Below are 72089 nucleotides of genomic sequence, written 5' to 3'. Positions count from 1 at the left end.
CCATGAAGTGGTGGGACCGGATGCCATGATTTTCGTTTTCTGAATGTTGAGCTTCAAGCCAACCTTTTCACTCTCCTCTTTCACTTTCATCAAAAGGCCTTTGAGTTCCTCTTCACTTTCTGCTATAAGGGTGGTGTCATCTGCATATCTGAGGTTATTGATATTTCTCCTGGCAATCTTGATTCCAGCTTGTGCTTCTTCCAGCCCAGGGTTCCTCATGATGTACTCTGCATAGAAGTTAAATAGGCAGGGTGACAATATACAACCTTGACATACTCCTTTTCCTATTTGGAACCAGTCTGTTGTTCCATGTCCAGTTCTAACTGTTGCTTCCTGACCTGCATACAGGTTTCTCAAGAGGCAGGTCAGGTGATCTGGGATTCCCATCTCTTTCAGAATGTTCCACAGTTTATTGTGATCCACAGTATAATATACCAAATCATTCTTTCTTTGAATAGTATTCCATTATCTTAACTAATAGAATAAAAAATAAAATAATAAATAGAATACACATCAACTGCAGAATATATATTCTTTACAGGTGGGCCTGAAACATATACAAATACTGACCTTATTCTAAGATACAAAAAGTCAACATGTTTCAAAATTTTTTATTATTCGGAATAGATAATGCACTGCAATTTGGGCTGCAAAGGAGAGGTACATGGTACCTGAGAAAGTGCAGCCAAGATGAAAAGGAGACATTGGGTTCCATGCAGGGGAAGCCCATCTGCAAAGCCCTGGATTGGGAAGGTGTGGGAAGGGAAATGGGTTGGAGAGCATCCCTGAAGGGAAAAAGGAATTAAGCGCCACCCGTCAGTTACTGTGTTCAGCACTTTCAATTCATCCTTTAGTTCACTTCACAACCCCATGAGGAAGGTATTGCTCCCAGGTCCTTCTCGCGTCTCCTGAGATCAAAGAACAACATTCCTTGGAGCCATGTGAAGCCAGAAGTGACAGGCCTGATGGTCATGGAGTCAAAAGCACAATGAACTGATGGGGGCTGAGATCAAACCAGCCAGTTCTCTGAGAAGAGACAGGAATTTCAAGGAAAATAGAGAAGCTAGCTGACTTGGACATCTTTGTGGAAAATGAAAAAGGAAAGCAATCAGTGTAAACTGAAGACCAAAGCAAAGTTTACTGAATTTATACATAATAGCATTGATCATTATAACAAAATTCAATAAAATTTTAGATCTGATTTATTCTTACATTCATTTAGCAATGCTGCATTTTGGAAACTGCAGAAATCAAGTAAACTGTTCTGAAACAGAATAAGATGACTCTCAAGGCAGCTAGTAATACACTGTAATGAAAGAGAATTTTTTAAAAAATATTTTTTAAAACTGAACCAGGAAGAAATAGAAAATCTGAACAGACCCATCACAAGCACGGAACTAGAGGCTGTAATCAGAAATCTTCCAACAAACAAAAGCCCAGGTCCAGACGACTTCACAGCTGAATTCTACCAAAAATTTAGAGAAGAGCTAACACCTATTCTACTCAAACTCTTCCAGAAAACTGCTGAGGAAGGGAAACTTCCAAACTCATTCTATGAGGCCACCATCACACTAATCCCAAAACCTGGTAAAGATCCGACAAGAAAAGAAAACTACAGGCCAATATCACTGATGAACATAGATGCAAAAATCCTTAACAAAATTCTACCAATCAGAATCCAGAAACACATTAAGAGATCATACATCATGACCAAGTGGGCTTTATCCCAGGAATGCAAGGATTCTTCAATATCCGCAAATCAATCAATGTAATACACCACATTAACAAACTGAAAAATAAAAATCATATGATTATCTCAATAGATGCAGAGAAAGCCTTTGACAAAATACAACATCCATTTATGATAAAAACCCTCCAGAAAGTGGAAATAGAAGGGACATATCTCAACATAATAAAAGCTATATATGACAAACCCACAGCAAACATTATCCTCAACGGTGAAAAACTGAAAGCATTTCCCCTAAAGTCAGGAACAAGGCAAGGGTGCCCACTCTCACCACTACTCTTCAACATAGTTCTGGAAGTTTTGGCTACAGCAATCAGAGAAGAAAAAGACATAAAAAGAATACAAATTGGAAAAGAAGTAAAAGTTTCACTGTTCGCTGATGACATGATCCTCTACACAGAAAACTCTAAAGACTCTACCAGAAAACTACTAGAGCTAATCAATGATTACAGTAAAGTTGCAGGATATAAAATCAACACACAGAAATCCCTTGCATTCCTAATCCACTAATAATGAGAAAATACAAAGAGAAATTAAGGAAACTATTCCATTCACTGTTGCAACGAAAAGAATTAAATACTTAGGAATATATCTACCCAAGGAAACAAAAGACTTGTACATAGAAAACTATAAAACACTAGTGAAAGTAATCAAAGAGGACACTAATAGATGGAGAAATTTACCGTGTTCGTGGATTGGAAGAATAAATATTGTAAAAATGAGTATACTACCCAAAGTAATTTATACATTCAATGTAATCCCTATCAAGCTACCAACAATATTTTTCACAGAACTAGAACAAATAATCTCACAATTTGTATGGAAATACAAAAAACCTCGAATAGCCAAAGCAATCTTGAGGAAGAAAAATGGAACTGGGGGAATTAACCTGCCGGACTTCAGGCTCTACTACAAAGCCACAGTCATCAAGACAGTATGGTACTGGCATAAAGACAGAAATATAGATCAATGGATCAAAATAGAAAGCTCAGAGATAAATCCATGCACCTATGGACACTTTATCTTTGACAAAGGAGGCAAGAATATAAAATGGAGAAAAGACAGTCTCTTTAACATGTGGTGCTGGGAAAACTGGTCAGCCACTTGTAAAAGAATGAAACTAGAACACTTCCTAACACCATACACCAAAATAAACTCAAAATGGATTAGAGAGCTAAATGTAAGACCAGAAACTATAAAACTCCTAGAGGAGAACATAGGCAAAACACTCTCCGACATAAATCACAGCAGGATCCTCCAAGACCCACCTCCAAGAATATTGGAAATAAAAGCAAAAATAAACAAATGGGACCTAATTAAAATCAAAAGCTTCTGCACAGCAAAGGAAACTATAAGCAAGGTGAAAAGACAGCCTTCAGAATGGGAGAAAATAATAGCAAATGAAGCAACTGATAAAGGATTAATCTCCAAAATATATAAGCAGCTCCTCAATTCCAGAAAAATAAATGACCCAATCAAAAAATGGGCCAAAGAACTAAACAGACATTTCTCCAAAGAAGACATAAAGATGGCTAACAAACACATGAAAAAAGGCTCAACATCCCTCATAATCGAGAAATGCAAATCAAAACCACAATGAGATACCATTTCACACCAGTCAGAATGGCTGCTATCCAAAAGTCTACATGCAATAAATGCTGGAGAGGGTGTGGAGAGAAGGGAACCCTCTTACACTGTTGGTGGGAATGCAAACTAGTACAGCCACTATGGAGAACAGTGTGGAGATTCCTCAAAAAACTGGAAATAGAACTGCCATATGATCCAGCAATCGCACTTCTGGGCATACACACCGAGGAAACCAGAATTGAAAGAGACACATGTACTCCAATGTTCATTGCAGCACTGTTTATAATAGCCAGGACATGGAAGCAACCTAGATGTCCATCTGCAGTTGAATGGATAAGAAAGCTTTGGTACATATACACAATGGAGTATTACTCAGCCATTAAAAAGAATGCATTTGAACCAGTTCTAATGAGGTGGATGAAACTAGAGCCTATTATACAGAGTGAAGCAAGCCAGAAAGAAAAACACCAATACAATATACTAACACATATACATGGAATTTAGAAAGATGCAAATGATAACCCTGTATACGAGACAGCAAAAGAGACACAGATGTATAAAACAGTCTTTGGGACTCTGTGGGAGAGGGTGAGGGTGGGATGGTTTGGGAGAATGGCATTGAAACATGTATATTATCATATGTGAAACGAATCGCCAGTTCAGGGTCGATGCATGTTACAGGATGCTCGGGGCTGGTATGCGGGGATGACCCAGAGGGAGGATAAGGGGAGGAGGGAGGTGGGAGGGGGAACTCATGTACACCTGGGGCAGATTCATGTCAATGTATGGCAAAACCAACCAATATAATATTGTAAAATAATTAGCCTCCAATAAAAATTTTAAAAAAATAAAAATAAAAAATAAAAAAAATATTTTTTGTTAAGTAATTATGTACTGATTTCTATATCTGATGGTGCAAAATTTGTTGAAATAAGGCAATCTGCAAAGCATAAATCACAGTGACAATTCATTTTTTCACTAGAAAAAGTATGTATATGTAAGAAAAATGTGCATAGCAGAAGTCCCCACTTGAGCCTCTGCTGTGTCTACTACAGATCTATGGTAATACTGGCCAGAAGTGCATTTCTCTCCAGGGGTGGGGGCGACTAGAGCACCTCTCTAGAGAGAATTCATCCCAACTAAAGCAGTGGGACCCTGGCTTAAGAGGACAAGACTGAGAAAGCCTGTTTTGGTGTCATATCTTGGTTTGAGTCACTTCCTAGCTATGTGACTTCAACCAAATTACTAACCCCTGCTAAGCCTCAGTCTTCTTGTCTATAAAATGGACTGTGAGAACCCCTGTGAAGTTTTGAAAGTTGAGTGATCCTTCACATTTAGAAATGGAACACCAACCACAGGTAAAAATATGAGAGGGTACTCTTAGAGCTACTCAAAGTATGGTCCTCAGACTCACAGTAGCACCTTGGAACTTTGCTGGAAATGCAAATTACCAGGCTCAGTGGTAAAGAATCCGTCTGCCAAAGCAGGAGACACAAGAGACATGGAGTCAATCCCTTGGTCAGGAAGATCCCCTGGTGTAGAAAATGTCAACCTACGCCAGTCTTCTTGCCTGGAGAATACCATGGACAGAGGAGCCTGTCGGACTATAGTCCATGGGGTCGGAAAGAGTCAAACATGACTGAGCAACTGAACATGAGCTCACACACATCCCAGTCTGGCTGATTCTGAATCTCTGAAAGTGGGAGACCAGAAAACTGAGTTTGAATAATTCTCCTGGCAGAGTGACCAAGCATCCAAGCTTGTCCGGGGTTGAGGAGCCTCCTGAGATGAGGAGTTTCCAGTGTTAAAACTGTAAAGTCCAGGGCAATCTGAAATGGATTGATTACTCTAGCTCCACATGATTCTCATGTGTGCTAAAGTCTGAGAACCACTGTTCTAACAGAGGTATGTGTACTTTAAAATTAATACAATATTGTGGGTGAGATGCTTGAAGAATTCATTGGAGATTTTCACAAATCCTTCGGGGACACCTGTGAATTACTGCTTTAAGGTAAGCCATTATTTATTGAGCATCCTTTGCAAGTCAAAAGTTTGGATGGATGCTCTTTATTTTACCTCTTTGATCATACAGCATCTTCAGAGAGGTAGGTATTTTAATCCTCACCTAGAAAACTGAGATTTAAACAAGTAACCTGCCTATAGAATCACTATAGGCTAGTAAACCAAAGAGGTTCGAGAATGTCAGGCTTTCTAGAGCCTGTGTTGGTTCCATTAAACCCATGCTTCCTCAAGAGTGAAAGACAAGCTGCAGTCCATGGGGTCACAAAGAGTCACACATGACTTAGTGACTGAACAATAACAACAGAGCAGACCTAAAGAAAACAAGGGATCTTCAGACTTCAGTGACTTACTCATGGCCAACAACCTCTATGAGAATGAGAATGAGTATGAGGCCTGCTTGCCTGTAGTGGGAAACCCAGCCCATCCCATCAAAAGCATCTCCTTCTCTTTTAGAGTCACCCTTCACACCTGAGCCTCCTGACTTCCAAGCCAGTGCTCTTCCCATTCAGCCAAAGTGTCTTTGCATTGTTACCTTTTCAGATATTGCAAAACATTGCTCAAAGTATAACAGTGGTAAGCAGGTAGGAGAAATATTGCTTAATTGACATTTGAAGGCATTCTCAATTTTTCAAAAAAATTTTTTGAAGCATCAATACTGAAAACATTTATTACACATCTGAAACTTCACTTAGAATTAGACAATGTGAACAAATCACTTATAAATTCATCTGCTATTAAAAAGTCTGTATGCACTCCCGACATTAGCCAGAGTCTCTGCTAGGTCCTGGGGGCAGAGTGATGTTAGCCAGACACTCTCCCTGCCCTCATAATGCTTCAGTCTAGCAGGGGAGACAGGTGTGAAGCAAACACATGCAGGTAAATTATAATAGGCATTGGAAAGGGAGAGAAAAAAGAGGGACCTGGAAATAGATGGAAAAACAGTGGAAACAGTGTCAGACTTTGTTTTTTTGGGCTCCAAAATCACTGCAGATGCTGATTGCAGCCATGAAATTAAAAGACGCTTGCTCCTTGGAAGGAAAGTTATGACCAACCTTGATAGTATATTAAAAAGCAGAGACATTACTTTGCCGACCAAGGTCCGTCTAGTCAAGGCAATGGTTTTTCCCGTGGTCATGTATGGATGTGAGAGTTGGACTGTGAAGAAGGCTGATCGCCGAAGAATCGATGCTTTTGAACTGTGGTGTTGGAGAAGACTCTTGAGAGTCCCTTATACTGCAAGGAGATCCAACCAGTCCATTCTAAAGGAGATCAATCCTGGATGTTCATTGGAGGGACTGATGCTAAAGCTGAAACTCCAGTACTTTGGCCACCTCATGAGACGAGTTGACTCACTGGAAAAGACTCTGATGCTGGGAAAGGTTGGGGGCGGGAGGAGAAGGGGACGACGGAGAATGAGATGGCTGGATGGCATCACCGACTCTGTGGACATGAGTTTGAGTGTACTCCGGGAGTTGGTGATGGACAGGGAGACCTGGCGTGCTGTGATTCATGGGGTCACGGAGAGTCGGACACGACTGAGCGACTGAACTGAACTGAATTTGTCAGGGGAAGGGTTGGGAAGATGAGTATCAGTGGATTTCCAGCCTCATTTAGATGGTATTAATACATCTCTAGACAAACTAAGCAAAGGCTTTGTCTGGTGTAAATAAAAAAAAAAAAAAAACAACTAAGGACATTTGTGGCATGGTGACTGAAGGGCAAGTAGTCACATGTTTAGTTAAATGTTCTCACAGATGGAACTAACACTGTTAGAACTCCCAAAAGCTTGGCACTTCTTCAGCAAACTCTCATTTAGAATGAAGAGCAGGCTTCCTGGAGTTCTGGAGCAGTGCTCTCTGGAGCCACACTGGAGACTGAGACAATGGAGAAATACCCACTCCGATATACATTCATCAAAATATCCTTCAAAATATTTTGAACCAAGTGAGAAAAATTAATAAAAACTCTATGATCAAGACATGACAACCATGACTCATTGATATATGGCAGAAACCAATACAATATTGTAAAGCAATTACCCTCCAATTCAACATAAAATTTTTTAAAGACATGACAACACATAAAGCCTTGCTTTGCCCAGTCTTCTGCATACGTTGTCAAACCTTATAATATAAACCCGCCTAGTGAGCAATTTGAGGACCTTGGAACCAGGAAACTCAGGGCTGACTGGACATGGCTGTTCCCATCACACAACAATGCAGAGAAGTAACACAATCAACAATAGCCTGTCTTCACTTAAAATTTTGTTATTTTTTTCACTATGAATTTATTTCATATTTATTTTTAAATTTTTGCATTAATATATAATTTTACTTGATTAAAAAGCTTTTCAGTATCCCTGTGAAGTGAGTGCCTCACTTGTTTTACCCTAATCTTGACCCTAGCCCTGAATTCATCAATGCAGAGACTTCAATTTCTAGCATTTCCAAAGGCAGGAATCTATAACAGGTATAACTGTGTGCCTTTTCCTGGGGTTGTTTCAGCACAAGCTTGAATAATGTCAGATGTATACTTTCAGGAAAATGGATTTCCCTTTTGAAATTTTGTTTTCAGCACACGCCATCTCTTGAAAATTGTGATCTGACTAGAAGAAAGTGCCCATTCTTCTGCCAAGTTCTGTTGCATAGAAAACGCTGGTGGTTGGATGGTGTTAAAAAGCAACATCTGGTTTCAATGCTACCTTTTTCTCCTTAGAGTCATTTTTAGAAAATTTTCCATTTTTTATATATGCTCAGGACATAGTCCACAGTCTTAATATTGGGCTCAGAATAAGATGTTAGAACATATACTTACTTAAACATTTCCTCCTTACTAAGATTTTGGAGGCACATTTTCTCAACTAATAAGAAGCCAGATACAATCTGAATCAAACTAAAGAATGACATTTCCCTGGTCTAGGTTCCCAGTTCTGACTGGTCAACATCGAAATGTACTACCCATTGTTCAAGAAATGTCACAAAATTCCTCAGACACAAATGTGTGTTTGCTTTCAACTCTAAAGGACAGGGCACATAGCACCTTCGCAGATGATTGTTTTAAAAGGTGCGATGAAATCAAGTATGCACTGATGAGGTACAGTGGACCTAAGGAGGCTGAGCACTCCCAACCCAGATCCCAGTGTTAGAACTTCTCAGCCAACTGGATGCCAATGCACAAAGGAATAGAAACAAAGCCTCACCCAGCCCCACGAAGCACTAGCTGTGTCATCTTCAGCAAGTAACTTAGTCTCTCTTTTTCTCATGGGTTCAGTAGGCCAATTCAGGTTTGACTCTTGGTGTTGTTGAAAGGCTGAAAAGAATATCTCTGCTCAACAAAATATTAGCAAACTGAATCCAATAACACACAAAGAAGATCATATACCATGACCAACTGGGATTCATCCCAAGTTCACAAGGACGGTTCAATATACTCAAATTAATCAAAAGAAAAGATAAAAACCACATGATCATCTCAACAGATGCAGAAAAAGCATTTGACAAAATTCAATATCCAATCATGATAAAAACTCTTAGCAAAGTGGGTATAGTGGGGACATCTCCATTATAGTAAAAGCTATTTATGACAGACCCAAAGCCAATATATTAAATACTCAATGGTGAAAAGTTGAAAGTCTTCCCACTAAAATGTGAAACAAGAGGTAAAATTGTCATTACATGCAGATATGACACTATATGTAGAAAACCCTAGCTGCTGCTGCTGCTAAGTCGCTTCAGTCGTGTCCGACTCTGTGCGACCCCATAGACGGCAGCCCACCAGGCTCCCCCGTCCCTGGGATTCTCCAGGCAAGAACACTGGAGTGGGTTGCCATTTCCTTCTCCAATGAATGAAAGTGAAAAGTGAAAGTGAAGTAGCTCAGTCGTGTTCGACTCTTCGCAACCCCATGGACCGCAGCCCACCAGGCTCCTCCGCCCATGGGATTTCCCATGCAAGAGTGCTTAAGTGGGGCGCCATTGCCTTCTCCGAGAAAACCCTAGAGACACCACACAAAAACTACTAGAGCTGATAGACAAATTTAGCAAGATAGCAGGATGCACGATGAACACATATAAATTGGCTGCATTTCTCTACACCAACAACGGAACATCAGAAAAGAAGTGCAAGAAAAAGAATACCTTTTAAATCAAAACTACAAAAATAAAATACTTAGGAATAAACCTCAACAAGGAGGTGAAGGTCTTATGTGCTGAGAACTATAAAATATTTAAAAAGGACACTGAGGAAGATTCAAAGAAATGGAAAGATAGTCTATGTTCCTGGATTGGAAGGATTAATACTGTTAAAATGGCCATACTATCCAAAGCAATCTATAGATTTAATACAATTCCTATCAAGCTACCCAAGAACTTTTTTAACAGAACTAAAACAAATAATCCTAAAATTCACATGGAATCATAAAAGACCCAGAATTTCCAAAGCAATCCTGAAGAAAAAGAACAAAGTAGGAGGCATAACCATCCCAGATTTCAGACAATACTACAAAGCTATAGTAATCAAAACAGTGTGGTATTGAGACAAAAACAGATATATGGGCCAATGGAACAGAATAGAGAGCTCAGAAATAAACCCACACACCTACAGTCAATTAATCTTCAACAAAGGAGGCAAGAATATACAATGGGGAAAAGACAGTTTCTTTGGCAAGTAGTGTTGGGAAAGACAAATAAGCAAAACACTCTCTGACATAAATTATACCAATGTTTTCTAAGGTCAGACTCCCAAGGCAATAGAAATAAAAATGAAAATAAACAAATGGATAGTATACTAAAAAGCAGAGACATTACTTTGCCAACAAAGGTCCGTCTAGTCAAGGCTATGGTTTTTCCAGTGGTCATGTATGGATGTGAGAGTTGGACTGTGAAGAAAGCTGATCGCTGAAGAATTGATGCTTTTGAACTGTGGTGCTGGAGAAGACTCTTGAGAGTCCCTTGGACTGCAAGGAGATCCAACCAGTCCATTCTAAAGGAGATCAATCCTGGGTGTTCATTGGAAGGTCTGATGCTAAAGCTGAAACTCCAATACTTTGGCCACCTCATGCGAAGAGTTGACTCAATGGAAAGGACTCTGATGCTGGGAAGGATTGGGGGCGGGAGGAGAAGGGGACGACAGAGAATGAGATGGCTGGCTGGTATCACTGACTCGATGGATATGAGTTTGAGTGAACTCCGGGAGTTGGTGATGGACAAGGAGGCCTGGCGTGCTGTGATTCATGGGGTCACAAAGAGTCGGACACGACTGAGCGACTGAATTGAACTGAACTGAACTGAAACAAATGGAACCTAATCAAACTTACAAACTTTTGTACAGCATAGGAAATCATAAACAAAATGAAAAGACAACCTACAGAATGGGAGAAAATATTTGCAAATTATGTGACCCACAAAGGTCACATAATATACAAACAACTCATATAACCTGACAACAAAAAACAAACAACCCAATCAAAAAATGGGCAGAAGACCTAAAGAGATATTTCTCCAAAGAAGACATAGAGATGACCATTAGGTACATGAAAAGATGCTCAACATCACTAATTATTACAGAAATGCAAATGAAAACTACAATGAAGTACTATCTCACATTAGTCAGAATGGCCATCGTCAGTCAGAATGCCATCATCAAAAAGTCTACAAAAAATAAATGCCAGAGAGGGTGTGGAGAAAAGGGAACTCTCCTACACTGTTTGTGGGAATGTAAGTTGGTGCAGCCACTGTGGAAAATAGTATTGAGGTTCCATAAAAAAAAATTTAGGAATAAATCTAACATATGACCCAGCAATTTCACTGCTGGGCATATACCCTGAGAAAACCACAATTCTCTAAGACACATGTACCCCAATATTACAGTAACCAGAACATGGAAGCCACCTAGATGTCTGTCGACAAAGGAATGGATAAAGAAGTTGTGGTACACTTAAGCAATGGAATATTACTCAGTTGTAAAAAGGAACTTTTTTTGAGTCAGTGGTAGTGAGGTGGATGAACCCAGAGCCTCTCATACAGAGTGAAGTTAGAAACAGAAAAATAAGTATGACATATGACTGAAGCGACTGAGCAGCAGCAGCAGCAGCAGCATGGAATCCAAAAAAATGGTGAACCTCGTAGAGAACGGACTTGTGGACACAGCAGGGGAAGGTGAGGGTGGGACGAATTGAGAAAGTAACCTTGACGTTTATACACTATCATGTGTGAAATAGCGGGAAGTTGCTAAATAACACAGGGAGCCCAGTCTGTGATGACCTAGAGGCGTAAGATGAGGGGAGGCGAGGGACAGGAGGGAGGGAAGATATATATCTATGTATAAAATTTATGAATGACTCACATTGTTGTACTACAGAAACCAACACAAAACTCTAAAGGAATTCCACCAATTAAAAAATAAATTTAAAATAAATTTTAAAACTACAATGAAATACCACCTCATATCAGTCAGAATGGCCATCATTAAAGTGTGCAAATAACAAATGCTGGAGAGGGTGTGGAGAAAAGGGAACCCTCCTACACTGTTGGTGGCAATGTAAGTTGGTGCAGCCACTATGGAAAACAAAATGGTGGTTCCTCACAAAACTAAAAATAAAATATTATATGATCCAGCAATCCCACTCCTGGGCATATATCCAGACAAAACTACAATTCAAAAAGATACACGCAACCCTATGTTCATAGCAGCATTATTCACAATAGCCAAGACATGGAAACAACTTAAATGTCCATCAACAGATGAACAAATAAAGATACACTACATATACACAATGCAATACTACTCGGCCATATAAAAGAATGAAATAACGCCATCCGCAACAACATGGATGCAACTAGAGATTAACACACTAAGTGAAGTAAGTCAGAAAGAGAAAGACAAATACCATATAGTATTACTCACATGTGGAATCTAAAATATGAGACAAATGAACCTATCTATAAAACAGAAACATAGAATAGAGTGGTGGCTGCCAAGGGGGAGAAGGGAGGGACGGGTCTGGATCAGGAGTCTTGGATCAGCAGATGCAAACTGGTATATCCAGAATGGATAAACAACAAGGTCTCACTGTACAACACAAGGAAATATATTTAATATCCTGTGACAAATGATAATGGAAAAGAATATGAAAAATAATATATAACTGAATCACTTTGCCATATAACACTGCTGAATACAACACTGCAATTCAACTATACTTCAGTAAAAAAATAAGAAAAAAAAAAAGAACCAGTGAACATGAAGACAGGGAAATAGAAATGAGACAAACTGACACACAAAGACAAAAAAGAGAGGAAAACACAACAAATTAAACAAAAACAACAGAGCATCACAAAAGCTATGGCACAATGCAAGCCAATGGCTGAATATGTGGCCGGGAGGGATAAACCAGGGCCTTGGGATGAACACACACATACTACTGTGTAAGACAGATTACCAACAAGGACCTATTTATAGCACAAGGAACACCATTCAGTATTCTGTGATAATTTATACGAGAAAAGAATCTAAAAAAAGAATTAATATACGTGTATGTATAACTGATTCACTTTGCTGAACAAATGAAATGAACACAACATTGCAAATCAAGTACACTCCAACAAAATTAAAATTTTAAGAAAAGAAAAAAAAAAAGAAAAGAAACTCTGCTTGTGGCACAGACTTCTTGTGGCCCCCCATGCCCATCTCCTCTTACTCTATAGGAATAGAAATCCTAATTTTTGCAGCTGCAATACATGGCTTTGTAGAATAAAGACAACATTTCTCAGTTTCCTTCACAGCCAGATGTACTCATGTGACTAAATTCTGGTCAAAGAAATAAGAGCAACAACAAGTGATGGAGAGCCAGGCGCCATCCTGGACCGTGAGTACGAGGGCAATACCTAGGAATGGCAGAGCCACAGGACAGGAGGAACTCAGATCTTTGGTTTTCCCAGAGTCATCAGATCAGCTGTGGACTCCATATGTCCTGACTCTTCTGTGAGTGACAAGTAAAATTCTCTGTTATATAAGCCATAACAGAGACCTGAAGTAAGAGTGGCTTATATAAGACAGAAAGATTGAGGGCAGGAGGAGAAGGGGGCAACAGAGAATGAGATGGTTGGTTGACATCACCAACTCAGTGATATGAGCCTCTGGACACACCGGGAGATAGCAAAGGACAGGGAAGCCTGGCATGCTGCAGCCCATGGAGTCGCAAAGAGTTGGACATGACTTGGCAGCGGAACAAGCAACAGTCAGTTATGAAGATGATGGTGATGGTTAGGAAATCTACCTCTACTACCTCTCAGAAAAGCATCAGACAATTAGAATAAAATGAAGAGCTACACAATTTGAAAAACATTTCCCTTTTCCTCTTTTACTCCATTCTCTGATTGAAGTGACAGTCTTACAATATACATCCACCTATGATCATAACGAAGATCACGGCATCTGGTCCCATCACTTCAAGGGAAATAGATGGGGAAACAGTGGAAACAGTGTCAGACTTTACTTTTTTGGGCTCCAAAATCACTGCAGATGCTGATTGCAGCCATGAAATTAAAAGACGCTTACTCCTTGGGAGGAAAGTTATAACCAACCTAGATAGCATATTAGAAAGCAGAGACATTACTTTGCCAACAAAGGTCCGTCTAGTCAAGGCTATGGTTTTTCTAGTGGTCATGTATGGATGTGAGAGTTGGACTGTGAAGAAAGCTGAGCACCGAAGAATTGATGCTTTTGAACTGTGGTGCTAGAGAAGACTCTCGAGAGTCCCTTGGACTGCAAGGAGATCCAACCAGTCCATTCTAAAGGAGATCAATCCTGGGTGTTCATTGGAAGGACTGATGCTAAAGCTGAAACTCCAATACTTTGGCCACCTCATGCGAAGAGTTGACTCACTGGAAAAGACTCTGATGCTGGGAGGGATTGGGGGTGGGAGGAGACAGGGATGACAGAGAATGAGATGGCTGGATGGCATTACCGACTCGATGGACATGAGTTTGAGTGAACTCCGGGAGTTGGTGATGGACAGGGAGGCCTGGCGTGCTGTGATTCATGGGGTCGCAAAGAGTCGGACACAACTGAGCGACTGAACTGAACTGATGATCTTTTCATGTGATTCTTTTTTATTCATTACAAACATGCCTGAGGGGAAGGAAAACATGTCTAAACTACTTGAAAAGTCAAATCGTCTCACCATATGCTTTATGCTGAAAACCTCCAAGAATCAACAATTGTTAACATTTTCCATATTTGCCTCAGATGAAATTTTAAATAAAACATCACAGATGTAGTTGAAGCCTCTGACCTCACCCATCCAGTTTCCGACAGGTAACAACCTTTTTGAAGTGGCTGAGTACCTCCCCATTGTGTCAAATCAGTTCAGTAGCTCAGTCGTGTTCAACTCTTGGACTGCAGCATGCCAGGCTTCCCTGTCCATCACCAACTCCCGGAGCTTGCTCAAACTCATATCCATCGAGTCGGTGATGCCATCCAACCATCTCATCCTCTGTCGTCCCCTTTTCCTCCTGCCTTCGATATTTCCCAGCAACAGGGTCTTTTCCAATGAGTCAGTTCTTCGCATCAGGTGGCCAAAGTATTGGAGTTTCAGCTTCAGCATCAGTCCTTCTGATGAACACCCAGGACTGATCTCCCCTAGAATGGACTGGTTGGATCTCCTTGCAGTCCAAGGGACTCTCAAGAGTCTTCTTTCAAAAGCATAAATTCTTCAGTACTCAGCTTTCTTTATAGTCCAACTCTCACATCCATGACTACTGGAAAAACCATCACTTTGACTAGATGGACATTTGTCTCCAAAGTAATGTCTCTGCTTTTTAATATGCTGTCTAGGTTGGTCATAACTTTTCTTCCAAGGAGCAAGCATCTTTCAATTTCATGGCTGCAGTCACCATCTGCAGTGATCTTGGAACACAAAAAAATAAAGTCTCTCACTGTTTCCCCATCTTGCCATGAAGTGATGGGACTAGATGCCATGATCTTAGTTTTCTTAATGTTGAGCTTTAAGCCAACTTTTTCACTCTCCTCTTTCACTTTCATTAGGAGGCTCTTTAGTTCTTCTTTGCTTTCTGCCATAAGGGTGGTGTCATCTGTGTATCTGAAGCTATTGATATTTGTCCTAGCAATCTTGATTCCAGCTTGTGCTTCATCCAGCCCAGAATTTCCCATGATGTACTCTGCATATTAATAAATAAGCAGGGTGACAATACACAGCCTTGATGTATTCCTTTCCCGATTGGAACCAGTCTGATTTTCCATGTCCAGTTCTAACTGTTGCTTCTTGACCTGCATACAGATTTCTCAGGAGGCAGGTAAGGTGGTCTGGTATTCCCATCTCTTTCAGAAAGTTCCACAGTTTGTTGTGATCCACACAGTCAAAGGCTTTGGCGTAGTCAATAAAGCAGAAGATGTTTTTCTGGAACTCTTTTGCTTTTTTGATGATCCAACGGATGCTGGCAAATTGATCTCTGGTTCCTCTGCCTTTTCTAAATCCAGCTTGAACATCTGGAAGTTCACATACTGTTGAAGCCTGGCTTAGAGAATTTTGACCATTACTTTGCAGGTGTGTGAGATGAGTGCAACTGTGCGGTAGTTTGAGCATTCTTTGGCATCGTCTTTCTTTGGGATTGGAATGAAAACTGACCTTTTCCAGTCCCGTGGCCACTGCTGAGTTTTCCAAATTTGCTGGCATATTGAGTGCAGCATTTTCACAGCATCACCTTTTAGGATTTGAAAAAGCTCAATTGGAATTTCATCACCTCCACTAGCTTTGTTTGTAGTAATGCTTCCTAAGGCCGAATTGACTTAGCATTCTAGGATGTCTGGCTCTAGGGGAGTGATCACACCATCATGGTTATCTGGGTCATGAAGATCTTTTTTGTATAGCTCTTCTGTGTATTCTTGCCACCTCTTCCTAATACCTTCTGCTTCCGTTAGGTCCATACCATTTCTGTCCTTTATCGAGCCCATCTTTACATGAAATGTTCCCTTGGTATCACACATTTTCTTGAGATCTTTAGTCTTTCCCATTCTAGTGTTTTCCTCTATTTGTTTGCATTGATCACTGAAGAAGGCTTTCTTATCTCTCCTTGCTATTCTTTGGAACTCTGCATTCAAATGAGTACACCCTTGTGTATTTATGTCTTAATGAGTATATACGTCCATACGAAATATATAAGGCAGCTTTGGAAAAGTTTTAATCCTACGATATTACTTTTACATATATTTAATCTTACCTATATACGCTGGGTGTAACACTTGGCAACTTGCTCATTTAGGAGACTATAAAAAAAACAATGTCATAACAATCAGCCTTGTTAAATGTGGGTAGGGGAGTGTAATATTTTTCTCTTTGCTTTTTGTGGATTTAAAATACATTTATAAGCACAGATTTTAAATAAAAAGTAAGGGAATTTTTAAAACGACCGAGAAGCTGTGTTGATTTACAAAATCACTAAGACCACTCAGGTTAGGAATGGAAGTAGGTGGGACAGCATGGCTCGTTATTTCCTAAATATTTTACCCTATATATGTAAGCAAATATATTTCCTAAATCCAACATGTAGAAATTCTGAACGTTTTCAGCAGATATAAGAATAGATGACTTCACAAATGTAGTCTAACTTTCTGAAACACCCATCACAGTTTTTTTTCTTAAAATACTCAATTCAGGTATATTTAGATAGACATGTTGTTGTTGTTCAGTTACCAAGTCATGTCTGACTCTTTGCAACCCCATGGACTGTAGCACACCAGGCTCCTCTGTCCTCCACTGTCTCCTAGAGTTTGCTCAGATTCATGTCCATTGAGTCAGTGATGCCATCCAACCATCTCATCCTCTTCCACCCCCTTCTCCTTTTACCTTCAATCTTTCCCAGCATCAGGGTCTTTTCCAATGCATAGACATAATTCTATCTATAAAATAGTATGTCTGACAAAACTATTTTTTTATTATATTTATTGTGACTAATTTTGGTAGATCAATGAAACTCTTTCAGACATAAAAATATTAGATTTAGATTCAAAAGAACCACTTATTCTTGAGCCTAGGAATAAAAATGCAGATATTGGGGTATCAATTTTATGAAACAGGTATCTCCCCCATACTTTGTTTATATGGCCTAGTCACACAAAGATAACACCTATTTCTCACATTTTCCCCACCTTGAGAGGAGTAACAGTGACAGATTTTTTTAGAACCTATGTGTTCTAAAGAACAGAAAGGAAAGAATGTGTTTGGAAACTGAACCCATTTGCCCCACCGCCCACGCCAGAGCTGACAACTGGGCTTGCTGACCTGAGCTGCTGCTGCTGCTAAGTCACTTCAGTCGTGTCCAACTCTGTGCGACCCCACAGACGGCAGCCCACCGGGCTCCGCCATCCCTGGGATTCTCCAGGCAAGAACACTGGAGTGGGTTGCCATTTCCTTCTCCAATGCATGAAAGTGAAAAGTGAAAGTGAAGTCGCTCAGGCTGACCTGAGCTAGGCTTGGCCAGTTTCAATGTCTGACCCAGAATTTGGACTTAAGGTACAGAGTCAGGGTCCTTTGGTCACATAACCTAAGCAAGGAAGGGTGATATTTTCTGTGGCCATGCACAGAAAAGCAGATAGAGCTGGTCTACAGACAATGAGAAGAGACAAGAGGGAGGATAGAGAATCAGGGATAAGGGGCCACGGATCCCAGAGAGGACAGTCACCCTACAGCACAGGCATTCTGGTCTCCCCTGAAGCCCCCAACACTAGTCATCCTTGGATTTCATGAGCTAACCTTGTATCCTTCGAGTAAAGGCCTTGTCCTATTTAAGTTATATCATGCATGTGTATATCTGTTCTGTAAATATTATCCTTCATTTATTTTTGCTTAAGCTACTGTGAAGGTTTCTGTTACTTGCAAGCAAAAAAGCCTTGACTCTGATGACTCCCAGTGCAGGCACTCTGTGAGGCTGCCACCCTCCACCTCACCTAGCCTTATAAATAGTGGCGCTTTTATAAACTCATACGCACAATGAGGACTCATCAGGAAATGACTGGCACCATGGTGTTTTCCCTCAGAGAGCTGTCAAATTAAAAACAAGTAGATAGTCTCCATGTGGGTGTTCCCTGGATTTTTATTTGGCAACTAAGCCATCACTTATTGTTTCTCAGACGCCGTTTACAGGAGATCAATAGTCAGAAATTTTCCAGGTGCAGTTACTCTGATAGTGTGTGCCAGTCATCCCAGTAAACACAAGATCCTGAACTTGACTTTTCTGCTAAAGTAATCAACAGGGAACACACAGCCACATTTCTGGTTCCACCCTGGAGCTTGCTCATACTCTGATGGTATTATTGGCCATTTTAAGACTACACAACTGCTGGACACCCTTCAAATTGTCAAGCAATTACCCCAAATAACACTGTGTTGGAAAAATACCTTGGATTTCTCCATAAAAAAAACATGATGAGAAGAACAAGGTAACTTATAAATCCAATGGCTTTTACAAAATAAGAACACAATAAGAAAAATGACATCTAATGCTGCCTACACCGATGGACCTAATCACTTTTTAAAATTTGAATCCAATTATCAACTAAAGTTCACTGAGGAACCTAGACCAGATCCCATGTAATAGACATCCCACCACGGAGGTAGGAATAAGAAGTGGTCGATAACTATGGCATCTAGCTGGGCTGACTTGGGCTCGGGACTAGGCTCTGCTTCTCAAGGGCTGTGTGATTGCGGATGGGTGGCCCAACCTTTCTGAATCTTGGTTTCCCAATCTGAAAACTAGGGATAATAATAATGACTGCCCTGTGTGAGGATGAAACAAGATGCTGCATATGGAGCATACGGCACAGCACCTGCACGCAGTAACCCTGGGTAACTGTTAGTGGCGACTATTATTATTGTTGTTGAAGTGGCTGTTATCACGGGGTAGCCTGTGAAGCTGAAGGCTGCTGAGACTCATAGGTCTGGATTTCAAGCTATTTTTGCAAGCAATGAACTACTAAAAATAGGAGGCAGTGTTTACTCTCACAGCTTCGGGGAACAGCTATGACTTGGTCTCTGACCAAGTAGATTCAGTGGTAGAGCAAACGGCCTTCCAGCTGCCTCTCAGTTCAGACCACATCCTGACTGGACCTCAATCCAGGGAGGTTTGGACAACCCAGAAAAGCATGCCGAGCAAAGCTCTCTAGGCCAGGCCCTTGAGAAGGCTTCCCGAGACAAATGGGCCTATGTATGATCCTTCCTGTTTCACCCAGGAGATTGCCCAGATGGCACTTCCTGGTTCTTTTTCTCACCACCACCCCCTGTATTGCTGGGGCCAGGATTAGGGAATGACAGGACACATGGTTCTGACACAGAAAAGAGCTTCCTTATGTCCCAAGAGTTGAGCAGTGAAGGGACTTTGCAACAACCCATCCTGTGGACTATCCTGACCACAATCCTAGAGTTGAGAGCCACCCAAACTTGATCCACTCCTGGTCCAAGGGACCCACCAAAGAGGCCCCAGAGGACTCACCTCCAGAAATAATATGTCCCAAAGTCTCTCAGAGACTTGCCATATACCTCTGAACCTTAACTGGAAACTGTACACATTTCCTGCATTTGATATTTCCAACTATAGAAAACATGATCTCAATGCCAGTACATTGGATAGCTCACTTGACTACACACACACACAAACACACACACACCCACACACACCCACAGGTATGGAATGTATGTGCATATGTGTGTGTTCTACAAATACAGAGGACTGACAAGTTTTCTTTTTCTTGTTTCTTCTTGACCTCATCTTGCAGTCTATAATATGTGCCCCATGTGTCTGGGTCTATAGCGCTTTCACAGTCACCAGCAACTGATGAATGACGTCTAATATCTTAACGACTTCTTTATTATAACTATTTTTGTTATCAAAATTTTGGTGAAAATTTCCCAGTAAAGTCTATAAAGAAAGGGACAGGAGGTAAGAATAAAAGAAGATTGTCGTACAGTTTATCAAGATGCATTAAGAGTGAGTATCCATGCATAAATGTTACTCACACACAGATACAAAAGCACCGAATAAAATCATGGATCCTAGATTATGAAAGGGGTTTAAGATTATTCACATGCTGGTTAACTGGAAAAACTATACATTAATTTGCAGACAATGTGACTATCTACAATAAAAACAATCCAAAAGATTCTTTTGACAAACCACAAGAATTAAAGATTATTGGATACAAATGAATATTCAAAAAAAAAGTAATGATTCCTTATGGCAACAGATTCCATTAACAATAGCAGTGAAAACCTGGAGAACTCACAAAAAAGGTCTAACAAAAGAAACATAAGATCTTTATGGATAAAGCTTGATTGAGGCACATAAAAGATCTGAGTAAGTGAAAGGATATGCCATGTTCACACATGGAATGGGAAGACCCACATCTGTCTATAAGTTCATTGTAATTACGATTAAAATCCATAATTTTCCCCATGGCATTTGACAAGTTGATCTATAAGTTAAAATCAGAACAAAAAATAACAAGATAACTTAGAAGAGCAAAGACAATTCACCACATTAGATAGGAAAGCTTATTATGAAGCTAGAGTAATCTCAGAAGAATGGCACTGAGGGAGAAACAGACAAATAGAATAGCAGAACAGAACAGAGAGCCTGTAAACAGATCCAGGCCTACGGGAAAACTTGATAAACGACAGAGATAACGTACAAATCAGTAGGGAAAGGATAAAACTATTTCATAAATAGTGTTGGATAACTTAGTTTTCCATAAGGAAAAACAAATTTTTAATACATACTTCCCCATCACAAATCAATTTTAATGTCAATTCAATAGCTAAAGTAGAAAACAAAACTTTAATATTTTTATGATCTTGGGGTTTAGAAAGATAAAACATAAACAATAAGACTGGTAAATCTGACAATGGTAAAATTTTCTGATCATTTTAAAAAGTGAAAAGACAAGCTGAAAATTAGAAAATGTTTTAATGCATGAAGTGAAATGAAAGTCGCTGTTTATGACCCCATGGACTATACAATTCTCCAGGCCAGAATACTGGAGTGGGTAGCATTTCCCTTCTCCAGGAGATCTTCCCAACCCAGGGATCAAACCCAGGTCTCCTCATTGTGGGCAGATTCTTTACCAGCTGAGCCACAAGGGAAGCCCAAGAATATTGGAGTGGGTAGCCTCTCCCTTCTTCAGGGGATCTTCCTGATCTAGGAATCAAACCAGGGTCTCCTGCATTGCAGGCAGATTCTTTACCAACTGAGCTATCAGGGAAGCCCTATTTTAATGCATAAAGCCCAATAAAGGTGTTTTCAATGCATATTTCAATGCATAAAATTCAAGAAAGGATTAATACCCAGGAATATACAGAAAACCTACAAATCAAACAACCCAACTGGAAAGTGGGCATAGGATAAGGACAAGGGATTCTCAGAAGAGAAATCTGAAGAGCCAAAAAGCATACTAGCTAGTAGTCAGGAAATGAAAACTGTAACAACAATGACCCCCCATGTCACATCCATTGGATTGGCAGTGGCTAAAAACGCAATACCAAATGCTACAAGGTTAGTGACTGTAAACTCAGACAATCTCTTTGGACAGCAATTTCAAACTATCTGACAAAGTTGACAATGAGCACACCTGAAGACCCCAGCCAAGATATTTCTAAATGTATACCCCCAGAGAAACACCTGTATCCTACCCACAAGAATTCACAAGTCAGGATGTTCTGGGCAGAACTACGTGTAGAAGAAACAGACATAATTTTAAAGTTTATTAGTAAAACAATGAATAAATAAATAAAGGTATACTCATGAAATGGGATATACAGAGCAAAATGAATTAACTTGAAAAATATCAACATAAGTAAATCTCCTACCACAATGTTCAATCTTAAAGGCAAATTGCAGAAAGCTTAGCCACCTCATGCAACGAGTTGACTCACTAGAAAAGACTCTGATGCTGGGAAGGATTAGGGGCAGGAGGAGAAGGGGACAACAGAGAATGAGATGTCTGGATGGCATCACCGACTCGATGGACATGAGTTTGACTGAACTCCAGGAGTTGGTGATGGACAGGGAGGCCTGGCGTGCTGTGATTCATGGGGCCGCAAAGAGTCGGACACGACTGAGCGACTGAACTGAACTGAACATGATACCAAGCTTTTTCATCTGAGTGGAAGGCATCACTATGTCCCTGGCTGATCTCATCCCTGGAAAGCTATATGCGGAATATTCCTAGACCAGGAATCGAACCTAAGTCCCCTGCATTAGCAGGCACATTCCTATCCACTTCGCCACCAGGCAAGCCTGGCCTTGTTCCTTTTTAAATGCAATATCCTCAGCAAGGCCTCTCCTCAGTACCCTGCCAACTGCCTCACTCCCCGACCTCTAATCATCCGAACCACAGTATCCTATTTCATCATCTTCACACAGTTACAGATATGTACAATTATTTCATTTATTCATATATTTACATATTCATAGATTTATATCTTTATCACTATATTCCCAAGGTCTGGAACAGTGCCTACCACATAGTAGGCACTCAATAAATATTTGTTGACTTATTATGTTAAATTTAAAAACATACAAAACTATGCTATATGTTATTTATAGGCTCCTAGTTACATTGTCAATGGCAAGCCACTCCAGTACTCTTGCCTGGAAAATCCCATGGATGGAGGAGCCTGGTCGGACACAACTGAGCGACTTCACTTTCACTTTTCACTTTCACACATTGGAGAAGGAAATGGCAACCCACTCCAGTGTTCTTGCCTGGAGAATCCCAGGGACGGGGGACCCTGGTGGGCTTCTGTCTATGGGGTCACACAGAGTCAGACACGACTGAAGTGACGCAGCAGCAGCAGCAGCAGTTACATTGTCAAAGATTAAAAACATGGATGGGAAGGATACATAATACCTTTAGGGTAGAGTTTATCTCAGGGGAGGGAAGCCAGTCAGTAGAATCAGAGAGTAAAACAAAGAGGCCTTAAACTCAATCTGTGATTTTGTTTTTTTAAGTTTTGAAAGAAAAACAGCAACACTTATGAAATCTGTTTATCTGAATGGTGGTTATGAAGTATTGTTACAGTAGTCTCTGAACTTTTCTGATCAAGGTATTTCATAATAAAAACACAGGTTTTTTTTTTTAAGAGAAATTTGAAATAACAAAATATATAGAGATGGAGCACAAACCAATAGTTGCCAAGGGTTAGGGATGGGAGGGTGGTCACTACAAACAGATAGCATGAGGGAGGTCTTAGTTGTGATGAAAAAGTCCTGCATTCTGGATAGTACAGAGAACTCTGCTCAGTGTTATGTGACAGCCTGGATGTGAGGGGAGGTTTGGGGAGAAAGGATTCATGTATAAGTACAGCAGAATCCCTTTGCTATCCACCTGAAAGTATCATAGCATTATTAATTGACTATACTCCAATACAAAATAAAAAGTTTAAAAAAAAGTGCTGCATCCTGGAATTTCCCTGGCAGTCCAGTGGTTAAGACTCCGTGCTCCCAATGCAGGGGGCTCAGGTTCCATCCCTGCTCAGGTAACTAGATCCCACATGCCACAACTGAAGAGCCCTCATGCTGCAACTAAAGATGCCTCACACCACAATGAAGATCCTGCACACAGGAACGAAGACCTCACACCCCGCAAGTAAGACCTGGCACGGCCAAATAAATACAGTTTTCTTAAAAGCGCTGCATCCTGATTTCGAGGGTGACGACACTAACCTGCTGGTGATGAAATGGCGCAGAACCGTGCATACAGTAAATGCCAATGTCAGTTTTGTGGTTCGGTTTATGCTACAGTTAAATACGATGTAACCATTGGGATAAACTAGGTGAAGGGTACACAGTTCCTCTCTGTCCTCTGTCCTATCTTTGCAACTACCTTTATAATTACAGTTTTTATATAAATTTAGAACTATTTCAAAAAAATTTTTAAATTACAAACAGAACAATAAATAATTTACCTAAAGTACTGAGCAACTGAATTGAACTGAACTGAATATTATTTCTAGTTGACAGATGAGACCAGTGAGGCCCTCAAGAACAAAAGTGATTTGTAGTAGGTAGGGTATGGGGCAGGGCAGGAAGACCTGCAGAAACTCTAGTTTTCTTTGAACAACCAAGTCAGCAAGTGCACAAGTCTGGATCCCTTGGGAGCCCTTCCTCTGATATAACAGTAGCTCCCAGTGACTAACTCAGGCCGCATAGCAAGACTGGAGATCCCAGATATTAGACCATATTAATATATCAGGGAGGCTTCCCAGGTGGTGCTAATGGTAAAGGATTCACCTGCCAAAGCAGGAGACCTGGGTTTGATTTCTGGGTCAGGAAGATCCCCTGGAGAAGGAAATACCAACTCTAGTATTCCTGCCTGGAAGATTCCATGGATAGAGGAGCCTGGTGGGCTACAGTCCACGGGGTCTCAAACAGTCGGACATGACACAGCACACAGCACAATGGATCAGATGTTAAAATCGGATAATCTGGCTTCAAATCCCAGCTCTGCCACCTGGCAAAGGGATGGCCTTCTGTTTCAACCTCTTCCTCATCTGCAAAATGGGGACGCTGTGATTATATGCCACTCACAGTAAATACATGTAAAGTGCTCAGAATAAAACTTGCCACGTAGTAAGAGACCAATAAAAGTCAAGGAACACTGCCTATTACCTGTGAAATAAGCCCAAATACATCTACTATTTGTCCCAAGCACTGGACTATGCGTGATGCTGTTCAACCACACACTCAGGTTTCTGTGCTAGGTGACGTGTCTTACTGAGAAGTATTAAATTGTGGGTAAGGAGACGTAGCGACAAGGATAGGGGTGAGGCAAACTCAACAAAATGACCACAACTGCCTATTAGCAAAGAGCTGGGAGAACCATATCCCAACCAGAAAAAGAAAAGAATATAAAACAAAACGGCTCCCTGTGTCTGTGTAACCCTGCAGACGACAAGAAGGTATAATCACAAATTCAAAGCCCAACAAATACAGACACTATTAGATTAACCAGATGTAAAGCCGAAAGTAGCTACATAATTAAAGTTCCCAAAGACTACAGCAAGACTATAGATCTGGTCATTGAAAATTAAAAAGAAAAATGAGGGCACTTCTTTTGGTCACAAACCAACTAAATTTAAAACTACTGAAACTAGATTTAATCTGGGAGAGGAGACAGACCAGGCTCCACTTTCAGTTGGCTGAAAAGAAGCATTCCAGCTCCAAGAGCATACACACACACAGAAATTGGAGACTGCATTTATTCTCAAAAGGTACATTAAAGTTGACAACAAACCCACTTGAAATTCTGAAATCCGAACAACAGAGGATGGTAAAAAGGACCAGCGTTTCAGCTCAATTTGCAATGACAGGTTCTGAAACATGTCTAGGAATACATAAATCAGGTATCTAAAAGAGGGTACAATCTAAAAATGCAACTCATTTTTTAAACCAAATCACAAAAAATAGTTAAAATATGTGAAATAGTCCTGAAGTATCGGCTTGGAATCAGTAAAATACATGTCTACTCTAAAAAGGGGGAAAAAACTCAAGAATATTTAATTTTCAGTAATGAGTGAGGCTCCAAAAGCATAACCATCCCCCCTCACAAATGCTTTTAAATCAGCAATACTTACAACAAAAAGTATTTGTTTCACTTTGACAGGATTTTAAGTACCCTAGTAAATCTCAGTTTAATACCCATCACATATTTTGCAAAAGAAATAAAGCTGAAGTAATAAAAGAACTCTCAGTAAATCCTTACTTTTAAAGTATTACTGACCAGAAGAATCGGTGTCCTGTGTTTCCAGTTGGATGATTCAATTTGCTAATTCTGTGAACTGTCAATTGTTAATTCAATATTAACAGAATGTAGTAACATTTTCTTAAGGTACTGGTTATATAATGGTGAAATTCTTTTTAAACTTTTATTTAAAACACAAAGATCAATGGTCTACAAGTACAAATTTCTCCCTTAACTTTCAGTGTTCGAAAGCTAACTCTCTTATATAACACTTTTTTCTATCAATGTGGGTAAATATGCATTCATATTATCAGTCAGAACCACAGAATCCTCTGCAATGAATTGATTTCATGTTAACTACAAAAGAAAAAAAAAAAGAATTACATCTAAAGAAATCAGATAATAATAATAAAAAGAACCAGAATATACCTTCTTCTGAAAGGTAAAAGTAGAAAAAGAAAAATCACATCAATTCCATTAGTAAATTGTTAACTAAAAGATGGATTTGGGAAAGAGTATTTTCTAAAGTCTTAATGTATTTAAAAAATAAGAAAAGTTGGTCAGTAGAGATTATAATAGTCAAGAAACATCTTTGTTTCACTTTTAAGTTTTTTTACAGAATATATAAAGAGCTGTTAAAATGAAAGTACTGTAATATTGAAGGTCAATTTTAGTCAAGTCAGACAAGGAGATGCAAAGTTAGCTAAAATTTCCTATCTCAATTCCCTATCTTGATGCTATTCTTCCATAAATTTGAAACCATTTTTAACTTGAATTCATTATCATGAGAATTCGGATTATAAAAATGCACGTATGTGAACATGTTAAAAGCACTTGAACCTAAAAATCAATTTATTTTCCCCTTCTTATTTCAAAAACATTTCCAAATTTCTAAAGCAAGTAATCCCCCAGGTGCTTCCTGCCAGTTGGGAAGGACATTCTATTTAGGGACAACATGAAACAACACATTTTACCTCCTCTCTCTTCCTGCTAGCTTCTAACGTGCTACTGGGAAATTGAGAGTTGGAAATTAAGAATTTTTATTACACAGCTTTTCTATGCCTGTTGGTTTACTTCCTTCAAGGTGTTAAGTCCCTGTATGATAATGAAGTAGCTTACAAAGTCACTGAGATTCAGACCTTAAATGGGAAATTTAGTTTGGTTGTTTCCCTCTTTTTGCTGACAGCTACATCCTCTTCTAAAGTGACTAAAGATGTTTCGAGGGTGAAAGAGCTGGGTTTTGAAAGAGCCATTTTCCAAAAAACAGGTAATCTGTGAAATAAAAGACTTGTAAAAATTCTGTAATTCCCAAAGAGTTGGCTATGATCTCAAAGGTATTTGGGGTTATGACTATTTATGAAACAACTTAGTAACTTGAATCACAACTTTTTTGAAACTTGTGTCTTTGTTTCATCTGTAATAAGTGTTAACTATTAAAAAACTAAAATGGAAGATAAGAAATGAAGTATACGTGGAATGCTTTAGCATTTCGTGTCATAAGCAGACCAAATATCCCATGGGGGAGTTGAATCAAGATACAGTGCTGGATCACTCTGGTAATAACCACAGGCAAAATTAACCCCCTCTCTGGGACCACCTTTCACTTGCAGGAAATCAATTTTGTTGTCCCTTGAACCGGCCACTCCTCTGGTACCGTGAGTACGTACAGAGGATACATGGTTGGTATGCAAAGAAACACAAAAAGAGACAGAGAAGACAGGCAACTGGGACAAGGAGAGGGTGGGGATGACACTGAATTGTTAAAGGAGGAACTTTATACCATAGTTGTGCTTAATCGATGCCTTTTGAACAGAACTAATTGAAGGTGATATTATTATATAGTCAGAAGAAAATGTTTTTGATTCTGCCATAGGATTTCTCGAGATGGTTATTTTAACAAAAGCCCCAGTCAAAGCATGAAGCCACTCTGGACATATCTGGTCATGCCAGGTCTGAGGTTTTCAGACTGCTGGGTCTGGCCTCTTTCTGGTTCTAAAAACTTGGGGCAGGTACTTTGCAGTCCAGAAACATCCTTTGTGGAACAGAGATTCAACTTCAAGGTCATTTAATCAGTGAAAGAACAGGCTTATTTGGTCTGAATATTAAATATGCTATTTATAAATTATAAAACAGCATATATTATAAAAACTGTTTTATAAATTATAAAACAGCTTTTTAAGGAAAACCCTCAATTATACTTACCAGTTTAAAACAGTTACTTATTTAAACCTGAAGTATTAACCGTGGCAACTTTTCCCTGATGGCTCAGGTGGTAAAGTGTCTGCCTGCAATGTGGGAGACCTGGGTTGGGAAGATCCCCCGGAGAAGGAAATAGTCAACCCACTCCAGTACTCTTGTCTGGAAAATCCCATGGACAGAGGAACCCGGTAGGCTACAGACCATGGGGTCACAAAGAGTCAGACACAACTGAGTGACTTGACTTTATGGAATATGATTTGGAAACATCCATTAAAATGTTAACGCACATATTCTTGGACCCTAAAATTCCATTGCTAGAAATTTACTCAACATATATATTCCCACAGACACACAGCAACATTAGTGTAGAGATTTATTCTGTGATGTTTACTGCCTCATTTTTCACAATAGCAGAAAGCTGGAAACAACCTAAATGCCCACAAGGGGTTGATTAAATCAGCGATGGTGTGTTCATATCATGAAATACTGTACAGATGTTAAAAAGGATGAGCTTCTTTTGTTACCATAAAAGATATAGAAGGCTATATAGCTACAGAGAGGTCTGAAATACTAATTTTAAAAAGCAAACTGCAGAACAGAATGCATTGTATAATGCTATTTGTGTGTGCTTTTAAAAAACGATTTAAATATATGCTCATCTTGTATTTTTAAAAAAATCATGGAAGAACAAAAAAGAAACTTTTAATGATAGTGACCTCTAGAGAGTGGGATTAGCAGGGTTTGCAATTTTACTTTTCACTTTATACCCTTCTGAACAGATTCAATTTCTAATCATGACAATAACTACATTATTACTTTTAGAATAACTGAAAGACTAGCTAATAATAAAAGCTTATACTAAACTTACATGAACAGAAACAGAACTATGCTCTTTTATGGGACAGTCATCGAAAGCCACTTTGCCTAATCACGTTCTTCTGGTCTGTACCAGGATAACTAAGCCTACGTGAATGGACGTTAACCCATTAGCTTACAGAGCAGAATGTTCAACACAGGCGTTTACTCCCCGCGCCACAGTCATCTGGGGCGTTTCCACGATGAAACACGTTGACGTCGGTCAGTTTCTAAACATCTTTCTTCCGACGCTGCCTTACGGGAGGTCCGGGAGCCGCGAGCGAGCGACGGCGGGACGCGCCTGGGAGGAGCTCCCCGGCCGCAGCCGATTGGGCCCCGCACTGCAGCCGGCTCCACACAAAGAACTTTTCTGCATCACCCAGTGGCGCCAGGATCGCTCCCCTGCCGGCAGACCGTGTGCGCGCCGCAGACTTTAGAGCCAGCCCCTGTAGCAATTCCGTTTAAAAATTCTCAAGTAGAAAGAGCAAAAACTCTTGTAAGTGAAATTCCTCAGCCAAAGAGACACACTTTCCCGCCCTCATTCCTGTCTTTTTCATTCTCCCTTAACTAGTTCCTAGAAATATCCAGCCGGGCTATTTCGTTTCTAATCTTATGCCTCTAAATCAAAGTCAACTGTGCCCAGTCTCCCCAAATGAGTGTTGGTTTTGTACCGCCTTGATTAACCATAGAAGTCCTCTCTTCTGGTGTTCCATTAACCTGCTCATTGTCTTTTGGAAATGTTGGGTTCGAAGTTCCGTAGCTTACATATTTCTTCTAAATCTAAAATGTTCCTCCACTAAAATTATATTTCAGTAAAGCAGTTTTTGAAAAATGGTCATTTTGCTTCGAGTATTCTGAGGCTTAACTGCAGTGCCAACAAGTAAAAACTTGTTATCTGGCCAGTTAGTGTTTAAGGGGGAAGCCGGTAAGTTTAAAGAGTTAACTCATTATATTACTCGGTAATCTCTCTCATTTGTTCACAAACAATCTCTAACTTGCTCTTCAAATATATAGAATATAAATGAAGGAAATGACCGTGATTCTCACCTGTAACTTGGGAAGCTAACTTTTCCAACAGTCCATTTCTCCCAAGCCTTTTTTCTCTCCCCCCCAGTAAAACAGCAAGAACAGTAAACAGGAATCAAATCTCAAGGTTTAATCTGAGAGTAGTCTTTCTGGTTACTGAATTGATAAATGTTATTAGGAAATAAGGGGGAAACGTGCCTTTTTAAAAAAGTTTGGGAGCTAATCTAGTGTCAGTAGCTAAAACTGTATTTTATGATATTGGTAACTCCTAAAAGTCTAGATACTTGCTTATTTTTGTCATAAATCCATATTAACAATTCATTACTTTGTCAGCCTTCTCAGCTTTGGCACTAAATGGAAGGTGCTGTTAACAGCCTGCAAAACTGAAGTTCTTTTATTTCTTCTGCCACTTGAGAAAAAGTTCTGCCACAAAATTCTAATAACACTAAGTTCCTACAAATCAACTTGGAAATGTCTAAATGTGTTTTTCCTAGAAAAAGTGCCAGACATCAATTTTATCTGGCAACCATCAAAATATATCAGACCACAAAACTATACATTCCTGGACCTCACAAGAAACATGGCAAGGAATTTCAGCCAGCCAATCAAAGGGCTCAGTGGCACCTCTATCTGTAGTCTACAACTTGACTGAAAATTCAGTCAACAACACTGAAATTAACCACTGCTATCAAGAGAGTAATGGGCTTCTTGGGGGGTCAGTAAAGATCTACCTGCCAATGCAGGAGACCCAGGAGACATGTGTTCGATCCCTGAGTCAAGAATATCCCCTGAAGGAGGAAATGGCAACCCACTCCAGTATTCCTGCCTGGAAAATCCCATGGACTGGTGGATTACAGTCCATAGGGTCGAAAAGAGTCAGACGACTGATCTCACGTGTGCACATGTACACACACACACACATCAAGAAAGTAACACCCCCCTACCTCAAAAAAAGTAATGGGTGGAAATTTCAAATCCACCCTCTCAATTTCTGGTTTATGATTACATAGGATTATTTAACCCACCAGCATGTTAAACTCATTTTCACAAAAAAAAAAAGAAAAACAGAAAGCCTAAGTAAATGGAATTTTTATTTGCACGTTCTGTATTATTTCATCGGAGAAGGCAATGGCAAGCCACTCCAGTACTCTTGCCTAGAAAATCCCATGGATGGAGGAGCCAGGTAGGCTGCAGTCCATAGGGTCGCTAAGGGTCGGACACGACTGAGCAACTTCACTTTCGCTTTTCACTTTCACACATTGGAGAAGGAAATGGCAACCCACTCCAGTGTTCTTGCCTGGAGAATCCCAGGGACGGGGGAGCCTGGTGGGCTTCCGTCTATGGGGTCACACAGAGTCGGACACGACTGAAGTGACTTAGCAGTAGCAGTATTATTTCATATGAAGACAAATGACAGAAAACATGGGACCTGAGGGGAAAGAACCATTTCCTGGAGTGTCACTGTTGGTATAACTTCTATAAGTAGAGTATGGTATACCTGATGTACACAGTGCTCTTGAAACAGAAAGTGCCTTGGGAATCTATCAGTCATTTATTCAACACCTACAATGAAAAGCATAGTGGGAATTAAAAGGGACTACCAGCACAGAATTTGCCATCTAGCTAGAGAAGGTACCACTTTAAGAGTTCAAAAAGTCGTGAGGCTGGCAGGCGGAGAGGAGTGGAGCAACGGATGGTTGTTTTCCTTCTGTTTTTCCATACTCCTTGGCTTTTTGAACCATGCTGCACATGGACTTTGGTAAAAGTATAAGAGCTGCAAAACCGTAGTAGTGGGAAGGAAGTGGCAGGTAATAAGCAACAGGAAGCATCCTGCTATAGCCAGAAACCTCATGGGGAATGTAGGGTACATGCAGATCTGTCCCTCTGCTTTAGGTCTCAAATAAAGTTCACTCTGTCTCCAGAATCTCCCACAAATTCTCCCCCTTCACCGCCTCACCACTGCCTGAGGCTGCAATGACCTCCCCACAGTCACCTTCCCCTGGTGCGTGAGTTCTGACCTTTTCTGATCCCTTCAGCAGTCCAGCAAAGACTGTGGACTCCACCTCAGAATACTGTGTTTACATTATGAAATTAAACACAAATCACAAAAGCTGAATTCTATTAAAAATGTGTATGTTAAATTATGCTTAAGTTCTGCCCAACTTTTTGCAACCCCATGGACTGTAGCCCATTAGGCTCCTCTGTCCATGGAATTCTCCAGGCAAGAACAGTGGAGTGAGTAGCCATTCCTTTCTCTAGGGGGTCTTACAGGTATCGAACCTGGGTCTCCTACATTGCAGGCAGATCCTTTACCGTATGAACCACCAGGGAAGCCCAATAATATACATAGTTCTTTATTAAATCATTAAATGACACGATGTAGTTGTGGGTCTAACAGCTACAGTAGTATTTGTTTAGTGAAAAGTTCAAAGGATATTTTGAGATATCTGCAACAACTGTTTTATTGTATCAAAATACCTTATTTCTGTTGGTGATAAACTCACATCTTCTGCTAATTCTACTGTTGCAGTATTCTTATTTGAAAAAAATACAAAATCAGATTTGTATTTGAAAAAAAATATTCAATTTCAGTTAGAGGTTAGTGACAATGTTATTTTTTTCCCCCTATCCAAGTTCACAGATCCCAAGCTTTCTATCCACGGATCTCTTGCAAGTCCAACGTTGGAATAAGAAGCCCTGATCTAGGGTCATGCCCAGCGAGATCAGCTTCCTCATTGCCTCAAACCTGATGCTGTCATTCTCCTGCTCAAAAGTTTTCAATGGTTCCCATGATTCCCAAGTAAAATATAAACTTTTCTGAAAGGCAGGAAAAGCCCTTGGTTGGTTCTCTGCTCACCAACTCAGGCTTACCCCGACCTGGATTGTCTCTTTTGCATTTGAAGCTCCACCCACAATGGTCCACTCTCCCCTAGGAACTCCTTCGACCTCTTTGTCAGGCCAACTGCTTAAGTGCCAGGTCAAAAGCCAGCTCCCCTCTGATGCCTTCCTGACATCTTCAAGCGGACCCCGGTGTTTCATCTCAGCTTCCACTACTCTTTGTATCAATACATTCTCTTTATATTGATTACTGTATTGTGTTCTAACTGCTGGCATGTGTGTGTCCCCACTACCCACAATCTCCCTGAGGGTGGAGAGTGTTTTAACTTTCTCCAGGACCTTGCCTCCTGCCTGGCACATGTAGATGCTCAGTAAGTATTTGTTGAATGATGCAATGAATGAATGATCAAATAAATGAAAGAGATAAATATGAGGAGGGAGCAGGCAAAGATTATTGTTTCTAATATGGGTTAATGGAGAAGATATGAAATGGAATATAAAGCAAAGTATTGTGCTCATAAAGTTTGCATTAAGGATGTGTCACATATTCTGATTCTTTCAAAGATCATCCATGAATGCAGTAGAAGATAATTGTCCATGAAAACAGCAGTTCTGGTATTCTGATTATACACAAATATGCTACATAAAAAGACCTCAACCTAGAAATAGGTTGCATTCTAAAGCAAGGTTTGCAAACCAGTTGTCTGGAATTTAGAACACAATTTCCCTCAGAAGCCAGTTAACATTCGGTGATCATACAAAAGTTCATTTGATTTGTAACGTGCCAGAATGACTCCATGTTTAATTGAAAATTGGTAGAAAATAATACTATTCAGTACTCATCCAATATTACCAATTAAGCAAAAGGGTAATCAGAAGTGAATGTGAATATTATTTACCTTGAATATTAACATCAGAAGAAAGAGAAGTTTAATTTTAACAGGGTGAGAAAGCCCAGAGAGGTATTGGTGGAAGATCAGAAAAAACTGCTGGTTATTTCAGCAGCAAAACATAGTAGCCCTCTTTTTTTTTTTTTAATTGAAGTAAATTTGAGCTTTCCAAATGGCGCAGTGGTAAAGAATATGCTTGCCAATGCAGGAGACACAAGAGATGTGGTTTCCATTCCCGGGACAGGAAGATCCCCTGAAGAAGGAAATGGCGACCACTCCAGTATTCTTGCCTGGAAAATCCCATGGACAGAGGAGCCTGGTGAGCTACAGATCAGACACAGCACAGCACACAGACAGTTAATTTTCATTAGGGTCAAGTGTACAGCATAGTGACTCAGGGTTGGGTTTTTATTTTTTTGGCTTTTTTTCTTTTGCATATTATATTGCATTATAAGTTGTTACAAGATATTGACTGTAATTCCCCATGCTATTCAGTAAATCCTTGTTGTCTGTTTATTGTATGTATAGTAGTTTGTACATACCCTTTAATACGTATAATTTCACTTCAATTATATGGATTTAAGACCTTTCCTTTCAGTCCACAAATGGCTCACACAAAAGAAAGAGAAAACTTATTTTTGCAGCACTTGTTTTGGAAGACAAAGAGGAAGGAGGAATAGAGTTAAGGAGGTTATATGTGTCCTATAAAGTTTACCTGAGGTCACATTAGTCAAGCCAGGGAGAAGAAAAAAGAAGCAAGGTATCCACAGCTTGAAATAGGTGGTGGTTATTACTGCTGCTCACCAAATTTGCCTGTTTTCCTCCCTGTACCACAGAGGAGGACTGGACTGCCTGGCCCTCTTGTGGTTGGGTGGCTCCATTCTGCAGAGTTCTGGCCAAGGAACTGAGAGTAGAAGTGACAGCATTTAAAGGCTAACAAGACATTCTCAGATTTCTCCTTTCCCACTGGCTTCTGCCACGTTTGAGGAGGTGGCAGCTTTGCTAGCCTTGGTTCCAGAATGACTAAGAGAAGAGTTGCTCTGGTGACACATGTATGAGCAGAGAAATCTGTGTTAAGAAGCAAATCTTTGTTGTTTTAAGCCCAGGAAAATTTGGGGTTGTTTGTTTTGCAGCATAACCTAGTTTATTATGACTGACACATTATTTCTATAATTTACCTCCAGAGAAAGGAAAAGGGTAATAGGGAAGAGATGGTGTATTATGGTTGCCCTGGAAAGAGCCCTAAAGGAAATTAGAGGTACAGAGGAAAGGTGTAAATTTGGGTGTAAAGGATCCTTCTAATATGGATGCCCAGGGCCTAGAAGATCTTGGGTTACTTCTAAAATCAAAGTCTTGAAAGTGAAAGTTGCTCAGTCATGTCCAACTCTTTACGACCCCATGGACTATACAGTCTATGCAATTCTCCAGGCCAGAATACTGGAGATCCCTTTTCCAGAGGATCTTCCCAACCCAGGTCTCCAGCACTGCAGGCAGATTTTTTTTTTTTACCAGCTGAGCCACCAGGACACCCCAAGGATACTGGAGTGGATAGCCTATCCCTTCTCTAGGGGTCTTCCCAACCCAGGAATTGAACCGGAGTCTCCTGCATTGCAGGTGGACTCTTTACCAACTGAGCTATCAGGGAAGCCCAAAATCAAAGTCCTAATAATACTATCATTACAAATTGGGCAAAGTCATAGCACTCTTAATATTAATTACATATGACTAAAAGATATATGGCTCAGCATACATCATTGACATACATTCTGGCTGCAGGCCTCAGAACTTAAAAGCATTGTAAGCTTACTAAGGAAAAGGAGAGAAGAGTGAATAAAAGCGTGGATTTGGAAATTAGATGGGCCTGAGTTCAAATATCAGTTCTGCCTCTTAAATCAACCTGTCAATCCTCTTATCTCTAAATAGGAGATAAAAACAGAATCTACTTCAAAGGTTTGATGGGAGCACTAACTGAGGTCATATCTGTAAAGTGTCAGATGCAATACCTGGTATTACTAAATGTTCCAGCTTTTCCCAGTCCCCTGGAAGCCCAAGGGCTGGTTGGTTGTAGAAAGGCTGCCTTACTGTCCTGCCTTGAACATAACAAATCTCATACCTACCCAATGCAGCTTCAAACTGGATCTCATGGGAGCTTTCAGCCATGAATAGGCTCGGTGCTGAACTCCTGCCAGTGATTTCTGCACACTCTTGCCCTCCTAGACTCTCAAGACCAGAGGTGTGCCCCACTTTAAAACAGATCTGGGAAAATCCAAATATGCACAATGATATTAATAGATTGGAGCAGGATTATTCATGCTCCAAGATTCTTGTCATTAAACCAGTGAGTCCAAAAATTTCCTTCATACTTTGCCAATTTCTTTCTTTCCTTTTAATACACTGTTTGACAGAGAAAAGGAATCATAAAAGTCAATGACTTCCTCCTCCATTAAAGATCAATAGGAAATGACCAAAATCTATGTAAGTGGGAAAAATGACTTGTGAAAGCATATCCTCGGACCACAATTTTCTGGGAACACATGTATTATGTCGGCCAGAAAGTGGAGCACAGGCAGACCTCCGGTCTCTTAACAATGAAAATTCACCCAGAAGGTTACTGTGATAGTGGCTGACATACATCTAATTCCTGTCTCTCCATCACAATCAAGATCTAAAAACCCAAGTCCAAACTCTATGATTACAGAGTAGTGTGCAAAGATCCAGAGGAGGGCATGGCAACCCACTCCAGTATTCTTGCCTGGAGAATCCCATGGACCTAGCAGACTAAGGTCCATAGTGTTGCAGAGTCGGAACATGAATGAAGCGACTTAGCACGCACACACATGCGAAGATCCACAGCCAAGAGAAAACACAAAACGCTTCTAACTAGGATAAAAATGGAGTCAAATGACTCCAGTTGTGAAAAGTGCAGAGTTAAGAGGGTGTTACTATTTTTTTTAATAAATGAAAATATATTATGGCGCAGAGGCAAAATCTACACTACAATTTAAGTTGAAACAGACTCCACAGGAAGGCGGGGCTTGCCCACCTTCCACTCCCACCCCAATGGGAGAGAGATTGCTCGACATCTGGGCATTTGGGTACTTCAGCTGAAGGAATCAAAAAGCATGAAGCCACCAAGAGTCTCTAAAGAGATTCAGTACTCAACCAAAGATCAAACAACCACAAGTGGACCCTAAGTTTTACAAGTGCTAGTTCAAGGTTCTTACACTGTAGCATCACACCATCCTTTCCTGAGAATGCAAATCTGTCACTTACCTCAGCCAGCCTGGCATGGAAGCTGGCCTTCAAATGGAAGCATGCATCTGGGGGACCCCAAGGCCCAAAATCAAGGGCAAATGTGAGCCTGCAGACAAGGGAAGTGAGTCGATGTCTGCACCCTCCTCCTAATCTTCTCCCAAGCCCCGCCTCCTTCCCACCCCATCACAGCTAAGTTGTCTCCTTAACTTCATTCTAGCTTTGTTCCAAGTCATTTCCAAAGGGCCCCTCCAGGGGGATTATGCAAAACACAAACCTAGTTTGGTTCAGTTCAGTTCAGTCGCTCAGTCGTGTCCTACTCTGCGCCCGCATGAATCACAGCACGCCAGGCCTCCCTGTCCATCACCAGCTCCCGGAGTTCACTCAAACTCATGTCCATCGAGTTGGTGATGCCATCCAGCCATCTCATTCTCTGTCGTCCCCGTCTCCTCCCGCCCATTTAAAAAGCTTTTATCCACTACTCTCCAGATAAAATCTGAGCATTTCAGCAAAGCCTACAAGATCTGACCAACTCACCTCTACCTCCTCTTCAACATTTTGGGAGAAAGACCTGCCTCACCAAGGGGTCTAAAGACTGCTTTCCACTTTGATAGTTTTTTTGGGTTTCTCTTTTCCTAATATTTATTTATTTGGCTGTGCCAGGTCTTAGTTGCAGGGTCTTTAGTTGCAGCATATGGAATCTAGTTTCCAGACCAGGGATCAAACCCTGGCCCCCTGCATTGGGAGCATGGAGTCTTAGCCACTGGACCACCAGAGAAGTCCCTCCTTTTCACCCTTTAATACTCACACAAGGTACCTTCCTCCAAGGTCTTCTCTAACCCTTCAAAGCAGGTTGATGGCACCTGGTCCACAATTAACTATTACTGCCTTTATCATGGTGTTTCACAGTAAATTGTTCATGTAAAGAGTTTATACAACATGGTCTTCTGAGAGGCAGAACTGGCTTCAGAATCCAACAAAATCCTGGGTTTGAACCATGACTTCCCCATTTACTGGGCAGGATATTCTTCTCTCTCTCCAAGCCTCAGTTTCATTTTCAATAAATGGGGAAATACACACCTTACCAGTCTGTTGGGAGGGTTAAATGGGACAACAATACATACAGTATAAGGCAGAAAACATATTTGATGGTTTAATACACGTGAGTTCCTCTTCCCTCAACCCTTCCCTTAAGCTATAAGAAAGCCTGTGATGCAAGAACTTTTATTTTTTTAACTCTTTTGTATTTCTGGCAAATAACAGAGTAGGCACTTAACACATGTTGGCAGGAAAAAACAGAAGAGGGACGGAGGAACGCAGAGGAGGAGGCAGGGAGAGAGGAAGAAGGAAATTAAATAATGGAATGACCAAATGAACGAATGAAGCTGGAAACAGAGAGACCCCTCTCTGTTACAGCTACAAAAGTTACCATACAGCCTGGCCACGCGGCTCTGAGAACGCCCTATCCTTCCCTGCTAATAAACTCTGAAAGGACGTCCGCAAATGTTATTGTGTCACTAGGTCAAGACCCTGAATCAAGAGACTGGCAGATCTACCAGCAGTAGGCAGTGAACTCCAATATAAGACTGGCACACATACCCATGAAAAAATTTCATTCCCCAAACTGTTCATTTCTTATTCTGCTCTAAATGTTCAGCTTAATACAAAGAATACAAATAAACTGATCTTAACTCTATGAAGTCTCAATTAACACACCTAATCATGGTGTGTTGTTAAATCAGGGGAGGTAAAAAGTTTTAATTTCTAGTGTCTGCCAATTTCTGTGGTGTAAATACTCCCACCAGGGATGATTTCGGTCTACGAATGACATACCCATAATTGAACCCACAGAATCCCTAAGCAGGGAAATAAGATGAGAGAACAGTTGACTTTTCTGTCAGTGGTTCTAGCAAAGGAGACAATGGAGAGGAAGTTGAAACTGGTACAGATGTGTTGATGGGTTTCAATTATCCCCATTCTCTCTGCCCCTATTTCCAGCAGATAACTGAGCAGATGCCCTAAACAAATATGGAAAAATATAAACATACTTTCTGACCAAATATAGAATTAATGGCCACACCTGGAAATAGAGATGAGGCAAAAGAAGCTCTGTTGGAAATCTAAGAAGGATCAAATGGCAGAGGGGGAAATGGGCAGAGGACCAGAACAGATATTTTTCTAAAGAAGACAGAGAGATGGGCAACAGGCACATGGAAAGATGCTCAGCATCACTAGTCATCAGGGAACTGCAAATCAAGATATCACCTCATACCTGGCAGACTGGCCATCATCAAAAAATACAACAAATAACATGTTAGAAGGATGCAGAGCAAAGAATCTTTATGCACTGTTGATGGGAATGTAAAATGCTACATTTAACAACTGGCTAGTTTGGAAAATAGTATGGACATTGCTGAAAAAATTAGAACTACCTTACAATTCAGCAATTCCACCCCTGGTTATTTATCTTAAGAAAACAAAAAACTGAAAAGATATGAGCATCTGCATGTTCACTGCAGTATATTTACAACAGCCAAGATATGGAAGCAACCTAAGAGTCCACCCCATGGATGAAGGGGCAAAGATATGGTATATAAACATACAAGGGAATACTCCTCAGCCATTAAAAAAAGAAGAATTAAATCCTGCATTTGTGACATGGATAGACCTTGAGGGTATTATGCTAAGTGAAATAAGTCAGAGAAAAATACCATATGACCTCTTTTATATTTGGAATCTAAAAATAGAAGACAAAAAATGAAAATGGACTTATTGATACAGAGAACAAACAGGTGGAGGGAGGCGAGCAGGACTGGTGAAGGGAGTTAACATGGTACAAACTTCAAGTTTTAAAAAAAAGTCAAGGGGATGTAAAATGGGGCATGAGGAATACAGTCAATAGCACTCTAATGACTTCGTATGGGGACGTGGCCACTAGACTTGGGGTGATCATTTCAAAATGTATTCAAACATCAAATTACTATGCTGTACACCTAAAACTAACCTAACACTGGACATGAACTGTATTTCAACTTTTAGAAGGATGGCAGACAGCATGTTAAAATGGGAAATCAGACAACTCCTCTGGGTAGAAATAAACATGGAAAATATTTTTCTGAATGTTTAAGATCACAGCAGCTCTCTGGACCAAAACCTAAACAGGAAAAAGCATCCCAAACTAACAGAAGGAAAAACCGTTTAGCAAAATATAAGTTTTTATCTTAACATGGTTAGAAACTGGGGAGCTATAAATGTTATGGAGTTCTGTGATGAAGCCTCACTCTCTCTGCCATAGGAAAGGGGCTCCTTGGGTGGTATGTATGCTTGGACAGAAGAGGAAGGCAGCTGGCAATATTTCCTTCCCTCTCACTAGGACTCTGGCTGGCTTTCCCCTTCTAACAGAGGCAGCACCACATGTGTAATAACACTCCACAAAATACGCTCCTGATCTCTAGGGCAAGTCAGAGTTCCTATGTTGAGGATGCAACTCTGAGCGAGGGCTGCCTATGAAAGCAGTTTCATCTTTATGGTCCCGCAGATATTTATTGACGTGACCCCTTCTCTGTGATAACACTCCTGTGATCCAGCCTCTCTCGTTGACCAAGTTCCCAAAGGGGTAAGAAGAATATATAGTTTTGCTCCATGATTTCAGCAGAAATACGATCTAGCCGTTTGGGACTCTCGGGCTTTTAAGAAGCTACTGTGACAACAGCTGTTACTTTACTTTAGTAATAACGTTTAAAGAAACCTGAACTCAAGCCACATGGGGAAAAAATTAGAAATATCAAAAATATGCAAAGATGAGAATACAAGAAAACCATGCCTACATAGGAGAGTGAAACGAAACTATTACAGAATACTTTTTATGGAGAGAACCCAGAAGGCGTGGAACGGCAGGCATTGCCCTTCCATTCAAATGAAGGGCAACTTAGTGAAGAAACAGCTCCTGATACTTCACATAATAAGACACAGGCACATGACAAAATGTGGAATTGGGGGCTGGCTACTTGTTTCAAACCTGAAAGGAAGCAAAGAATGAGATGAAGAGACACTTCACCTTACGGATTCTAAATCACACAATTACTCAAGAGAAGGTAATTGGCTGATTTCATTGGAATTTACATAATCTGGCCAGCAGGGCTGGATCTGATGAGCAAACAGGGCGACTTCACGATACAAAAGGGGGAAAGTGAGGCAAGAATGAACTGAGCCATTAGGCCCAAGAGCAGACAAAAGAAAGGATGGCTCCCCTGGTGAGGCTTGGAGGGTAGGCAGCCACCGGGCATTGCCAGCTACTGGGCATGAGTCACCTCTGGCAGAGGCAAAAATGAGATCACAAAACAGCATGGATGGCAGGGTTTCGACTTTAAACCAGCAAGTAGATTAGAAACGCTGCGTTAAAAATTAATGCAAAACTCTGATGAGAATCAAGGCATCGCAGAAACCAGCAGAAACCAATTCTTCCGGTGGAAGAAGTCAAGACCTGGAAATTACCCTCACAGAGTCTTCCCAAGGCTGGCTGTCTAAATCCCAAAGAAAATCCCAAGGTTTAAATATAACTGTAGGGCTGACAGTCGCCAAAGAAAAGTACAGGCTACTGAAACCCAGGGTAGCAGGGAGCTGCTCTTACAAACACCAAACCTGAGATGAAAACACCTGTGTGCCAGTGTGGACTCCGCCCTTGACTTGCTGGGTGGACGGTGTGTGTCTCTGTGCATGTGTGCACACAGATCTCCTGACGGCCCCGGGGCTGGATGTCCTCCTCAGCAAAATGACACAACTAAACTATGTTATCTGAAAAGTGGTTTCAAGCTTTATTCTAGGAAGTGAAAACACTGGGAGAGGGGAATACAGGGCCACTTAGACAACGAAAGGCCTGGAAGGAACGACAACACTTTTTTGCTCCAAAGGCGAGAAACAACCTCTCAGATGCAGGAGAAGCCTCAGTCCAGCTGTTAGATGTCACCGCGGCCATTCAACCTCCACTTCCCTGGGCCTAAACCCTCAGCGGAGAAGGGCACGGCCTGGTCCCAGGACATTCCATCCCATGGATTATTTGATGACGTGTCTGCCTCCTACCCTCCTCCCGGGGTACAATTTTCTAAAAGCAGAGAAAATCCTTCCCAAGAAAATAAACACTCCCAAACAACTGTCCCATTCTGTTACCTATTTGGATTACATAATTGCTATGAAGTCAAGAGTTTCTTACTGACACGCCAGAAAAGACCTCTCAGCTCATAAGCTGAACTGCCTTTTCTCCGCTGCCCAAAGCCCTGTAAAAAAGCTCCAAGTCCCTAAAAAGCAGTCCCCAGTGCCCACTGACATGGAAGGAAAAACTCCACCACCTCAACTCTGCTCAGAATGGAAACTCGCATTAAAATATTTTAAGTCCATGGAACTCTATCAGTCCTGTATACTGTTTTCTTCAACGACGACAATAATACAAACCCTTACTGATGCCTCAAATCACCCTTCATAGGAAGAAAACACTATATTTTTTCTGATTCTGTGAAGGATAAGCATGCAACCTTTTTTGTTGGCCAACATGTAAAAATGGGGTGACTAATAATTGGTAACTGGCATCATTTACCAGTCACCAAGTAAAAATTTAACCCTCTCCTGACCCATCCCCACACTAGGAAAAAAAAGCACTAGGTCAAGCTGACTCGAACCCCAGAGCACAATGCTAATTAAGATACCTATACTTTTCCGGTTAAGGCAGCAGTAAAAAGGCTGAGGGTTTCTTTTATAGCCTGCTCTAACTTGTTCATCTGGATCAATGTAGAAATAGTAGCAATTTGCTCTTTGTAATTCCTCTCCAGGAATAAAAATGACTAGGATATTCCTGGAAGGCCTCCTCACTCACAAATTAGAAGGCATACCTCCTATCATCACTGTACTTTGCTCAGTGTAAAGATTAAATGAGATAATACATAGAAAGTGCTGAGCAAGCATCTGGCACACAATAATAACCTCAATACATCAATGGCACTAGTAATTGTGAAAACAACACCACCCAGCAAAACAAAACAAACAAAAACGGTGCGGGGCTGTTCCCTGATGCTTATCAACTTACGTGGAATAGGGAAAATTGAAACGTAAGGTAATAATAGTGCCACAGCCTAACCCAGAGATGTTTGCTGTCCTCTGGTCTTCCCATAATCAGTCACTTGATAGCCATCAAGAACTCGCCACCATGCCACAGGCACTCATACCCCACTATGTATCCAACTCTCAGTAACTGAGAAGTAGCAGAGTGTTTGAAACAATGAGAACAGAAATGAAAAAGACCTTAAAGAAATTTCACAAATTCCCTTGGCACCGATCACGTAAACAGTTTGCCAGCAAAAGCAAACATCCCACACGACACAATTGTTGTCAGTGGGAAAACAGAAAGCACAGATGCTGAACATCCTAATGAGAAGGTGATCTTCCCATCAGAGGCCAGATACTCAAATTCTAGCTCTTCTGTAAAATTGAGACCACAAATAAATCCTTCCTAAGGCACACCTAGCAATCTTTTGTGCTTGGCTCTGCTGTTTGGACATGCATAGTTGTTTTCCTTCCAGTCACAAAACCGGTTTTTAAGAGCTTATGAAAATATTCATATTTCTATGATATGCGATAAGCAGGTTTTACTCCAATCTATATCTGATGTGCTAATTCACTTGGGGCACACACATGCCATACTAGGCTCACCCTCCCAGTGACACACTATAGTATGCAATTACGCAGGACATTTTTTTTCAAAGGTGGCAAAATGAATCATGTCCAGTCCAGAAAAATGATGCACTTGCAATAGTCGTGAGACTGGGTGGCCAAAAAATGTCTGGAAAACTTTTATTTTGTATTTTGTATTGTGCCTCTTCAACCTACAGGAGTCTGTGTCACAATTTCGTAGTCTCTAAACCAGGTATTTTGGAAACACAAAGGGCATTAGTGTTATGCCTTTTCAACTTGTAAAAGACCAGGCCACTTGGCAACTCTTTGGAATTTCTAAATCATGCTTTCCAAAATGCAAAGGGCAAGTGTGACTTTAGAGAAGGGCAAGTAACGTTCTACCTCTGGCTCAACATTTGGTTTATTTCACTTGATGTAAGTTTTTATGGCAACCCTCTATTACCATGAAAGCGTATTCAAAGTAATAAGTGAAACTTGTGAAAGTCCATTTTTTTTTATTTAATACATTCTAATCAAATAGTAACAGCAGTAAATAAACACTTTGAAAAGCAGGCAGGTATCCCCCTATATCTGGAAGAAAATTATGTCAAAGTATTCTACATGGTAGAAGGGAGACAACTGCCAATGTCTATGGTTAGATCACTTGGAAATTCCTAAAGCCATTTACAAAGAATCAATGGCAACAGGTTGGGGACGCAGCTGTTTCAAAGGGTAAAATGTCTCTATCTACATGGTTTTATTAACAGGGATTGAGTTGCACCTGTATAGCATGACATTCTTGTCTTTAGCCTTAAAGGAAAAGAGGTCTTTTCCATTTGCACCAGTTTGAAATATTTCTGAAATAAGGCTCCCTTGAAGAGGATTACTACAGTACTCATTCACGAGAGAGTTCATACATGTAGTAAAAAGACAAATACAGGATATCATGGTCACCTTTTTTGGTTGATTTGGTTAATTGCATAAAATGAAGGATAAATACTCACAAGCATATCCGTTTAACAAATCTCCTAAGTACATCAGAATGCAAAATATCAAATGTCCTAAAATAGACTCTGATCACCAGGCACACAGAACTGAAGTTAAGCCTGTGTCAGTTTCGTTCCTTCCACTTCTTCGGCCCTCCTAAGTGGAGCTCTTTTTCTCCTACCAGTGCAGGGACCTTTCACCTAACACCAACGAACCTCAGAAACTCAGAGTTCTGAGAAAATGTTCCTTCAGCCTTTACTTGGGACGTTTTATTCTTAACTTAAAAGGATCAACTAGTCTTGGTCAGCCTTAGGAAAGGAAGCATCCCTCAGCTGAAACCATGTGGGGAAAACTTTAAATACCTAGCTACCTTGCCACACAATTAAATCAGATTGACTTCAGCTGGTCTTAGAATTCCGTAGTTATCCAGAGCCGTCACTCAAGATTTGGTTCTCTTTTACATAGCTGCATTCGGAGATATTCTATAGGAGGCATGTTTAGAAAAAAAGAAACACTTATACCTGGAATTTATATTCTTCCAAATAATCTTTTAGTCTTGTTGGTAAAGGCAGTCCCCAGATGGTGCTGGTACACTTGTTAATGGTGAGTCTACAGAGATGCTGCAGAGGTGGCGCTGATGTGTAGAGTGGCTTGGTCAGATAAAGGTGAACAGTGCCATTCCGCGGGGCTTCGGGGCCTGTCCGCTTATCCTTGCACATCTGAACATAGTAGTCGATCAGATGAACCACACTGTCAAATTGTTTAAGCTTGGACTTGACACATATGATAGAGTCCAATCTAAATTTCCCATCTTGGTATTCGATGCGAAGATTAGTTGGTCCAGCTGATGTCTTAACAGATATTGTTAGTAGGTAGTCTGAATGCGAACTATCTCTAATCAAGAAAGTTCCTTCTGGTGCCTCTTTTAATTTCTCTTTGGCTTCATTAACAGTCATACTTCCCCAGTACCAACCTGGGGTTTTTGTTCAAAAAGAAAAAGAAAAAAGGGTTAAATAGTTATTATAGAGAATTTTTAAAAATAGGGCAAGTACTTGGCAACAATGTTCTAGCTATCAAAAGAAGTGTGTTAAAGTTTACCATAGGCTACCATAAATACATTCTGTAGAAATTTACTGAAAACGTGGGTCCATTTAATATTCTGAACAAACTGCAAGCCAGCTTGCTTTTTTAAAAAGTAACTTTCTGTAGCTGTTCTTTGAACTCTCTTAAGATTTTCTAACACACAAAAGAATGGTTGTAATATGACACACTGGCTGAGCAGGCATGATGCTTTTCAAGTGAAATCAAAGATTTAATGTAAATTAAATAAGTCAGAAGTTAGAAAATCTATGCCCTAAAAAAAAATGGAAAATCCAACTTCAGTTAATTCCAACAAAATAAAAAGCAACAACTTTTTGGCTGGTTGGTGCCCACCTCCACCCTTCCCAAATCTCTCTCTTTTCAAAGCCCTGGAAAGCACTGCTATTTTAAAAGAGCAGTTCTAGTACAGTAGCTTCTGTCTGCTGTTTTGACTGCAACTACCTTATCAGCCATTGAGAAATGGAGAGAAAGCCCAATGGATAATTAGTACTTCAAGTTTACAGTCTTCTATAAACTCTCTTGGACTTCGCCCTAATTCAAATCCAATCACAACCGTCGGTCTCCCTGGCATTCTCGATTCGACCTGCCAGTTCCATCTCCCATCCCGTTCTCAAAAGCGACTAAGCGACATCTTGCATATTAAACGTTTGAACAATGCTCACCACCCCCTACCTCAAAAAAAACTGCTCGGGGACCTGCAATCTGCCGGTTCCTCCCGCGCAGGGAAAGTCCTTGGCCCGCAAGGAAAGGCCGGAACCACAAGCGAAGAACTATTCCCTCCCCCCTTCCTCTACCAAAACTTCAGCTCTGCCCCAAACGGAAGCTTTGAGGGTCCCGATTTTGAAAGCTTGCAGGTTTGCCAGAACCTCCCCCCCCCAACCCCCACCGCCCCCATCTTGTCTTCTTTCAGATGCCGAGAGACGACAGAGAGCCGCGCAAAGCGCAAGGCTGCCCCTAGAAACCTGCGAGGCCGGCTCGGCTGGGGCTTCGCAGTCCGCCCTGCTCCCGGCGTTGCGGCAGTCGCCTGCCCGGCAATCTGTCGGTCCCTGAACTTGGCTGCCAAGATTCCAGGCTGCAGCGGCTGCCGGGCCCGGGAGCAGATGCAGCTGAAGCTGCGGGCAGCGCAGCGCCCACTCGCTGCCCTCGCAACCCGCCGACAGGAAAGGCGCCGGGCACTATCTCTGGCTAAGGTCCGAGCCGGAGCGCCGACCCCCAAGCAGCCGCGGAAATAGCTAAAGTGCCAGCGCCCTAAAAGTCGATTTCCAAGGAAGCCTCCTCGAGCTCTGCCCTCCTCTAGGCCTTGGAGTCCCTCAGGAACCACCTTCCTTTCGCATTCCCAAGGATCCAGAGCCGGGCGACATCCTCTCCCGGAGCCGCCTGCCCCGCGGCGGGGACAGGAAGCGGCTGCTTCCCAGCCTCGCCAGCACAGCCCCCTCCGCGTCTCCGGGAAGGCGCCCCCTTCTCGCACGCGTCGCTCCCTACCTGTGTGACTGAGTTCCCGCAGGGCCTTCGCCAGACGCGCCGCCTCTGGGGACGGCTCCTCCGCCGGCCCCGCGGTCCCCCACTGGCTCTGCGCCCCTTCCGCGCCATTCCCGGAGGACTCGAGGCACCGCAGGGTCATGGGAGAAAGGTCACCGCGGCAAAGACAGGTGGCCGCCCGAGCTGGGGTGGGAGAAGGGCACGCGTCCTTCTTAGAAGTCAGTGGGAACCCCAAAACCACTCCCTGAGGGGTCCCCGAAATGGTGGTGGAGGAGATGGGGATGGGGCGCAGCGGGCTCTTCCTCCCCGGGTTCCGGGGCACCGATGGCCAAATCCCCCGCAGGCGCGTTCACGCACAGTTCGCCTGTAAAGAGAAAGTGGAGGGTTGGGTCAGTCGGAACCGGACCCCCGCGGCCGGGGTGAGGGTGGAGAGGCAGGGATGTGGAAAATCCCGCGGACTCCTCCGCGTCTGTGCTCCCGCACCATTTAACCCCGAGCATCCAGTTACTGCCCTGGCCCGTTCCAGAGAAAGAAGGATAGAGAGAGACAACAGGGATCCAAGACACCAGGGGCGTGGGGGGGGGGGCGAGCGGGAGGAGCGGACAGAATCAGGGTGGGGAGCCGGGCAATTCCCCACCGAGGGCTGCTCTCTGAAATCGCAGACTAGCAGACAAGAGCGAAGAGTCACCTGCGGGTACGGTGGTAAGTGGGCCCTAGTGTCAAGGACAAGCAGAAATTTGAAAAGGAAACAGGCGAGGTCCCCAGATCGGCACTCCTATCTCACACTCTGCACAGCCCGGGGAGCCCCGGAGGAAGCCCCCGGCACAAACCTAGTTACCGGCCCTAGAGCGCCGCCGGGCTCCCTGGGCAGAGCCGGCAGTCCCGGACTCGGAGGTGCGGGAGCTGCGGCCACCCCGCAGAAGAGGCTGCCTCGCTCCCCTGCCCCTGCTGGGGGCACGGGTTGGGGGGCCGCCGAGGCTGCCGCTCCCGAGGTCGGGCGGCTCCTGCTGCTGCTGCTGCCGCCGCGGGCGCTGTCGAGGAATCTGCCCGAGCGCGCAGACCTCGCGGGGGCTCCGACCCATGACCCGAGCCCAGGCCGAGCACGCGGCTGAGAGCTCTGTGGGACATGCTAGACAATCAACGCCGAGCCCTTACCTCGGCCTCGACCGCCGTGGCCGCCTCCACACCAGGCAGCCTCCAGCCCGCACGGGGCGGGGGAGCCGGGAGGGGCCCGGGAGGAGGGGTGTCTGCCCGAGTTTCCCCTGTTGACTTTTTAATTTGGGAACGAGATGCCCAAGGCGGTGACTAGCCCTGCGCTCAGCGGCGGAGGCGTCCGGAGTTCTCTGCGCAGAGTCCCTGGGACCACTGCCTCGACTCGCTGGGCTCAGACACCTCCTCCGGGCTCCGGCAGCCCCCGCCCCCCGACCCGGGGCAGCCGCTGGGATCCCTCCGGCTGCAGCCAAGGAGATGAGAAGGGGAGAGGGAGGGAGGAAAGAGTCAGGGCGGGAGGCAGGCGGGTGGGGAGGAGCGGGAGATCAGGTTATTAGAAGGATTATTAATCTGGATGGCAGTTTACAGGAGGGAAGAAAATAAAAAACTCTGGAGACTCCCAGACGCCGGGAAAGAACCGGAGAAAGCAGGCAGTAGCTCCCAGCCCCCCGGGCAGAGCCGCAGTTCCGACTCTCAAGCCCGGCGGCTCCAAACTGCGGAAGCCCAGGCTGCCTGGCGCTCGCGGCCGCGCCCCAGTGCCCTCCCCAGCCCTCGTGGGGGCGGAGCCTTCGGGCTCCCCGGACCGATACCTGCCGCCGGCCCGAGCTCCTTCGGCGCCCCAGCTGCAGGCGAAGGCGATCCTGAGCCCGTGCACCCGGGGCCCCGGCGCGCGCCGTCCGTGGCCCGCGCAGCGCCAGTGGCGGCGGGCGAGGAGGCTCATGCTTCAGGGGAAGCCCAGGGCCCGCGAGCCGCGGCGGCGGCGGCGAGACTAGAGTTAAACGTCCGTCCCGGGAGCGCTGTGTGCGCGCGACTTCCCAGACGTACGCGCCTCCCTCACTCCCCGCCTCTCTCCCCGTCCGCGCTCCCCGCGCGCCCCGCCCAGCGGCTGCGGAGGCCGCTTTCCAGGAACTTTCCAGGAATCCACCTCACGTGACCGCGGCCCCCGCTACTGCTTTAAAGAGACTCCGGCGCCGTTGCGCAGGCTTCGGGGGAAACGGGCTCCGAGCGCTCGGGTTCCGACCCGGTCGGGGTGGGTGCCTGGGAATTCGCCCTCCTCTGACCCCCAACGCCTGGGAGTGCCCCGGGACGCGCAGGAGAAGCCCCAGGCCACCACCGAGCCGGTTCCCGCGGCGGGAGCCTGTCTCCAACCCGCGCAGGCAGTGCGCCGCGGTCGAGCGATTAACAGACATGCTCGCCCCCAGGCCCGCCGCCGAGGGTTGTCTTGCGCACCCACTCCGCGCCTTCTCCAGGCGACCTTCCAGGCCGCACATCTGGAAGAGGGGGTGTCGGAGAGACTAGGGGGCCTCGGAAATGGCCCCTCCCGCTCTAAGACACGTTCGTGCGGTGAGGGAGCCCCTCTTCAACCACCGCCCCTTCCAGGTCCGCGCCCAGGAGCCGAAGGGAGTGGGCCGATGGCGGTGCCCTGGGCCTGGTCCTAGAAGGTTGCCAGCGGGCGGGGAGCGGCGCCCGGTTAAGCTGCGCCGGTCGCTCTCAGTTCCCGCCCCCTGGCGGGCTCGCTCGCGGTCTCCCGCGCCGGCCCGGCCCTGCTCCTCCCTCCTTCCCTCCGCTCCGCAGTCTCCTTCCGGCCACCCGGCGACCCTCCCGGCTCACCAGCGCCGATCGCGGAGGGGACGCTCAGACCCGCGCGCTCTGTGGCCCGCGTGGCCCGCCCGCCTCCGTGTCCTCAGCCTGAGAGAGCTCAACTCTGGGATTTCCCGCAGAACTGGAGCCTGCGAGCCCGGGAATGCGGAAAGATCCCCAGCTCTTTTCCCTGCCCAGGGACCCTCACCTCGTCCCACCTGCTTGGAGGCCACCTGGCCTCAGTTAAAACTCATCTCCTTCCCTGCATGTCTCCTCCCGAGATGACCTACTTTAAATGTGACCTACTTTTAAAAAATCATCAGCACTCATGGGAAAACCGGATCCAAAATTTCGATAACCATTTTTCTTTGAAATACTCTTCTATTGCATCACTATTCAAAAGCTTGAAAGGTCAATGGCCACTTTTAGTTGAAGCGCCGGCTATGGGGAAGTTGGGCGAGGAAGCGGCGGGGCGGGCGGGGGGCGGGGAAAGGCTCGACTCACAAACCTTGCCCGGTGCCCCCCCTGCTGGCTCTGCGAGGAAGCAGAAACCAGTTCCCTGCCTTCGGGAGTCGTGAACAAAAGGTTTTTCTCAATAATTTTCCTGCTTTTGAGTAAATAATTACGCAAATGATTGATAAATTCGCCGGAGAGGAAGGGGAGGAGTGCATTTCCTAGCTAACAAAGAGTTTTGTCAACGATGGAGTCGCGTGGACTAATCATGTTTTGTTTCTTAGAGTCTAATGAAGAGGACTGAGCTAACTGAACCCTAGTTCAGTTCAGTTCAGTCGCTCAGTCATGTCCGACTCTCCGCGACCCCATGAACCACAGCACGCCAGGCCTCCCTGTCCATCACCAACTCCCGGAGTTCACTCAAACTCATGTCCACAGAGTCGGTGATGCCATCCAGCCGTCTCATTCTCGGTCGTCCCCTTCTCCTCCCGCCCCCAACCTTTCCCAGCATCAGACTCTTTTCCAGTGAGTCAACTCGTCGCATGAGGTGGCCAAATATTGCAGTTTCAACTTTAGCATCAGTCCTTCCAATGAACACCCTAGTTAGAACCCTCTATAATAGAGATGGATAAGTTTGTATAAGTCTCTTACCCTCCTTGGACCCTAGACCTTTTCTATAAAATTAAGGGACTGGATTCCAGTTCTGGGCGAGGGATTGGGATGAATGAACAAATAAGATTGCAAGTGGAGTTTGTGTCTGGTCTGAGGCCCAGAAACTCTTGAGAACCACTACATCTACTAGGGTTCATTATGCTCTAAATAATTCCATTTAGCTTCTCCTTTCTTGGTAGAGAATTACAGAGAAAAAGTGTACCCACTTTTCTGTAGTGTAAAAAGTTGTTTTTTTTTTAATTTTGCAAAGATAAAATAATTTCCATTTAATTGTCAGGTGAAATGAATCTGCCAACAGCTCTTTTTAACTGTGTTTTCCTGTAGCCTCCTAAGGACCTTTGCACATGCCCTCCCCTGCTTGCTGAAATGCCCCTCCCCAGACTGGGTGCATGGCAGACTGTAATCATACAGGGCCCAGCTCAAGAATCACCTCTACAGAGTCATTGTCCACAAAGATTACAGTAAACACAGTGCCAACTGTAGCAGCACCAAGCTTTGTACTAAAGTAGGATTTTTAACTTTTGTCTCTGAAAGGTCTCAGCAATGCCCAACATTTTGTTGGCCCTAGGAAGCACACATTAGGAAAATATTTATAAGATTGTGTTAAATGAAAAAAAAGTAGAATGTGTAATTGTATCCATGCTCTGCTTTTGGCATTATAAAGCTAAGTGTGCCTGCGGGCAAAAACAGAATGTGACCAAATACAAGCAGCTATTTGGAGGGTGACAGGATGTGAGTGAATCTTTAGATTTGACTTTCTTAATACTGTTCCAGTGTTTCTGATACAGCCATCATTTTCCCAAAACTGCATGAGAGTGTCATCTCTTACTCTCACCGGGTAGAGTATAGCTTGCAGAGCTGAGGGACTGCCCTCTTGAACCCCAGGTCTGCCATCCATCACTACCCTATAGATGTCTAAGCAGAATCTCTAGTTTAATAGGTCCCAAACTGTGACCTGAATAACCCTTTCCCTCTCCCCCAGCTCAAAAATAAAACAAAAGCAAAGCGATCCCTCCTGCACTCTTCCCCATTTCTGAAAACGTCAATTTCAGTCTTCAGCTGCTCAGGCCAGCAGCCCCAGAGCCATCCTCCTCACACACCCCACATCTCATGTGTCAGCTAGTCCTTTGATTTCACAATAAACCCAGAAGGGAAGCACTGGCCACATCTCCCCCAAGCACTAGTCTGTGTTTGTTCAGTCGCTCAGTCGTGTCCAATTCTTTGAGACCCCATGGACTGCAGCAGATCAGGCTTCCCTGTCCTTCACCATTTCCTGGAGTTTCCTCAGACTCATGTCCTTTGAGTTGCTGATGCCATCCAACCATCTCATCCTCTATTTTCCCCTTCTCCTGCCTTCAATCTTTCCCAGCATCAGGGTTTTTTCTAATGAGGCAACTCATTAGTCTAGGCCACCTTCATTTCTGGGCTTCCCAGGTGGTGCTAGTGGTTAAGAACCCACTTGCCAATGCAGGAGACATAAGAGACGCGGGTTCCACCCCTGGGGTGGGGAAGATTCCCTGGAGAAAGAAATGGCAATCCACTCCAGTATTCTTGCCTGGAGAATCCCATGGACAGAGGAGCCTGGTGGGCTACAGTCTACGGGGTCACAAAGAGCCGGACACAACTGAAATTGGCTTATCACTAGCACCTTCATTTCTACCTGGCTTACTGCTGCAGCCTCCCTCTTGGACTCCTTGCTCCACAAAAGGCTCTCCCATCAGTGAGAGAGACCCTGATTAAATCATCTCACTTCCTCCCTCTGCCTTACCCCAAATGACTGCATTGCACCAGAGTAAAAGGCAAAACCCTAACAGCTACTCACAAGACCCTGGAAGATCTGGTACCTCTCTGATCGCATCCCCTCCTGCTCTGTTCCTCGATCACAATGCTCAAGTCACAGTGAACTCCTTGCTGTTGGTAGAACACGCTACCTGTGTTCCTTCCTCAGGCTCTTTGTCTTTGCTATTTCCTGCACCCACCACTCTCTTCCTCCAGAGAATCAGACAAGCTGCATGGTTTGCTCCCGCACTTCCTCAGATCTTTGTTAAGTGCCACCTTCATAGTGAGAATTGACTGATCACCCTATTCAGAATCCACCCCTCCTCCCGCCTCTTCCCTCTGTGCTCGACTTTTATGCCTTGCATTGATCACTATTTAACCTAGTTTATGTCTTATTCATTGGCCTGATGTCCTCTTTCTCACCCACAAGAATGTAAGCTTCATGAGGACATGTATCTGTTTTGCATTGTTTACAGCTTTTTATCTCTTCTCCTTGAATAGTTTCCAGCACATAGTAGGCATTCCACGTAACTGTAGAATGAATGAAGCTCCAGCAAAGTGACTTTAAACTGCCCAGGCATGAATCCTTGCTCTGCCACTGCTGACTGCCTATGTTATTTTTGGCAAATTATTTAGCCTTTTATGGAGCTAATAGTGAAACGTATATGGCTACTGTGAAAATTAAATGACATAATCTATGAAAAGTGCATTGGCATTTAGCAAATAATAAAGATCAGCTATTATTTTAACTCTCATCCTTTTACTCTCAATGAGTTTGAATGTTTCTCCCTATAGGTAAGGTTATCTTATTTTGTGTTTACGAAACCCAACAGTCACTCTCTGGTCACTGCCTGCGAACTTCCTGTGAGTTGATTCCCTGGAGTTCACCTTTAGCTTTACATTTACAAGGTAAAATAGTGATTCAGTTTGTTCCCAGGTTTTCAGGAATACATGCTCTGTTTAGGGGGCAGATGCATGGATACAGTTGGGAAGGGAAGAAAGAGTAATTTTCACAAAGCTGAAGAGTGTCTTCTGTTGCTTGCATGGAGGAGTTGCCAAAGCTTGAAAATCTCCTCCATGAACCAAACTCAAACTGGGTCTTCTTCATTTTTTAATGCAGATGCTCTGATACTAAAACTGACTTGAGCAATCGGCACTGAGCTTGCTGAGTTGCAGAGAGAGCTTTTTGGGTTTTTTTGGGGGACTGAGGGAATAGCTGTTGGCTGTTGTGTCTGAAGTGCCTGTGGGTAGAAGGTACCCTTTCAAGGGGCCACCATTCCTTCCTTCTAGAGTTTGCCGTCTCACCACCACCACCACCACCACCCCACACACCCCACCCTCAACACTCCTGTGATTCTGGGACCCACTCTTTTGGAAAGCATGTGACTCAGGCTAGCCATTAGGAGTGCTCCATGCCCTTGGACACAGGTTTGTCCACTATCACAGAAGATTAATTTTTAGGATTTGATGTAAGTGCCTCCCCTTCTGAGATGATGGGCAGTAAGGACCATGTAAGTCAAATTTCCCACCACTTGGAGAGCTTGTCAAAGAACAAAAACAACAGAGAAGGAAGCAGAGCTCAGTTTTGAGTGAGGAGAAGAGATTGCTGAGCACTTGAATCCAACAAGCCTGAAGCAGCACTGCCCTTGGGCTTCTCAGATACAGGAGTGAACAAGTTTATTTATCCCCGCAGGGTTTGATGTGGGTTTCTGTAGCTTGTGATCAAAGAAACTCTCGTGGGGTATAACGGGTCGGATGTGGAGGGATGTGTTGGAGGGAGTAGAGTGGAGAATTGAGACGATGAAGAAGAAAGCTGCCTGTCATGGTGCTGAGCACCTGTTACTGCTCCTCCGGTGCTTCTCAGGGCCCATTCCCTTTGGCAGTGTCTACATGCCCCATCCCTATAGTGGAAGACACTACCTGGGGAGCAGAGCAAGAGGGGGAGACCCTACTGGTTTCAGTGCTCTGGGTCAGGGATGTGGGGAAGGGAAAGCCAGGCAGATGGCCCTCCCTAGACTTCTGGGACCAAGGAACGTGGTGCATGGCTGTGACCTCGGTCCTTCTGTCCACAGAAGTGGAGGGAATCGTGTTCTAGGAGAGTAGTTGTCAATGTTATGTAGTCAATTAATGTTATGTAGTCAGTCTGTGACTACAAATCTCTCAGAAATCCTGATCAGAGTCCAACAAACCACCTGCCTATGGGCCATATTTGACCTCTGCCACCCTGAGTGTTATGGGCTTCCCAGGTGGCACCAGTGGGAAAGAACCCACCTGCAGGAGACATAAAAGGTGTCAGTTTGATCCCTGAGTTGGGAAGATCACCTGGAGGCGGGCACAACTACCCACTGCAGTATTCTGTCCTAGAGAATCCCATGGGCAGAGGAGCCTGGTGGGCTACAGTCCATGGGGTTGCAAAGAGTCGGACACTTCAGAGGTGACAGCACAAGCACATACCCTGAGTGTGATGGTTGCTCTACCAGGGTTCTAAAACAGAAAAGAAAAATGTGATCCAAGTTAAAATTTTGGAGATTTCATCCCCCAAAAGATCCAGAGTTTTGCATTCACTAAGATTTGTTCACACTGAGTCCCATCCCCTCAAGGCAGTGATGGGCTGAAGCCAAGCAGTGGTTGCTGCCTCTGGAAGGCATGTCTCCTCCCGTTCTCCACAGTCCTCACCATCTTTGTGGATCCCCAACACTGAGCAGAACTTGCTGTTTCTCATCGCTCTTGTATTGTTGGTTTTCTTATGGTGGAGAAGTATTTTTTTGGACCTAAATGGATAAATAAAAAAATACAACCCAAAGACTGAATATTTCAAGACAAATAGAAGAGAGCTCATTTCTCTGTGGGGGTGAAGCATAGTCCTCTGTATACTAGGCAAAATGTGGCCGGGTTCTCCCACTGACCTGTTTCATTCTTCTGTATTCCTATCTGGTCCTGCAGGCATTTGCATACAGGTTCCATTTTTCTCTGCAGAAAAATGTTCTGGGACTTCCCTGGTGGTGCGGGGGATAAGAATCTGCCTGCCAATGCAGGGGACATGGGTTCAATCCCTGGTCTGGGAAGATTCCATAGACAACTAAGCTCACGAGCCACAACCACTGAGCCTGCCTGCTGCAACTACCAAAGCCCGCTCGCCTCGAGCCTCTGCTCCGCAACAAGAGAAGTTACTGCAATCAGAAGCCCATGTACCACAAGTAGAGAAAGCCCTCACAAAGCAATGAAGACCCAGAGCAGCTGAAAAGGAAAAAAAATGTTCTGGAGGGAGACACAGATTGGTGGGTGGGAGTGGTTATTGACAACCTAAAACCTAACTGTAAATCCCCAGGGGCGAAATGAGCTCAGGTGAGACCCCTTGTCCTAGGGCGTGGATAGTCTCCATTAAAGCACTTCTGAGAGATAAAAGTCTGCTTTCAGCATTGTTCAGGGTGCTTCTTATTGAAATTGGTCTATACAGGCAGAGGGTATTCAATCATGAAGACGTTGGCTTCATTAGTGCGGAGTAATTTTCTTCAAACCCTTTCTCCTTCCTCACATGGCTCTTTCTGGCCATCTTGTTTCCCAAACTCACCAAACCTGCCTCGGGGTCTTTGTACTTATTCTCCCTGAAATGCTCTATCCCTAATATTCTCATGGCATCATTCCTTCACTTTGTCCAGGTCTTTGCTCACTGAGACCTTCCTTTTCTTATCAGTGATTATTTCTTTCCCCTGCTTTATTTTTCATCCCAGCACTACCACTACCTGATGTTATCAGTGTTCTTCATTTGACCTTTGTTTAATGTCTCTCTCCCACTGGAAATAAAAAGGGACTTTGTTTTATTCACTACTGTATCTTCACTGCCTAAAATAGCTCCTAGTCCATAGTAGAAAGGCTTCCCCAGTGACTCAGTGGTAGAAGAATCTGCCTGCAATGCAGGAGATGCTCAGGAGACCTGGGTTTCATCCCTAGGTCTGGAAGATCCCCTGGAGAAGGAAATGGCAACTCAATCCAGTCTTCTTGCCTGGGAAATCCCATGGATAGAGGAGCCTGGTGGGCTAGTCCATGGAGTGACAAAGAGTCAGACACGACTGAGAGACTAAGCAACAACAAACCATAGTAGATGCCCAGTATAAAGTTATTGAATGAATGAATCAAACACGCATCCCAAGTAGGGAAATTGAAGCGTTTTCACTACCTTCTTTCTGGCTTGAATCCATTTTTAGCTTTTGGATCTTCTCTTGCATGCATGTGCTTCTCAGCTTAGTCTTTGACTTAGCCTGCAGATTCAAATCCACTACCATGAAGAGCTTGGGCTCTCCTGGATTTTCTCCTTGATTTCCGTGAGCTTGATTTTACATCTGTCATACCACGTAGCTAGCATGTAAGAGACTCAGCCACTTGATGAGCTGTTATGTTTCCTTCTCAGTCAAATAACTTTCCAAGACCTTCCAAAGAGTAACTGATGGTGTTATTAGACCTAAGCCAGGGCAGCTTCTAGGTATGTTTGATTTTCCAGAAGAGTTCCCAAAGGTCAAGGCCTGGTATGATGATGTGGTAAGCAGAACAGGCAGAAGAAATAACTATTGGTAAATAACAAACACCACTCCTGGCTTAGTCATAAAATTCTGAGAAGTAGCAGTACCCAGTGAACCAACCTGGAGATTGGCAATCATGGGTGAGACTAACTTAAACCAAAGGCATGTGGCAGAGCTACAAAAACCAAGCTCTGAACTGTGCAAACAGTAACCGCCCACCTCTTCAAGCCACAGGGACAACCTCCATATGCAAGCCATGTGGAAAGGCCAGCTAATCACACATAGCAGGACTTTTCTGTTCCCTAGCTCATTAAATTATAATGATCATGTCCAGCCATAAAAGAAAGCAATAAAATATCATCCATTTGCCTTTATGTGATGACTTTAATCTCTCTTCACCATATATCTGAAGCATATGCCTGACTTTACTTATAATGATCCACTGATGGTGGTAGGAAAAGAAATATCTACTTTGCTTGTAAGTAAATTAAATCAAAGAAGATTAAATAGGTTATTCTGTACTTGTAATAACCTTGTCCTTAGGAAAACAGTATAGGGTTTAGCATGAACAAACAAAACATTTTCAGTGGAAAAGTAACTTGTAGGGTAAGTTGCTTTTAAAATAGGTCATTCAAAAAAATAAATAAATAAAAATAAAATAGGTCATTCAAATCACTGAAAGTGCTATTCCAACAAATGTGGCTGTTACATTTTCAAAGGTTATTTACAATATTTAAACATAGGCTAGGGATAAAAAATTGAGGGGGAAAGCTGGGTTCTTTCTGTTTTGTTTTAAAATATTCCCAATCAAGAAATTATTATATTTCAGTATGTGCCAACAACTCCAAAATAAACAGTAAGGTCTTGTTTCTTAAAAAATAACAAAAACAATTTTTTAAAGAAATAATTCTGTGAACATCATGCTGGTAAGTCCTGCCACTTTTCCCTTTGGTTTTTCCAGTGCATGCTCAAAGGAGATTTTTATTGCAACTTCCCTTTTCTTCTCTGATTTTTAAAGCCGAAACTCAAAATAGACAAATTTGTCTGACAAAGTCATCAGGTAAATCCTTGTCTTTCGTGACATAAATATTTTTAGCCAAAGTCTACAATGCCTTCTACTCTTCCATAACCACCAATTTTCCCCTGCCACGTATTCGTTGTCAATCAGATTAATTTTATTGTAATCTATTGATTGCAGTCATTAAATGGGAAAAAAGACATAATAAAAACGGCTCAATAAATAAAGATGATATGCATAAACAAATATCACTGATAGCAACTGGGAGATCAGGAGGCAATTATAATATGCCAACATCTCACACAAGGACCACCATAAAAGAATAAGACACCAGCTACCAAAGTCCACTCAAAAAGGAATGGATAACCTTTATAGCCCTTTGAAAGAAGTAGACTCCAGATTCATGAGACTCTACTGGTGAGTTTTACCACTTAATGAAGAAACAACACCTGTTCTACATAAACTTTTCCCCCAAAATAGAAGTGGTAACATTTCACAACTCATTTTATTAATAAGAGTCCAGCATTATCATGATGCCAAAGATAGAAAAGACAGAAAACTATAGACCAATACCTCTCGTGAAAATAGTAACAAAATACTAGCAAACTGAATCCAGAAATCTATAAAAAGGATAATATACCATGACCCACTTGGATATAGTCCTGAAAAGCGAAGTAGGTTCAATGTTCAAAATCAACCAGTAAAAGTCATTTTCAACAGACTAAAATACTAAATGTAATATCTCAATATATGTTTTTAAAGCATTTATAAAATTCAACATTCATTACAAAAAGTTTTGGCAAACTTGAAATAGAAGGAAATAGTTCTCAACCTGGCAAACCTTATGTCCAAAAAAAATGGTAACATTGTTTTTTTTCTTTAACTTTTTATTTTGTGTCGGGGTATAGCCAATTAGCAATGTTGTGATAGTTTGAAGTGAACAGTGAAGGGCCTCAGCCACACATATACCGTGTCAATTCTCCCCCAGTCTCCCCTCCCGTGCAGGCTGCCATATAACACTGAGCATGGCTCCACGCACTACACTGTTGGTCCTTGTCGCTCATCCATTTTAAATGGAGCAGTGTGTGCAAGTCCATCCCAAACTCCCTAACTGCCCCTTCCGCCACACTCTCCCCCTCCTCCCCACTGCTCTACTCCTAGCAACCATAAGCTCATTCTCAAAGTCTGTGAGTCTGTTTCCATTTTGTACGTAACTCAGCCGTTACAAAGAATGAAATGATGCCTTTTGCAGCAACATGGATGGACCTAGAGAGTGCCATACCGAGTGAAGTGAGTCAGACAGGCAGAGAAATGTCGTTTGGCAGCCCTTGTGTGTGGGATCTAAAGAGAAATGATACAGATGAACTCAGGTAACACCATTCCTAACAGTAGAAGACTGAATGCTTTGCAATTCAATCTGGGATTGAAGCAAGCATGCCCACTTTTTATAACTTCTTTTCACTGTGAAATTGGAGGTCCTAGCTAATGCAATAAAATAAGAAAATAAATAAAAGCATACAGATTGTTTTTTAAAAAGTAAAAATGTCTTTAATTGCAAATAGCATAATCTTATGCATAGAAAATTTAAGATATCAAAAATACAAATAGTTATTACAAAAAATATGTGGATTTAGCTATGTATCAGGATACAGTGAAGTGAAAGTCTCTCAGTTGTGTCTGACTCTTTGCGACCCCATGAACTATACAGTCTATGGAATTCTCCAGGCCAAAATACTGGAGTGGGTTGCCTTTCCCTTCTCCAGGGAATCTTCCCAACCGAGGGATTGAACCCAGGTCTCCCGCACTGCAGGCAGATTCTTTACCAGCTGAGCCAGGAGGGACACCCATCAGGAACAAGATCAATATAAAAAATAAATTGTTTTTCTACTTATAAGCAATGAACTGTTGGATGTTGAAAATGCTAAAAATACCACTCACTGCAATAATCTATATGGGGAAAGAATCTTAAAAAGAGTGGATATATGTATATGTATGATTGATACACTTTGCTATACAGTAGAAACTATTGCAACATTGTAAATCAACTATATCCTAATAAAAATTTTTAAAATTACCACTCACAACAGATTAAAAACATGAAATATTTAGAGATAAATATAACCAACTATGTGCAAGACCTGTATACTGAAAAATTTCTAATGCTGAGAGAAATCAAGGAAGAACTAGACAAATCATGCTCATGAATGGGAAGAGTAAACATTGTTAAGCTGTCGATTCTTTCCAAATTCATCTACAGATCAACAGCCTTTGTTGTTATAGTAGAAATCTACAAACTGAATCTAAAATTTTTTTGAAAATATAAAGAACCAGAAATGACTTTTGAAAAAAGATAATAGAGGAGTTGAGTTGGAATTGAAATCTCTCTGATTTCAAGATTTATTCTAAAGCTACAGTAATCAAGGCAGTGCATATAGCTAAAGGTAGAAATATAGATCAAAGGGACAGATTATAGAGTCTAGAAATAGATCCACCAAAATATAGTAAACTGATTTCCAACAAAAGTGCTCAGGTGATTCAATGAGGTAAAGAGTTTTTCAACAAATAGTGCTGGAACAATTGGACATCCAAAAAAAAAATGAACCTTGCCTCTTACTTCGTACTATACGCTACAATTAGCTTGAAGTGGATCATAGACCTAAATGTTAAGAGATAAAACTATAAAACTTCTGAGAAAACATAGGAGAAGATCTTTTTACCTTGGGTTAAACAGGGGTTCCTAGATAAGAAACAAATATCACGAACCATAAAAGAAAAAATAAATATAAATATATTGGACTTCGTCAAAATTTTTAAATTTCTACTTTTCTAATGATAATGTTATACAAATATATCTCAATAAATCTGTTATAAAAATATTAAGAAAATGAAAAAAGCCACAGGCATGGAAAATTATTAGAAAATTTTATATCTGATAAAAGACTTATAAAAATACTAATCCATATATATGGAATTTAGAAAGATGCAAATGATAACACTGTATACGAGACAGCAATAGAGACGCAGATGTATAGAACAGTCTTTGGGACTCTGTGGGAGAGGGTGAGGGTGGGACGATTTGGGAGAATGGCATTGAAACATGTATGTTGTCATATGTGAAACGAATCACCAGTTCAGGGTCGATGCATGTTACAGGATGCTCGGGGCTGGTGTGCGGGGATGACCCAGAGGGAGGATAAAGGGAGGAGGGAGGTGGGAGGGGGGTTCAGGAGGGGGAACTCATGTACACCCGGGGTGGATTCATGTCAATGTATGGCAAAACCAACCAATATAATATTGTAAAATAATTAGCCTCCATAAAAAAAAATTTAAAAAAATTAAAGTTTGAGACTCCATAAAAGTCTCAGAAAAAAAAAGTGGGGGGTCTGTGGTTATATAAATAATTAGGTCAAGTTTATTGAGAACAGATCGATTTTTTAAACAAGTCTTAATTTGGTTATATTTGGTAAAAATGAGGGTGATTTTAGGGAGAAAAAGATGTTTCAATAAATGTTAAATCCCAGTTTGTTAATGGCGGTCTACCAATGGAGGTAGTAAGACTCATTTCTTGGATAGTTCCTTGCCATTATATGATATTAATATAAAATTTAATTGAATTCTTAAAGAACACCCTAAGTTTGTTTCTGAAGCTTATCTCAGTGATCTATCTTTGGATGAAGATCAGATGCCTCGTGACCTGCAACCAGGACTTAAAAAAAAAAAAAGGACATAATTTAAAGGACTGTCTCCAACCTGGATGGAAGGACTTTTTTCAGAAGATACTACACTACACCAGGATGAGAAGACGACGACATCAGAGGTAGGCAGCTTGCCCAAGATGCTGGACCTGATTCGTATGATCATTTATAATGTTTTCTTGACTTCTTAGCCCTCTGCATATAAATCAAATGCTTTTCTACCATAGGCCTGATCCTATGCTAGTTTTAGAAATTAATCCAATTGTCGGGTTTGTAGACATGTAGAAGCTCATTCGGCTTATACAAAAACTCTGTTAGACTTGTGCCATCCTAATGTCCTTAAATCATGGCAACAGTCTGCTTCTAAATTGGAAAATTAAAAACAATAGCTGGAAATCAGAGTCAGGGCTATGGGAAATCCAAGATGGCTGCTTGGCTTTTCCCAGCTCCCTGACAAACCTCATTTTTTATTTGATGGGTTAAAGCCTCCCTGGCCACAGGGCCTCCATAATGAAAAATCACGGAATATTAAGTTTTGTAAATTGTTAAATTAAGTTTCTAGTTTTGTTAATGTCTAGTGTTTACTAAGACTCACTGCTGAGACAGTTCCTTGTTACGTGTTACTGCTAAAAGATTTAATTAAGTTATTAAAAAGGACACTCTAGGTTAGTTTCTAAGGCTTATCTCAGTAACCAATCTTCAGATAAAGGTCGGATGCTCCATAATGTACAACCAGGAGATTAACACCAGACTATAATCATTTAACGAATGAAGTCAGGTGACTTGGGGTATACCAGGCTTTATCTAATGAAAGTTCTTGACTTATAATTCTTATTTTACTAATAACTGCTAGCTATGGCTATATTATTTTCTATGTCACTTGTTTCACTGAGCCTGTGATATAATGCTGAACTGACAGTTCCATATGAGATCAATAATTGTAATAATGTGACTCTGGGTATGGGAAAAAGCAACAAGAGGAAATATTTTCCTGGACCAGGAGGCTAGTAAGACAGTAGTCCAGAGACTTTTGCTACTTGCAAGGCCTGGTCCAATTTTAGCACACTGAGTGGCCCATCACTTCCCTAGATCTGGGAATGAGCCTTCCCAGCACCACAGGACACAATGGCCATGAAATGGTGTCACATGGTCAGATATGTGGCTATGAAGGGACCCTGCTGACTGGAAGTTGGTCCTTGCCAGCTGCCTCTACAAAGATTACATCATGACCATTGCAAGCTGCTGACCTTCAACACCCCCTGAAAGAAGTTCGGGGTGAAAATCAGGAATGAGGCACTCTGTGCTCAGAAAAAAAAAAAAACTGGCAGAGCAGGCCTTCAGATAGTTAGATCTTTTCAGAAAAAGGTTTTATGAGTCCCAATTCTTGCATCTTCTCATACCTAGAAAAACACTGACGTCATTAATGGTGAAATCTGCTTTGGCTATTAAAAAAAAAATTTTTTTTTTTTTTTTACAATTAAAAGTCAAAATAGAGTAGCTATGGTTCAGACATCCTGGGAAATAACTATTTCCCAGATATCCTGAAAAATGATATTATGGGTGTGATTTCAGTATAGACGCTGTGACCTAATGTAGAACTTAATGCTCCTATAATGCATTTTTGCTTCTGTACTTTGCTTGCTGCTCATAAAACTAAAGTTACTCCATTTTAAGATAAGGTTGTTTTAAAGTAAAGATTCCTAAAATTGTTTTTGAAAAAAAAAAAAACTAAATAAATAAATAAATCAGTATTATAATATAAAAAAAAGTACTTACAGGGACTTCCCTGGTGATCCAGTGGCTAAGGCTCTGTGCTCCCAGTGCAGGAACCTGGGGGTCACTCTCTGGTCAGGGGACTAGATCCTACATGCCACAACAAAGATTTAAGACCCACATGCCAAGACCTGGTGCACCCAAATAAGTAAAGAAATAAATATTAAAAATAAAAACTACTTATACTGGTTTAATCAGTATTGCCCACCAAATGTATTTGTCTTTCTAAACACAGTTATGGTTTGCTTTTGTTTAGGTTTTTATTTCTTTGTTTTATTTTCTGTCAAAAGATAATCCTCTTCAAGTTACAAAACTCCACAGGCCCGTGAAGTTTATTTCTCAATTCTTCCTTCTAACCATGTTGATGTTTAAAATTAGCTGGTGTTTCTAGTCTTCTAAGGAATAAATGAAAGAACCTTGATAATGATAATGATCACCCTTAAAAAAAAAAAAGACTTATAAAAAACTATTACAGCACAATAAGAGTAATATTTAAAAACCCAACTAAAAAGAGGTCAAAATATGTAAACAGATACTTTCACTAAAGAAATAAATGAATGGCAAATTAGTTCATTAAAAGATGCTAACTTGAGTTTCAGTTCAGTTCAGTTCAGTCGCTCAGTCGTGTCCAATTCTTTGCGACCCCAAGAATCACAGCACACCAGGCCTCCCTGTCCATCACCAACTCCCGGAGTTCACTCAAACTCATGTCCATCGAGTCAGTGATGCCATTGCTGCTGCTGCTGCTGCTGCTGCTGCTGCTAAGTCACTTCAGTCGTGTCCAACTCTGTGTGACTCCATAGACGGAAGCCCACCAGGCTCCCCTGTCCCTGGGATTCTCCAAGCAAGAACACTGGAGTGGGTTGCCATCTCCTTCTCCAATGTGTGAAAGTGAAAGTGAAGTCGCTCAGTTGTGTCCGACCCTTAGCGACCCCACGGACTGAAGCCTACCAGCCTCCTCCATCCATGGGATTTTCTAGGCAAGAGTACTGGAGTGGCTTGCCATTGCCTTCTCCAAGTGATGCCATTAGGGAAATGTAAATTAAAACATGAGAAGATACCATTGCAACCTCACTAGAATCTCTAAAATTTTAAAAATTGACATGACCAAACATTGCCAAGCATACAAAGCAACAGAAATTCTCATATTTATAACAATTTTATTCATAATAGCTGAGCCTGGAAACAGCTCAAATGTTCACAAGTTGGTGAATAAACAAATTGTCTATATCTAGACCATAAAGTAATAGTCAGCAATACAAATAGAACTATAGACACATGCAACAGTATGGATTCATCTCAAAAGCTGTTAGCTAAGTATAACAAGCCAGACACAAAAGGCTGTATATTACAGGATTTCATTTATGTAACATTCTAAAAAAAGGTCAGATATTGCAAAGAAATGAGGGTGGGTGAGGAGATTGATGGCAAAGAGCATCAAGGAACATTTGAAGTTGATAGAAATGTTCTATATCTTGATTAAGGCAGTAGTTTTATGACTCTGTGTGATCAAAGGGCTTCCTTGATGGCTCAGTGCCAAAGAATCTGCCTGCAGTGCAGGGGACGAGGAGATGCAAGTTCAATACCTGGGTCAGGAAGATCCCTGGAGGAGGAAATGGCAACCCACTCCAGTATTCTTGCCTGGAAGATTCCATGGACAGAGGAGCCTAGCAGTCTACAGTCCATAGGGTCACAAAGAGTCAGACACAACTGAGCACACTCACACGATGATAGGCAAAACTCATTGGACGGTACTTGTAAGGGGTAAATTTTATTGGGTTGGCCAAAAAGTTTGTTCAGGTTTTTTCATAACATGGAAACCGAATGAAACTTTTTGGCCAACCCAATATTTTATGTGAATTATTCCCCAATAAACCTGACTCTTCAAAAGATAAAACTTAAGAAGTACCTTGGAGAAGGACAAAAGAGAAGAAAGACTGAAACGTTATGTTGTTCAGGCTAAGTATACATGCAAGACCCCATCACTAAATAACCTTCCCTCTAACCAGGATTTTTGCATTCGTATGGTGCTCACTCTGGGAAGACAAAGAAGGGAAGTAAGGTGATTTTTTTCTATTCCTACAAGGAAGAATTCTAGACACATGTCTCCACAGTAATTCAGATTATTCAATAAAGAGAATAGGTTTGGTGAAGTTACAAGTAGGAGAAGATACAGTTTTAACTTTGGTACTAAAAACAGGTTTCAAAATAGAACTCATAACTAGATCTTAAATGTTCTTACCACAAAAAAGAAATGGCAATTATGTGATGGGCTGATAATATTGTAATCTATAAATGTATCAAATCATGTTTGTACATCTTAATGTTGTATGTCAGTTATATCTCAATTTTTTAAATTAAAAATATAAATAGATGATAAAAACAACACTCTTGCGTATCCTCAGAGGGATAGAAGGCATTTTACCCATGTGCATCCTTAGCTAACGATAGCTCTCTGCAGGTAGAAAATGCAGGTAGCGGGAGATGCTGTGAAACTGAATAGTTTTGTCCCAGGGAGAGAGATGGCTGGACTTACATGTTGCAGAGATCACTCTGGTAGTCATGGTATGACACTGAATTTGATCAGGGCAATGCAGTATAGAAGGACACTGTTGTTGAAAGCCGAAAGCATCACTTGATAAGTGATAAAGCCCTCACTCAGGACAATGAGAGGTGGCAACTCAGAGGGACTTGGCCATTGGTTGACTGTGACGGTGAGTGAGAAAATGGCACTGGGGATCACGCTAACATTCTGACTTGGTGGAAGATGTTGTTATACCGAAAGAACCTGGAAAGAGAGGCAGCAGGCACGCTTGGATAGAGGAGGTGTTCTCATACGGCACTTGTCTATGTTGATCCAGGAGTTTCATGTTGGCTTTTTCTATAAACTCTTCCTTCCCTGCCGTAGGCCCTTCCTCTCTATTCTCACATTAAATGATGAATAAAAATAACAAAGTATCTATTTTATGTCCATCTGTCCCACTTAACTGGGAGCTACTCAAGGGTAGGATCTGTGTCTTCTGCACTTTTTATCAAGTCCAGAATTTTTATTGTGCTTCCCAGGCCTGAATGTTCTTGCTCCTGTGCCCCCCACTTCTCTGCTGAGCCAGTTCTCTCTCATCCGCTGATATTGCTAGTCCCCCTGCCTGGAAGTTACCTCTGCCTCCCCCTCATTACAGCCCCTCCTGGATCTGAAAATCTCTTCATCATTCTGCAGGTCTCAGCTAAGTCATTGTTTCCCTTAGGAAAACATCAGGATTTCCCCCACGTCTGGTACAGGGCCCCTCCTGAATGTCCCACAGCACCTCTAATTCTGGCTATATCAACACCCACGACTCTGGTGGCTCTGTCGGTAAAGGGAGAGACCACCTGCAATACTAGAGATCCAGGTTTGATCTCTGGGTCAGGGAGATCCCCTGGAGAAGGAAATGGCTACCCACTCCAGTATTCCTGCCTGGGAGATCCCATGGACAGAGGAGACTGGTGGGCTACAGTCCATGCGCTCACAGAGTCAGACATGATGTAGCAACTAGGCCACCACCACCACTCTATTATAATTGCTTGTTTTCTTCATCAGCCTGTAAGTTTCGTAAGACCAAAGACTATGGGAGCCCTGGTTGTGCTGTGCTTAGTCTCTCAATCATATCTGACTCTTTGCGACCCCATGGACTGTAGCCCGCCAGGCTCCTCTATCTGGGGGATTCTTCAGGCAAGAAGAGTGGAGTGGGTTGCCATTTCCTTCTCCAAGGGAACTTCCTGACCCAGGAATTGAACACAGGTCTCCTGCATTGCAGGCAGATTCTTTACCAGCTGAGCTACCAGGGAAGGCCAGCCCTGGTTAGTAATGTTAGTCATGTTAATCATCATAATAATATTGGCTAATATGTACTAGGTATTTAATATATGCCAGTTACCCTTCTAAGTATTTTGATGTATTAACTCATTTAGACCTCATGACAGCCTTTCACGGTAAGCCCTGTTATTATCACGTTTTCAGGTTAGGAAACTAAAATGTCACGAGGCAAGTTAACTTGCTTGAGGTCAACATTCTAAGAAGAGTATTAATCAACAACGACGACAGCTATTTATCGTGTGCTCCCTAGTTCCTCTCGCGCTGTCATCAGAGCAAAGATGTTCCATCAATGTTTGCAGAATTGATTTCAGGTGAGGAGGTCGTACTCGAGCTGGCAGCTCATACCTGGCACAGAGGAGAGGGCAGACCAGGCAAAACGGTCATAAACATCCAGAACCTGCCCAGGGCTAAGGTGTTGGGACACAGTGGTAAAAACACTCTCCTCGCAGCTGCTTTAAGGCCATGGGGAAGGGCTTCCTGCCAGTCAGAGCAGCAGGGGGAAGACTGTGGGGTCTTTTTGCTTTTTATATTTTAACTGTGCCCTGTGGTATGTGGGATCTTAGTTCCTCAGCCAGGGATCCAATCTATGCCTCCTGCATTGGAAGCGTGGAGTCTTAAACACTGGACCGCCAGGGAAGTCCCAAGATTTTCTCCATCGTTCACTTTAATGCCAAGCAACACACTCTAGACATAACCCTAGAATCCCTCTTGCTGATTTCTCTATCTCACCCTGCACTGACTTGTGACCCAGTGACCCTGCCACTCTCCTAGAAAATGACTCCGCACCCTATCCTCACCTGGCCTCTTGTGGCTCTCTCCTGTGTCCATGTTGTGCGTCTTGAGGACTTCCTGGAAAGCCACTCAGGTGAGGTCACAACATTGTGAATAATGCAGGTGCCCCTGATGCGGAGGAAGGGTCACCCAGAACTGCGTGAACTCAGAGTGGTTCTCAACCTTGCTGCCCAGTCTGGAGCTTTTTAAACACTAGTAATTACATTGTCTCCCAAATGAATTAAATCAGAACCCTGGGGGGTGAGCCCCAGGCACCAGTGTGTTTTTTTAAGCTCCTAGGGAGATTTCAGTCCTTGAGGTCTCAAAAAGTCGGACACGACGTAGTGACTAAACAACAAAAAAGGAGGTTCCAGGGTTGAGACTCACTGCAGAGGAACTCAGTCTCCTTTTCTGGGCCTTAGTCTCCCTGGGCTAGAGATCGAGAACAGTGTGTTCTTTCCATGTGGGACGGGATGGGCAAGCTTTAGAGAAAAAGCAAACCTTCATAACCCAACCTTAGTAAAGCCTCACGGAAATGAGCCAGCCTTGCTGCAGTCTTGTGCTTCTGGCCATGTTAACCCCATCTGAAGTTGAAGGGAAGGTGGTCCCTCTCCACTCACATCTGAAGGGACAGGAGCAGATGGCAGTGACTGCAGCTTGTCCTCCTCGGAATACCAGCTGGAGCAGTCTCCTCCCTAAGACACTCCTGTGTCCTTTACAGAGCAGAAGCTCAGTCCCCAAGGGAACATGGGGTGCAGTGGTCCATCCACCCCTCCTCACACTCAGCTTCTCCCTCCCGTGCCAATTTCAGAGGATCCAAGGTTGACTTTTGTGAAGGCAAATGGCAGCATCCTTATATACCAAGTCCTCCTGGCTTTGGAGGAGGTATCCCTCCCCACTCATCCCAACCCCTCCCCTATATACTTTTCTAGTTCCTTCTCAACATTGAGGTGACAGACAGCAGAGAGGAAACAACCAATGAAAGCATTAGATGACAGAGCTGCAGAGAAGTAGAGCTAGCGACCATTACTATTAGTGCTGTTGCTGCTAACACTGTTCTAGAGCTGGCCTGTGTTCTCAGCTCTATGTGAATTATTCCCTCTGCCCCCACCCCCCAATCTTCCGAGGCAGAAATGTCACCATTTTACAGGGGAGGGAAGGAAAGGCACAGAGGGCAGCAACGTTTTGCCTCACTTAAAAAAAAAAATAATAATGATTACACAGTTCTCAGAAACACTTAGGAACTTGCTAGAAATGTAAATATCCCCTGGCCAGAGCAAGACTGATGGGCACGCGACCAGCGTAGGCACACAGCAGCCATGGGTTCAAAGGAACTGGGCAGTGGAAGTTGACTTTTGTCTTTGTTTCCTGAGTGAAGTCTGCTTGGACAATGGAGCAGGCTGGGGAACTTGGAGTTCCCCAGTGCTTCTCTGCCCGGGTTCTAGGCCATCTGCCCCCAGGCTCCCGTCTCCCTCTCCCAAGTGAGGCTTGTGTTCACCATAGTCTGCTGGCCCTGGAGGGGACCCAGGCACAAACACAGGGAGACAGGGGGTCAGACACACACTCCTCGCACCCCTGGGCGCTCAGGCCAGGGCAAGATGGTGACTGTCCCTACCCCAGGCAGGCAGCACCACAGCGACTTTCAGGACCCCTTGCTGGCCCTGACCCGGGTACTGAGCGAGCCATGGTGTGGAGGCTGCATTTCCCTGGGGAGGGGTGAGGGTGTCTACTAAGTGGGGATCAGGCCTTGGGCCCATGGGAAGGGGAGAGAGACCTGCCTCCAGGACAGAGCCCTGCATTTTCCCTTTGCACTGGACCCAGCGAATTTTGCCACTGACCATCTCCCTGCTATGTCCAGATCACCTGAATCAAAACTCTCAAGGCCAGGCCCAGCAGTTAGGGCGAAGAAGCACCCCAGGTGATTCTGACCCACTCTGAAGTTCAAGAACCCCTGAGTCCTGCAGAAGCTAAAGGAGGAGGCAGTGAGCATGGTGTGGGGCAAGGGGCTGTGTCACAGGTTGGGTGCGGATCCCACGCCTTTGCTGGGTGACCCTCAGCAAATGACTTGCCCCTGTGTTAGCCCCGGTTTTTCTGAGAATCCTGCTTGATGTAATTGTCTTATCAGAATCTTCAGGCAGGAGCTTCCTTGATGACTGTTCTAAGGAATCTGTTTTACCTGATTTTAAAGAATCAAATGGAAGATCTACCATGTGAATGACCTCTCAGCCTCCTACTGATTTCAATGGCTCAGGTCATATCCCACTGGAACTTCCCCCAACACTCTCCCGTCCTCCTCTGAATGCTGCCTTGTCATCAGTGCTGTTGTGTCCTGCCTACACTGTCTTTACCAGGCAGGGGTAGGTGTCCCACAGCTGTTGTGTCACCTGCTACAGGCTTACAGCTGCAGCCTTCTCTGGAGAGTCTGCCCTTGACTCACGGGAGCCAGCTGGGCCAGAAATGTTTGGGAGCTTATTCTATCCCCAGGGGCAGCCCACAGGCAATGGCTAGCTGACACAGGGTACAACAGTCCCTCTTGTTGGAGGCAATATGTGATATTTTCTGACACCACCTCTTACACAAGAGCTGTGGTTTTTCCTGACACCAACCAGCTCTCTAATACCAAGTGGGTATTGTTGTTGTTCGGTGGCTCAGTTGTGTCCAGCTCTTTGATGCCCCCTGGACTGTAGCACACCAGGCTTCTTTGTCCTTCACTGTCTCCCGAAGTTTGCTCAAACTCATGTCCATTGAGTGGGTGATGCCATCCAACCACCTCATCCTCTGCTGCCCCCTTCTCCTCCTGCCCTCAATCTTTCCCAGCATCAGAGTCTTTTCCAATGAGTCAGTTTTCACTGGGTATATAACAGCTCAAATTCTAACACTATTTACTTGGAGTCAGTTTGCATTGGCTCCCACAATTTAAAGGGCTCAGTCCCACAAGACCGCCCCCGACTCAGCTGCCAGTCACAAGTGGCTTCCCCAGGTGACCCACACATCTGCCCAACTGATTACAAATTCAGGCATTCTTACAATGCCCCCTTACGTTTGATAATTCCACTGGAATGACTCAGAGAACTCTAGAAAGTGCTCTACTTACATTGTACTTTACTATAAAGGATGCAAACAAACACCCGGGTGAAGAAGTACACAGGGCAAGTGCCAGAAGTTTCCCAAGCACAGGAGACTCTGCACTAGGGAGTGGGGCTGAGCCACACGCCAGCACATGGATGTGTTCACCGACTCAGAAACTAGAAATGCTGTGCGATCCAGAAATCCCACTCCTGGGTGCATATCCATGTAATTCAAAACTGTAATTCAAAAAGATACACACACTCCAGTGTTCACTGCAGCACAATTCACAATAGCCAAGGCATGGGCGCAAC

General features: G+C 42.7%; 1 protein-coding gene across 4 annotated transcripts; it reads right to left on the bottom strand.

Annotated features, from left to right (window-relative positions):
• Positions 1-22315: 22315 nt before the first annotated feature.
• On the bottom strand, positions 22316-50257 carry SOCS2 (suppressor of cytokine signaling 2). Of its 4 annotated transcripts, none has more exons than XM_088836858.1 (4): positions 50209-50257; positions 47392-47752; positions 45330-45781; positions 22316-29625 (listed from the first exon to the last, which is right to left on the bottom strand). In XM_088836858.1, exons 2-4 carry the CDS (start codon positions 47528-47530, stop codon positions 29617-29619), a joined length of 600 nt encoding a protein of 199 aa, XP_088692984.1. In that variant the 5' UTR covers positions 47531-47752; positions 50209-50257; the 3' UTR covers positions 22316-29616. The 4 variants fall into 4 exon arrangements, with proteins under 4 accessions (XP_088692984.1, XP_088692982.1, XP_088692983.1 ...); XM_088836856.1 differs by lacking the exon at positions 50209-50257 and adding an exon at positions 49188-49406; XM_088836857.1 differs by lacking the exon at positions 50209-50257 and adding an exon at positions 48544-49140.
• Between the last annotated feature and the right edge of the window lie 21832 nt (positions 50258-72089).

Source organism: Moschus berezovskii, chromosome 6, assembly GCF_049115385.1.
Source record: "Moschus berezovskii isolate FMDL1 chromosome 6, NW_MosBer_1.0, whole genome shotgun sequence".
Taxonomy (NCBI): Eukaryota; Metazoa; Chordata; class Mammalia; order Artiodactyla; family Moschidae; genus Moschus; species Moschus berezovskii.
This window is presented reverse-complemented; position numbering and strand designations above follow the sequence as displayed.

Bases quoted from the DNA above. Each gene is read 5' to 3' on its own strand.
- SOCS2 (XM_088836858.1), bottom strand. From the start codon at position 47,530: ATGACCCTGCGGTGCCTCGAGTCCTCCGGGAATGGCGCGGAAGGGGCG. The intron at 45,782-47,391 runs GTAGGGAGCGAC...CAAAAACCCCAG, and splicing joins GCGGGAACTCAGTCACACAG to GTTGGTACTGGGGAAGTATG.